This window comes from Populus nigra, chromosome 3 (genome assembly GCF_951802175.1).
Source record: "Populus nigra chromosome 3, ddPopNigr1.1, whole genome shotgun sequence".
Classification (NCBI taxonomy): Eukaryota; Viridiplantae; Streptophyta; class Magnoliopsida; order Malpighiales; family Salicaceae; genus Populus; species Populus nigra.
In genome coordinates, this window is record NC_084854.1 from 13,462,151 (window position 1) to 13,534,239 (window position 72,089).

At 32.7% G+C, this 72,089-nt stretch overlaps 4 protein-coding genes across 5 annotated transcripts in view; 2 read left to right on the forward strand and 2 right to left on the reverse strand.

Moving 5' to 3' along the window:
- Positions 1-3,470, reverse strand: part of LOC133687860 (serine/threonine-protein kinase VPS15) — a 10,698-nt gene extending 7,228 nt beyond the window's left edge. Inside the window, exons 1-8 of one of the 2 annotated variants that reach the window (XM_062107195.1) lie at positions 3,013-3,470; positions 2,821-2,943; positions 2,681-2,726; positions 2,454-2,614; positions 2,161-2,240; positions 1,462-1,567; positions 906-1,082; positions 1-819 (exon numbers count right to left, since the gene is read on the reverse strand). The exon at positions 1-819 is cut by the window's left edge and continues 2,331 nt beyond it. In XM_062107195.1, coding sequence (XP_061963179.1) covers positions 1-819; positions 906-1,082; positions 1,462-1,567; positions 2,161-2,240; positions 2,454-2,614; positions 2,681-2,726; positions 2,821-2,943; positions 3,013-3,285 — 1,785 coding nt within the window. In that variant the 5' untranslated portion in view covers positions 3,286-3,470. Of the gene's footprint in view, positions 820-905; positions 1,083-1,461; positions 1,568-1,797; positions 1,954-2,160; positions 2,241-2,453; positions 2,615-2,680; positions 2,727-2,820; positions 2,944-3,012 lie in introns of those variants that run through there. The other variant, XM_062107196.1, reaches the window with a different exon arrangement.
- A 12,383-nt stretch (positions 3,471-15,853) lies between these two features.
- LOC133688076 (derlin-1) lies at positions 15,854-18,383 on the forward strand. The gene is made up of 7 exons (XM_062107463.1): positions 15,854-16,015; positions 16,130-16,265; positions 16,357-16,430; positions 16,572-16,665; positions 17,085-17,213; positions 17,334-17,494; positions 17,922-18,383. Exons 1-7 carry the CDS (start codon positions 15,999-16,001, stop codon positions 18,058-18,060), a joined length of 750 nt encoding a protein of 249 aa, XP_061963447.1. The 5' UTR covers positions 15,854-15,998; the 3' UTR covers positions 18,061-18,383.
- Positions 18,384-34,155: 15,772 nt separating this feature from the next.
- On the forward strand, positions 34,156-38,418 carry LOC133689570 (acid phosphatase 1). The gene is made up of 3 exons (XM_062109475.1): positions 34,156-34,638; positions 37,644-37,853; positions 38,041-38,418. Exons 1-3 carry the CDS (start codon positions 34,283-34,285, stop codon positions 38,216-38,218), a joined length of 744 nt encoding a protein of 247 aa, XP_061965459.1. The 5' UTR covers positions 34,156-34,282; the 3' UTR covers positions 38,219-38,418.
- Positions 38,419-38,897: 479 nt separating this feature from the next.
- LOC133689569 (leucine-rich repeat extensin-like protein 4) lies at positions 38,898-40,462 on the reverse strand. The gene has a single exon (XM_062109473.1). The coding sequence runs from the start codon at positions 40,230-40,232 to the stop codon at positions 39,003-39,005; it is 1,230 nt and encodes a 409-aa protein (XP_061965457.1). The 5' UTR covers positions 40,233-40,462; the 3' UTR covers positions 38,898-39,002.
- Positions 40,463-72,089: the final 31,627 nt, after the last annotated feature.

Consider the following 72,089-nt stretch of genomic DNA (forward strand, 5'->3'; position numbering starts at 1 on the left):
TGGATCATCAGGAAGCATGGAAAGCATTGGAAGAATATACTCAGGGAAAATCTTTGCATCGCTAGGTGGAAAATCACGAACTAAAGGCAGAATGTCACACAAGGTTTCCAAGGCAGCAGAACGCACTATTGCTGCTGGATCCGAAAGCATTGCAATAACATATGGCAGCACACGCTGTAAGCGATCTTCATCATCAATATATAATGAACAAGACTTCAATAAAAGTATAGCTCCTCTCCTCAAATGTGGCAACTTGACATTACGTATGCAAGAGCATAGCAGAGAGGCAATCAGAACCATACCTTCACATTTCATGTTATCTTCAGGCAACGGTAAAAAAGGCATACCAAAGGTATCTGATTGACTGTCATACTCGGACATCAATGAACTCAAATCATCCATTGTAATTTTTTTCAGAAATGGATGATCATTTCTCCTAAATGCATTTGAGATAGTTTGAAGAAGCTCATCAGGAGATTTGGTGCTGCATTGCTTTAGATCCTGGCAAAATTCAGAACCAGGTGCACTCTCAGGCATCAATTTCGCACTATAATACCCACTGCTTTGTTTTACGTCCCCAAGCAGGCTATTGATATCTCCAAGAAGATTGTACTGTTGAGAAGTTAAACCATTTTCTATTCTCTCTCTGTTTCTCCAATGACTTGTCGAGTCCAAGTTTTGTTTTTCAACCATCTCTTCTGATAGTTTTCCATTCAAACTATTTGCAAACATGTCTCGTCTGGTGCCAGCCACCTCACTTGTCCTGCTTCCCATCATTTGCTTAAGTATCTCATGGAAAACACTCTGGCATATTGCAACCTACAGTACAGATAAAAGAGCCTCAATGTGTAAATATATGAGTTGCAACATGGACAAGTTTTATGTGCTATATCAAAATATCCTACCCTCATGTCAGAATGAAGTGGATTCCAGCAGCAGTAAAAATTATGCAGAAAGGGTGAGAAGTAGCTTGGAAACACAACAGCTGCATAATCTTGTAGGTAGCTTTCAGCAGAAAGACGTGCCTCGGGCTCCAACTGGATCATATGAAGTATCATCTTGCGGATTCCAGAATCTGGGATCTGCACATCCAGAGCATAGATTTATCCACCATAAGAGCGATAGTTAAGGATGATCGAGATTTATCCAAGTTTCACCATAGTGATTTAATAAAGTTCTAAAACTCTACAGGCTTTGGCTTAAGAAAAGCAGAATGAAATGGGAGGTTAAAAATGAAATTTTAAGGATAAGAGAGACAAAGAGTGAAATATCATGGGAAGACTAAGTATTCAAAATAGCGTAAAAAACCCAAATAAAATTGAATGCTTCACAAATGATAAACCCACCTCTCTTATTCTTCTCTTGGTGGGTAAAAACTGATTTAAGCACAAATATATTGATACTACTGTAATGAACTAGACAAAGCGAGGGGGAGATGAAGAGAAACAGAGAGAGAAGGACCTTTTCAAGATATTGGCTAGGATCGTATTGTCCTCTACGATAAGCAAGAAGCTGGGAGAGTTCAAACAGTTGCTGACCCTCAAGAAAAAGTTCCGCAATTACGCACCTAAATAGAAACATGATGAATCAGATAATTGTTGCAACACAAAATAAAACATATAAAACCAGTACTTCAACCACAAAATTTGATCAGTTTTATATTAGATCCATGCAACCCAAAAGTGATACCACAACCAGAAGTCACTTTACTTGATTCTGCATTGTTAAAAATATCAGGTCACAAGAAATTTGACCTGTATACCAATCCCAAAAACAAAACAAAAGAGAAAAAGAAACCTTGTTTCTTTTCTTTTTTTCTCTTATGTCCAGAGGCTGTTGGAGATAGGGCAGTCGCAACCCTCTTCCCCCAACCTCAAAACCTCCCAACATTCTTATGAAGGGAGGATTGCCAGCGACGCAGTTGGTACTGTCAAGAAAAGGAGGGAGGGCGATTTTGCATTTGGATTATGCTAAACAATGAAAAGAAACCGCAGCACAAAATCATGTAGATTACCCTGCATAACTAACAATTTCATTGTGCATTAACTATTACAGAAAATAGTATGCACACGGGTGGGGATATGAAAACGAAGCTTGGCAAGAATTGTGAAGTGAAAGCATCATGGAAGATAGAGATGCTAATATACTTAGCAAGCTCACCCTACAGCAAATATGTCCATGGACGGCAACAGGGGTGCATCTTGAGCAACTTGCACCTCGCCTCCATGCTCATAAAATCTCTGAAATTTGAGGATGAGTAAGTATAACATATTGCATGATAACAGCACTGAACAATAAAGGAAAACTGGAAACAGTTTAGAACCATATGATTCTTGAGTGCCTTCATGATCAATAAACAAGCAGTTAGTATACAGAATAGAGGGGAAAACAAAAGTGAGACCAATGCAGATGGTGAGCATTAGGATCAAAGATCTGTTGGGACAAAACAAAACCTCGGGTGCAAGATAACAGAGTCTTCTTCCTCCCGTGTCAAAGAAGAAAGAGAAATCCGAAGGATCATCATAAGGGATGTAAGTTGGTTTAAATGAGGCGAAGTCAGCAAGATAAAGCCAATTCCAGGAAGTAACCAGCACATTCTCGCATTTGATATCACCTGCCATTGACAAAGAGTATCAGAAGATGCGAACCTTGGTAGAAACTAAAAGCTAACTGCACTCACCATGACAAATGCCCTTGTCATGACACTGTTTCACCGCAAGAAGCAACTGCAATGGAATATGTATAAAAATAAGAGTCCAGAACAGCTGTATTTTAATTAATTATTTTATTGTTAAGAAAGTGAAGGAAAGAAAGGAAGACCTGAAATGCCAACCACTTCTTTTCAACGAGACTGAGGAAAGGACGAGTACTCAATCGATCATGAAGATTATTGAAGAAGTACTGCCTCAAAAGATAGGCTCCCTTATCTGTTTCTTGAAAAAACTGCAACATCAACAACATCAGCATCAAAACCCAAATCATCGTATCGATTTAGTAGTCAAAATTGCAGACCTGGAAGGGCCAGACGTGATGATGGTCAAGAGCACGGAAGGTTTCCTTGATGTTGATGAGACGGCGGTGGTAATCGGTGAGATCAATGTTATCACCACGCTTGAAATAAACCTTGACCAGAACTAATCCCTCATCGTGCTTGCACAGTATAGACTTGAAGAACCTGCCTCGGCCTAGCACCTCCTTCAGTACCAAATTATACGATGACGGCAAGTCGTGCAGGTAGTACTCTGATGCCGATGCCTGCGTCGTCCGCGCGATTTTGTTTCCCATGCTTTCCTTTTTCTTTTTCTTTTTTTTTAAATCTATTCTAATTTAATTTCACCATTAGCTCTTCTTCCGAGATCGTTTTGCTTTTACAATTATCCCGAACCCGAAAGACGAATGGGGGAGAGAGAGAGAGAGAGAGAGAGAGAGAGAGAGAGAGAGAGATGAACTATAAATTAAAGTACTCCCTCTCCTTCGTCCCATAATATTCTCTGATTTAAATAATACACGCAACTCCAACCAAAGCTAAACGATCTGTCGGGGTCTGGGCATTTTTCCTGCTGTCGTTCAGCCAATTATAATTCGGTCCCTGGTTTTTTCTAATGTAATCATTTTGGTTCTGTAGAACTGGCAAATGTAAAAATAGGGTAATGCTCAAGCATCTTCAACTCAAAACTCAATACGACCCGAACTCGGAAAGATTTTGGTTAGGTCACCCCAAATTTATGGGTAGCATATCGGTCAACCATTATATTAAATATGGCTATCCATTGCAAAAAAAACAAGAAGGTCTGGCTATTTGTCTATTAAGTTAAATTAAATCCTCATTCTTTTTATTGTAATATATTTGGCCTTCAATTGTTTGTTGAATTATTATTTTTTCAATTTCATCCCTTCATGATTGATTTTTGTATCAGATTTGGTCCTCATTCTTTTAATTGTAGTGTATTTGGTCTTGAATTATTTATCAAGTTTTTTTTTTAATTTCATCCCTACACTTGGTTTCTATATTAGATTTGGTCATTATATTTTTTAATTGTGATGTATTTGGTCTTGAATCCCTTATTTAATTGATTTGTCTTTGAATTTTATCCATTTGACATTTTATTTTTATATCAAATATGGTCTCCATTATTTTTATTGTTATCTTTAGTTATTCTTATCTTTTTCTAGATTGAATTTTTTTTTCAATTTCATCCCTTATGATTTGGTTTTATTTTATTTTTATGTCAAATTTAGTTCTCTTTCTTTTTAATTCTACATTTTTTAAATTGTTCTTTTTAAATCTCTTCTTTTTTTATTTGTTTTTTCAAGTTCATCCCTAATTATTTGGTTGGTTATGAGTTTTACATTGTTATTTTTTCAGGTTTGACTTTTATATTGTGATCCAGTCTCATGATCCATATTACAAAATTCTAAAGATTGGATCAAGTTGGCTTTAGTTATTTTTCATTTAAAAAAAAATTATCTATCATCATTGAGTTCATTGGAAATTGGTATTCTTTATTTAAAAAGAAATTGGATTCATTTGTTACTTTGATTTTTTTTTATTTTGGCCTTCAATTCAAGATTTTTGTTTGTTCTCTCAATTTTTTTTTATTTTGCAAATAAGGTCCTTATTCTTTTAATTGTTATTTCTTTATCCTTCAGTTTTTTTAAAAAAAAAATTATCATTCAACATTTTAATTATTGAGATTTGGTCTTCTAGGTTTTTTTCATTGTTTATAAGCCCTGCCTAGGAGTCAATCTTGAATAATGAATAGGTCACAGGTTGAGTGGGTTGACTCGAGTTAACCTAACCCAACCAAATCCTTTTGTCTTATAAAAAAAATTCAAAATGATACTATTTTGAAAAGAAAAAAAAAAGGAAAATAATCAACAGGTTTTGACCCTATTTTCCTTGGGCTAACCAAATCATAGGTCAATCGAGGTTTTTTATAGTCTTACACATGATCAATTCTCTCTCAATTTCTTTCGAAACTTGGCCAGATCATGGGTTGAACCATTGTTGTCAAAATCGCGAGTTGACTTGTAAAATCATACGATTTTACGAGTCAAATCACATATAACGTGTAAAATCAAGTTAAAAACTCGAAAATGGTCAAACTTGGTCAAACTCAGTCAAACTCGGTCAACTAGGTAACAACAGACCGAGTTAACGAGTTTGATAAAGAGTGAAAAAAATAAACTGACTCTGTCTCCCCTCCTCAACACACCGTCACTCTCCCATTTCGCCTTTCTCAAATCTCAAGGGTTCTTCAAGCGTGCTCTACTGCTTTCGCAATCTCGCCTCTCCCTCCACAACTCACCTCTACTACTCTACCTCCACAACTCACCGAGTCTTGTCTCTGCATAGGCAAAACTCAAACAACAACTTATTTATGTTCTTTTTTTTTCTTTTCAATGCATTTGTTTATGGAAGTCTAGAAGATAATGGTGAAACCGTGTAAGCATACTATCACTTTGTCCTCATGTATGTTAAGCTTAGCTTTAGCTTGCTAGTTAGAAAGCAAAAACCTTAAAGACAACACTAATCATAGATTGAAACCCCAAATTAGAAGAATATTTCAACTGTTTGTTTAGCTTTTACCAATTTCTTGAATATTCTCATAGCTGGAGGTCGGTCTATATAATTGGTTAAGCTGTCAGAATGTTTGAATTCTTATTGGAGCAAATTGTAGTAGATTATTATTGCTAGGTTAGGTGTCATTACAGTAAAAGCAAAGTTTGGTAATCAAACTTGTGAAATGAGACCAATTTTTCTTATGACAATTTCTTTCGCAAAATCAGTATATAGGCCGATTTGAGGTGAATTTGGATTTTCTTGGTTAGTGTGGTTTGTGGGTTTTGAATTTGGGGGCATTAAATTTAACTAGTCTTGCTCTTTATTCTCATACAAAGTTGTGCTTGCTGTTGCGTTGTGAATCAAACTTCTGTCCATTGCCACCCTTGTTTCATTGAGATCTTAAAACTTCTTTCTGGATGTTTGATGATGTGAATCATTTCTACTTGATCCTTAATGTGCCTATTGGTGTAGGTTGTCGAAGGATACCCAACCTGGGTTATTGAGGGCAAAGAATGGAGCCAAAAAGCTGATAGACTTGGGTTTAGAATTTATTCCCATGGAGCAAATTATCAAGGATGCAGTTAAAAGTTTAAAGAGCAAAGGATTCATTTCTTAAGAAAAAGCTTCAGGGATCCATCTATGGGTAGAACTGATTAGTGTGTTTGTGCAGGATCAATCACAACTTGCATATAAAGGTTACCTGTAATGTTGGCAGGTCTCAGTGTTGCCGTTTTGCTATGTGGACAGTTTGAACAAGTTTATGTATTCGAGGAAAAAAATAAAAACCTTGGTTTTGCTTTGCTTCATATCCTCTTTTCTCTCTGCATTTCAGCGTGTCTTTTGTTATTGATGGTTCAAACTTTTGATGTGATTTTTTTTTCTTTGCAGGTTTTTCTAACTATTTGGTGATTAAACATTATGAATTTTACAACGTTGTTGTGCAAACGTTTAAGTGTGAAGGAACTGGTCACCAATGTCCCTGTCCATGAAAGCCTTACTGGTAATGTCTGTTTCCTTCCAGAACATTGTTTTGTTTGTATTGATTTTCTTTGAATTTGCGTGGGATGGTGTTATGGTGTCTTTATGATTATGAAAGCATTACTGGTAATGTCTATTCCTTTCCAGAACATTGTTTTGTTTGTATCATCTTCTTTGAATTTGGGACAATAGGCTTCTCTTGAAAAAATTCCTTACAATTTTATGATTTCACGATCCGTTTTTACGATCCGAGTTTATTTTGTATTTTCCGTGTCGTGTCAAAAATGTATTTTTGACAACCTTGGGTTGAATTGTTGGGTCAAGCCAAGTTTTAAAATAGTTGTTTTTCTAGATGTAATGCTTCCAGTCTAGTTAGTGTCTTGGGTCATAGGTTTAAAAAGTTTACACGGATTAATATCATTTCCTTTCTGGATTACATCTTTTGAAGTTGTTCATTTTAAAAAATGATCTTTGTTTATCTGGATGGCATAGGTTTCTTTTGAAGTTGCTTTTTTTTTATCCTTTTTTATTTTGTCCTTCAAAATTCATTTTTTTAAAATTAAACTTATTTTTTTATGTTTTGCCTTCTATTTGGTTATCATGTCAGTATGATCATTCTCGCGGGTTTTTGACAACCTCACTTGGTTTTGCTGGTGCTTTATTTTTTAATATTTTTTTAATTTATTTTTTTCATGATTTCATCATTCTACGTTTTGATTCCTGAGGATTGATGATTATTATTATTTTTAGTTCTTTTTCTACGATATCAAGTCATGGGTTTTTTTCCTTAAAATATAATAACAACACTTGAGCAATTTGTTTTGCGTTGAAAAAACAATTGTCCAATCCTTCGTGAAGCATGAGCGATCTATGTAGTTTTTTATGTTCATTTTGCTCAGCATGTTTAGGTGATTTTGTCTAAAAATAAATGGTTTTACTCCAACAAAGAAAAAAAATGGTATTATTACATTATGCCTTGACAATATTATTTCAGATTATATAAAATGAGAAAAGCTATGTGTCAAACTCTCATTTAACTCTTATTACGAGATAATTTTATATATAGGTGACAAAATATAGACAAATGTTTGCTCCGTACAAAAAAAGTTTGTATTTTTAAAAGGTCAGTTTACCCCTTGTTTAGGTGATAATCAAGTTGTTATTTTCTTGAAACCAAGAAGTGATTTAAAAAAAATTAGAAAATAAGTTATTCCATTAAATTTTGACTTTACTTTTAACACATTGCTAATATAATGTTGTGTTAATTATCATAGTTATATAAGATGCTCGTGAATGATACATAAGTGTGCAAATGTTAATTAATAATATTTAAAATTAAAATCGTTCTTTTGCAAAATTGAATTCAATAGGTTTAGGTGAGGTCAAGTGTGTAGTTATTCTAAACCAAATATAATCATGACTCAAAATAAACTCAAACCTAAAATAATTCGAACCCAACACAATTCAACTATATATATATAGGAATGGTACGTGGGTATGTGCATGTAGTGGAAAAAATATGTGGAGGTGAAAAAGGAATGAGTCTTTGTTGGTTACTGATGGTTGCTGGAAACTAGTGTAGTGGGATGATATTTCCTTATTGTTAGTTTCGTATTGTTAGTGCTTTCCTATCTTTAAGCATGTTGTTTACCTTTCCTAGTTTAGTGGGTTATAAAATATAGCCAATAGGTTGTTCTGGATTATGCAGAAAATAATAAATAACATTTTTACTACTTTTGCTTCTTCTTCCCTGATTCTTTTATGGTTGATAGTAAATTACTCATCAATTGGTATCAGAGCCTAGTTACACCATGGACACTAGAGGAAAATCTAACGCTGAGTTCCGCAGCGAGGTCAATGAAGCTTTGGCTAAACACAAATCCAACTTCGATCAGGTGCATGACACTCTACAAACTATACTGACTAAGTTACAAGCCTTGCGCATCCAAGAGTTGAAGAATGAATCCTCCAGAGGTGAACCTGTTTGCTACTGCTGAATCATCAGGTCATAACTCAGGAACCCATCAATCCTCACTTAAACTGAATTTTCCAAAGTTCAGCGGGGAAGATCCAATGAGTTGGATTTACAAATCGGAGCAATACTTTGAATACAACAATGTTTCACCTGTTCAACAAGTGTCGCTTACCTCTTTCCATCTAGAAGGAATAGCCTTACAATGGCATCGATGGATGACTAAATTCCAGGGACCATTAACATGGGAGGAATTAACAAAAGCCATTCTCCTATATTTTAGTCCAACTAATTTTGAAGACCCCCACGAAGCTCTTTCAAGACTTCGACAATCTACCATCATCGCAGCCTATCAAGAAGAATTTGAAAAACTCTCCCATCAAGTCGATGGCCTTCTAGAAACCTTTCTCATAGGTTGTTTGATGTAACCATATTATTCGATAGTTTCACCCACATCTACCTAATGTTTTGTCCATGTTTTATATATAAAATGCCTTGATATTGTTTGTTTTATGTTTTGAAGGCATTTTTGGATGAAAGATGCAAAAAGGAGTAAATTGGAGGTAATTGACATATTTGACGTCCAGTCGATGTTTTGTGCAAAGCGTGAGTTCTAGAGATCGAAATGAAGTGATTCTAGTGGCACTAAAAAGCTAACATCCATACCTTTCTGGAAATGTAATGCAAGAAAAATAAAAGGAGAAAGATCATGGAAATCACATCCTGCAAAGTCAAATCTCGCATTCTGCTAGTGTTGACCTTTGGCCATTCAAAATTTAATATCTGGAGCTATAGAATTCTAATTGATGCAAACTAAATTTGCCTGGATTCTTAATTCAAAGACCTATCCACGCTCCAAATTTCAACCAAAAATGATGTCATATGAGGGAGATATGATTTTCCAAAGATGACAACTGAATTCTGCCAGTAAACAGGTTTCGTGAAGAAACGAGTCCAAATTACATTCCGAAGCATCTAAACCGACATCCAAGTTTTTATATCAGAAATTTAGCTCCTCTAAGTCAGAGTTTGAAGATTTCATACAAGGCTATTTCACCTTTTTAGGAAAAATAGTTATTGAAGTACTTAAATGTAAACTGTCAACTTAAGGAAGGACTATTTTGTAAAATAGAGACTAGGGTTTCTTAGCATATAAAAAGAAAGAGAGAAGGGGCAACAGCTAGCAGAAAAGAGGGAGAGCAGAAGGAGGCAGCAGCCAGCAGAGAATAAACACAAATTCTCTCCTCTACAAACTTAAAAAAATCATGTTCTTTTCATTCTTTAGAAGTAGCTGTTCAATAGTTATGCAAGGCTAAGCTCTTTTCTTGGTTGCAAGGACACAACAAACCTTCAGATTTCAAGAATCGTGAGATTTATTCTTTCTTCTATTTTCAGTTTATATTATGAATGAGTATGATTGTTTTCCTATGCATATTTCCTATGATTGTTGTTGATGATTGCTAAAGCGGACTCTAAGTTATTGTTGTGAACAATCTATTGCTAAGTTTAATATCAAAACCGAAGTTGTGATATATAAACTTGTGAAGCAACTAAGCTTGATAATTTTGGCGGAACTACGTTATTGAACTTAGGGAGAACATTAGAACAAAGTGACATAAGCTGCGGACAACTCGTATGTTAATCTTGATGAAATTATCTAGTTCTTAAAGCTACCATTAAATTGAATCATTAGTGCGAACACTTTGATTGTTTATTAGTTATGATTAGTTATACGGTGGATCCGTTAATTAATCAACGTTAAGAAAAGATAAAATTTCAGAACATAAACTGCAATTTTCATTTCAAGGATCGGTTCTAATTTCCGTTAGTGGATGTGTGCTTGCGACCAAGGTTTGTTTTCTTGATAAGTTTCGATTTTAATTGATTTTGTTTGCTAGTTTAATTGCTGCCATAGTTTAGATAATCACAAACCAAACCCCCCCAATTACATAGCGTACAACATAAAAATCTGACTTGAAACTTCCTCGTGGGATCGACTCCTTGCTTGCTCTATACTATCTTGTGTGTTTTAAGCTAGGGTAATTAATTTGTGCGACCGCGACATCGCAACATTGTTTTATTGCAGGTCCAAGAGATGACATCTACCTAGATGTCAAGATTAAGCATCCAACCACTCTATCTAAAACCATCGGTGTCGCAAGGTTGATTGAAGAGCAAAACCAACTCCAAAAAAAGGTGACACACTCTTACCGGACCCAACCAACTCTAGCCGTAATAAAAAAAAGCGTGAGTACTACTGTATGGGTACTTGGACCTCCACCAAATTTACGACAAAACATGAACCCAACATCAAATGTCAGACGGATTTCCAACCAAGAAGCACGAGAAAAAGGCTTATGTTACTATTGTGATGAGAAGTTCATTCTAGGTCATCGCTGCTAATAAACCCAATTATTCATGATTAGTGATACAAATGATCAAGATTTTGAGGAACAATCTAAGGTACTACAAATGGCAGAGGACCAAAAAGTTATTCCTGAAATTTCCTTCCATGCAATTGCAAGTACAACTCATCCTCAAACCTTTTGGGTGATGGAAAGATTGAGGAGCAAAGAGGTCATGGTATTGATAGCCGGTGGAAGCACACATAACTTGTGCTACCTGGGGTTCCTAATAGAAAATTCCAGGTGACAGTAGTTAACGAGGAGAAAATAGATTGCACAAGGTTGTGCCCATCGCTCACCATTATGATACAAGGACAGATTGTTACAGCAGACTATTTTATTCTTCTAGTAGCAGCGTGTCTAGAGTGTTGAGAGTGCAGTGGCTTGCGACACTAGGTCAGGTGGAGACAGATTATAAAAGACTCACCATGTCTTTCAAAAAAGATGGGAATTTATGCATTTTTTAAGGGTTAAAACAATCAGGACTACAAGTTTTTACAGAGAAGGAGTTTAATACTATGCACGTCTCTAGCCAATTCTTTGTTATAATTCCAGTAGGCTTCATTACCCAACTAAATTCACATCCATCTAAAATAGCCCAACTCTTATCCAACTTCTCTCACGTTTTCAATTCTCCTACATCCTTACCACCTAAACGGTCACATGACCATCAGATTATGTTGCAACCCAACGCCCAACCAATTAGTGTAAGACCTTATAGATATCCATATTATCAAAAGACAGAGATCGAATGAAAGGTGAAAGAGCTATTACATGTCGGGTTTATACGACCTAGCCATAGCCCATTCTCCTCACCGATCTTGTTGCTCAGAAAAGAAAACGGGGATTGGCGTTTCTGCATTGACTATTGGGCTCTGAATGATCTTACCATCAAGGATAAATATCCTATTCCAGTCATCGATGAACTTCTCGACGAATTACATAGAGCAAAATGTTTTTTCAAGCTCAATCTTCGTGCTGGATACCACCAAATCAAAGTACAGGAAGACGACATTCCGAAAATAGCATTTAGGATGCATGAAGGCCACTACGAGTTTGTTGTAATGTTGTTTAGACTTACCAACGCACCTGTAACCTTTCAAGGACTTATGAATGATCTCTTCCGTCCTCATTTATGAAAATTCATTCTTGTCTTCTTTAACGACATCTTGGTGTATTCAAAAATCTTGGGAGGATCATTTGAGCCACCTACACACTATTTTGACAATCTTGTCTACTAACAGTTTATTTGCAAAAGAATCTAAATGCAGGTTTGGGGTTACTTCAATTGATTATTTAGGCCATGTCATATCAGAGCAAGGAGTTTCTGTCGATTCATCCAAAATTGTAGCAGTTCTAGAATGGCCAACTCCAACCACAATTAAAGAAGTCTGAGTATTTTTGGGTTTAGCCGATACTATAGAAAATTTATTCGGAATTTTGGTGCCATTACTGCTTCCCTCAATCTGTTGTTATCAAAAGATGGGTTCAAATGGAACGACATGATAGAAAAGGAGTTCAACGATTTAAAACAAGCATTAACATCCCCTCTTGTTTTGGCTTTACCAGATTTCACACAACCGTTTGTCATTGAGTATGATGCTTGCAGAATTGGAATAAGCGTTGTGCTTTCTCAAAACAATCATCCCATAGCTTTCTTTAGTGAGGCTTTTAAAGGTTCAGCTCTAACTTTCTCAATATATGAAAAGGAGATGTTAGCAATTGTAAAGTCAATTAAAAAATGGAGACCCTATTTGATTGGCAAAACATTCACCGTGCACACTGACTAATAAAGTCTCAAATATTTGTTGGAGCAGCGCATTACTACACCGACTTCGACTCGTTGGCTACCAAAGATTATGAGATATAAATATATTATTAAGTACAAGAAAGTAGTTAGCAACCAGGCGACTGATTCTCTCTCACGGGTAATAGAATTTTAATTTTTGTTAATTTATACTCCACATGTTGATTGGTGGCAGAAGCTTCAAAATGAAGTGGCAAATGATCCATTCTTTATGAACTTGGCTGACATTACATCTCACTGCTGTATTTTTATACCGAGATGGAGTTTGGTTATAAAAGGGTAAGATTTATTTGAGTCTCACTTCCTCTTTGCTTCAGGATATCATTATGTAATGTCATTCTTCTCCTACGGGAGGACATTTTGGATATCATAAGACACTATCCAGAGTCAAACAAAGTTTCTCTTGGCCACAAATATATGAGACTGTCAAAGAATTTTTAAGAAGTTGTGATGTTTGTCAACGGTATAAAATAGATTCCATGGGACCTGTAGGATTACTTCAGCCATTGTCAATTCCTAAAAGGGTATGTTTGACATATCCATGGATTTCATTGAAGGGTTACCACAATCTAGTAGTCATATAGTGGTTATGGTTGTTGTTGATCGTTTGTCTAAATATGTATATTTTATTCCTATGAAACATTCATATATAGCTGCCACGATTGCACAAGCTTTTGTCTCTCACATAGTTCGACAACATAGAATCCTAACTTCCATAGTTAGTGACTGGGACCGAGTATTTATTAGCTTTTTTTGGCGAACCTTGTTTTGGCTTCAAGGGACTAAGTTGTGCATGAGTTCAAGTTACCACCCTCAAACCGACAGACAAACGGAGGTGATTAATCACGTCTTAGAGCAGTACTTGTGATGTTTTGCAGGGGACCAACCACGCAAATGGATTGACTAGATTCCATGGGCAGAATTTAGTTATAACACCTCAGTCCATTTAGCTACCAAAATGACAACTTTTGAAGTAGTGTATGGAGTTCCACCTCTAAATTTATTAATGTACGTTCCAGGAACTTCCAACATACAGGTTATTGATGGATATTTGAGTAATCAAGATGCCATCCTGTGTGAGTTGAGAAAGAATCTCTCATTAGCTCAAGCACGGATGAAATGTCAAGTGGATCAGCGACGCCGTGAGGTCATCTATGAGGTGGGCGACTTTTTATACCTGAAACTACAACCTTACCAACAGACACCGGTGGCATTTCACAGCTTTTTGAAGCTATCACCCTGGTATTTTGGTCTATATCAAATCATAGAAAGAGTTGGACTAATAGCTTATCGATCGGCTTTGCCTTTGAGTTCTTTGATTCACAACGTCTTTCATGTTATCATATTGAGAAAACATGTTAGCCCCATCACCACCATATCTACTCAGCTTCCTTAGTGACTGATGAAGCCATCATTCTTCCTCAACCTGAGACAGTTCTTGATCGTAGAGTCATTCAAAAAGGAAAATATCATCCCAAGGTTGAAGTTCTCATTAAATGGAAGGGCGCCTCAGAAGATGATGCCACTTGGGAAGATGAACGCCACTTAGCTAAGTTCTATCCTGCATTTCCTTGCGAATAAGGAATCTTAGGGGGGAATTGATATGTTTATCAATGTAGATGGGAATGGTACGTGGGTATGTGCATGTAGTGGAACACATACGTGAGGGTGAATGAGGAATGGGTCTTTGTTGGTTACTGATGGTTGCTGGAAACTAGTGTAATGAGATGATATTTACTTATTGTTAGTTTTGTTTGTTAGTGCTTTCCTATCTTTAAGCATGTTATTTACCTTTCCCAGTTTAATAGGCTATAAAATATAGACAATAGGTTGTTCTGGATTATGCAGAAAATAATAAATAACATCCTTCTTATTTTTGCCTCTTCTTTTCTTCTTCCTTGATTGATTCTTTTATGGTTGATAGTAAATTACTCATCAATATATTATTAGAAATATCATTTACATTAATGTCATTGCTTACATATGTTGAACTACAACAACTCTATAAAAAATATTGATGTTTTAATGAGCTTATTAGCTAAGACTTAGGCCAAGTAATTTGAGATTCTTAGTATGAGTTTGAGGGTATTTCTATTTTGGTTAAAAGTTTTATAGATAAAAATGTGGAATATGATGAATAATTGTAACTGATGAAATTATTTGGGTGGTATGTGTCCTTTCATTTTTAGTAGTTAATCATATCAATCTCTTTAAAATTATGAGATATGTCTGCATTTAACATGAGCATTTACCATAAATTAAAGCTCTCTTATATTATTAGACTTATTATTATAAAACATGCTCTAGTTAAGGAGTTATTGATACTTCAAGTGCAAAGTGATGATATAAAACCTTGATAAAAATGTACTTTGAAGTACTAATCAGTATGCTTGAGGCTATCTGGATATTGGTTGTGAGAGCCGAATGTGGTTTGAGTTATTATTGTTGTGTTTACAAGTATTAATATGGGGTAAAATTTTGTACATGTATATAATTAATGAAAAATATAAAGTTGTATTAAATATCACGGGGTGTTACGTAAAAATTTATGTAATAAACCATGAAGGGTTTATATTGAAGGGAGCTAGCAAAACTAAAACAAAATGTTAAATTTTATGATAGATAAAATAATATTAGATAAATCAAAAGCTTTAAAAAGACATAGAAATAAGATAAGGTAAAACATGAAGTTAAAACAATAAACTCTACAAAAGTAAATTGAAATGAAGATGAATTTTATATATATTAAAAAAAACTGGAGAAAACTTCTACTGAAATTGTTGTCACAAAACAGACTAAGGAAATTACAATGAGGAAGGCTAGATTGAAAAGGAAGAGAGAAATGAGAAATAAAAAAAAGAGAAGATGCTGGATTGAAAGTTGTGCTTGTGGGGCCAGAAAACAGAAACTTGTGGTGGCAGATAGTTAGAGAGGAACAAAAAATCCCATAGAATGACTGATTTCAATTTCTTGTTTAATGGGCCATATAATTGGCCCAGCATTGGGTCAGGCCGGGTCTCAAAACGTATTTGGCCCAGCCCAAGTCCTGAACACTTCTCCTGATTGACACAATCCATTCGTTTCGCACGTGGGAGGGACAGCGGAAACAAAACCTAACATTGAAGTCCGAGGAACCTTCTGGGTTGTTTTGTTCTACTTGTTTTATTTTTCTTTCTTGTGTAGAAATCAAAAACACCATCACTTATTTATTTTATATATCTATCGTCTTCTAGACTGAAATTGCATCTGCTAAGTTCTGGACTTCTGCCAATGTCTTCTCCTGCTGAGTTAAGTATCGCTTCCTTTCCCCTTTTGTTTTCAACAATGGAGGAGATGGGGTTTGTCAATCCAGCCTTCTTATCCCTCTTGTTTCTTATTTCTTGATTTTAATTAAATTTCAGGTACTACAAGTCTCTTCCACCTATAAGCAAGGCTTATGGGACCTTGTGCCTGTTTCTCACCACAGCTGTTCAATTTGGACTTCTTTATTTGCCGGATATTGCATTGATGTATAAACCTGTGTTCTCGAGCTTTCAGGTATTAATTTAACCGATTCTGTTTCATGGGTGTCCTTTCTTTTTTTTCTTCCTTCTGTTGAAATGGCTCTAACTCGAACGTTTGTTTGTAGGTATGGAGGCTGATCACAACCTTCTTTTTCCTTGGGAATTTCTCTATCAATTTTGGAATTCGCCTCTTAATGATGTAAGATATAGTTTTCAGACTTGTTGATTTACTTTTTAATTTATTGCTTGTTCTCAAAAGTTTTAATTTCGGTTTGAGAAGCATATGAATACTTTTCTTCCCAGCACTAATGCTTCCCTGTTAACTCTTGCAACTGTACAGAGCAAGATATGGAGTCCAGTTGGAGAAAGGGCCGTTTGAAAGGCGTACAGCGGATTTCTTGTGGATGATGATCTTTGGAGCTCTGTCATTATTGGTGTGTGGTTATCTTCCCTTTTAATTCATTTTCCTTGGATTAGGTCTCTCTGATGGCATGGCCAAGCTCGTCCGAGCTAGAGAACCTTTTAATTCATTTTCCTTGTATTAGGTCTCTGATTTTCCACTTGAAACTCCTAGTCAGATTATTCATGGCATGGCCAAGCTCATCCGAGCTAGAGAAATTTGAAAAGTGACCTTCATCTAGATTTACTATGTACTCCCCTGTTCTTATTTGACTTCCAGTTTCTGTTGCAGGCCCATCTTTGAGAACATGTGAAGCTCATAGTGAGCTATAGCTTCGATGATGATACTTGTTTATATGAATTTGTTCTTGCAAACATCTTCCTGTTGATTGAATGTGTAGAATGCGATCAATCCTTCTGTTAACTTTGGCATGATCTTTCTCTTGGATTCTAGGTACTTTCTGCGATCCCCATTTTTTGGAGCCCTTTCTTGGGGATATCACTTGTGTTCATGCTTCTCTATGTTTGGAGTAGAGAATTTCCAAATGCCCAAATCAACATATATGGGCTTGTAACTCTTAAGGTACGTCAAGTGGTATTCAGTTGCAAATTTTCATGGTGAAATGGTTTCTTGCATCTGCTGTGTGGAGAATTTGTGGTCAAGTTCTTTCATATCTGATGCGAATGTTCATTTTTTCTTCAGGCCTTCTATCTGCCATGGGCGATGCTTGCTTTGGATGTTATTTTCGGTGCACCTCTTATGCCAGATCTCCTGGGAATTATAGCAGGGCATTTATATTACTTCTTGACTGTGTTGCATCCTCTTGCAACTGGAAACATCTTATTAAGAACCCCCAGATGGGTGTATCCTTATGTTGCTTAGTTCCTCGAAGAGAGAAGCTTATTTAGTTGTTTGCATTATTAATCAGCATGTGCTCAATGCGGAACCATCTCTCTTATACATTTCTCTCCCTCTTTACACAAATGTCATAAACTTTCCTAATTCTTTTTACATGTTTTGTTAGGAGATCACTGCAGGCATCCAGTAACACATTGGAATTCTGATTCATTGCGTAGCTTTTTCTTTGCATGGACTTCTAACTTGCTCAGCATTTTGCAATCTTCTCTTGTATCACATTATTGCCTAAGCTGGGACATACATTGTCGACCAACTGTTTAGCTCGATTAATCTGCAATTGATTTTTAACTGAGTTTGCTTTTATGATAGTTTCCTGCCACTGCAATTTTTATGATAGTTTCCTGCCACTGCAATTTCCTGAACTGTTAACAGAAATAAGCTGGTTGCAAGGTGGAGAATAGGAGCCCCAACCCCAATGTACAATAGTGCACAGCCTGACAGAACTACTCAAGCGGCTGACGGCACTACAAGTGCTGCTTTCAGAGGGAGATCTTATCGTCTAAATGATTAGTTGTGGTTCTGTCACCTGTTCCTGGTACATTCCATTTTCCTGTTGTTCAGAAGACACCACTAACAGAGGGAGCGAAATATTAGATGCAAGTCTATCAGGAGTGATTTTGTGAAGGGGTCCTGACGGCTAAACCATTTTGTTCTTGTTTCATCTGCTGCTCAACCATTTTAAGAGCTTATTTGTCGAAGGAGCAGTTAATGTCATTTTCTTCCAGCTTATTTGTCTTTTCATCCATTCTAGATGTAGCTGGATACTCGCATCTTAGAATGACATGCTATGAACTTGTTTCAATTACTCCATTTATTTTGTATTTGTTTTTTAAACCCTTTTGCTCAATTTGAATCGTTTTACAAAAATCATATTTGGTTAAAATTAAATTTTGAATTAGATATGATAATGTTGTTACAAAAGTGGGTAAATGTTGTACTTGAAACAAAAGTTAATTTAGAATTATAACTTGAAATTAAACAGCAAGTTCTCTTGATACAAGATGGGCAAAGTCCCCAAAAACCAAGTAAGAAATATAATTCTGCAACAATATTGAAAAAAATAAAAGTAAAAAATCAAATTACAGTACGTCATGCCTTCTTAATTGAATAAGTTCTATGCTCGGAACTCCGAGAATGTTTGAACGGCTAGCCTAAAAACACATTTGTGGTGGTTAAGGTTAAAAATAGAAATTAAACAAGATAATTATATATAAATGCAAATTACTAGATACATGGTGATTTGTCTCAACATCTCCTTTAATCTAGCATGGGTTTTATTCACTGAAATCAATAGAAAGAAAAATACAAAGTTTTAATTATATTATTGATGAGTAAACATTTTTTTGTTATAGATTTTTATAAATGAAAAAAAAATTTAAAAAACAAAATAGATTTGACAAACATGCCATATCAAAAAACTTGAACTTGGTAATTAGTCAAGCCTAATATAACATGAGCTTGACAAACATGTCAAATTCAAAGGATTTGGACTCGGTAGCTATCCAAACCCAAGGTAACACGGATCTAGCAAGCATGTCAGACGTAAAATATTTGGAATCAACCATTATCAAATTATAAAGTTATATGTTTGATCCTAGACAATCCCCTAAAATAAAAGTATTGAAAGCATGATAAACTGTCATGTCTCTCCATCTAGAATAATAATTCATATTAATGTAATGATTTCTCTATACTCATAAGTGTACACAAGGTCTCTTAAGGGACTTACTATACTTATTATTTCATTAATAATATGTAAGAGATATTTGTCTCTTATTAATGTCGCTGAAAGCAGAGGACTTTCCAGTCCTTTCTTTATCTGAATATGACAAGATTCAAATGATATAAATACCACCTGAACCATCTAGGTAAGGGTTTAGAACTTTTTATCTCTTTAAGATAAACTTATATAGATTTCAGAGCATTAACCAACTTAAAATTCAAGAACAAACATCTCTGGTCCTTGAATTTAAGGCTCTTTTAATTATTTATTGCCTTTTCTCATAAATATACTGACTTTATCATTTGAGGGTCTTTAAGCCCCTTGATTGAGACTGTTTTTATAGGTACCCAAACTCTTACCATAAGTATGGAATTCCTTAGATTAAAGAGAAGAAATCCAAGCACCTGAATATATTGATTAACCATTGTCTCAAACACTAAATAACTTATTATTTACATATCTTGGATTTTGGGACATCATTAGTGGCGCCGTTCGTGGGAAAATTTTTCAAAAGTTATAAACAACTTTATTGTTTTATTTTCCCTCTAATTATCATCATTAATGACAGATAATCAGGACACTTCTAGAATATAACTAGTTATTGATCTTCTTGCCACAACAGATACTTAGCTTCACATAACCAATCTTTCAACAACTTATGGAACAAATATAGCTTTTCACCCAAACAATGTTGGGAAATCAACAAGTGAGAGAAAATATACCTCAACGAATCTTAGCTCCTTCTCAGTAAGTTGTTGTATCTCTCCACTCACCTCTATGGTAACAAGCCCCACCTAATGTTCGTAGACGATTATACTATCTAGAAGAATGAAGATAAAATGATTTAATAGAGGGTCTTTAACCTCAGGGGTCATCAAGCCATTCCAAGGAGCATACACGCTTTTATAATGCTCAGGCATGGAATGGTTTTTCTATGCATCCATCTAGGCAACATAAGAAAAAGGTTATCCATCTATCATATCTTCCTACACTAGAGATTTTAAGTTCACCCAAACTCGATAAACAGAGGAGTGGCAAACAACTAGAAGAAGGATTCATCTATGAGGATATTTATGCTCCTCATCAGATCAAATATTCTCTTCTATCAAGATGTGTGATGAACACTTGCATATCTAGAGATTACATCACCATCAAAATGACCTCAGATAACTATGTGGGCTTATAAATCCCAGGAAACATGTATAAAATATATGTAACAGTCTGAAGCTAATCATTCAGAATAGTCATGTCATGTGCAAGATCCTCTCTACAACCTTTAAAGGTTCAATAAGAACATAGTAGAACAACCTGGAACCAGGATCAATTATCAGTTTTAGTGAATATGCTAAACTGGTGGCATGTTTTAGTACAAGTATTCCATCTAAAAAGAGTTCCATTGAACTGTTTGAAATCACTTAAGTGAAGGATAAATCAATAAGGGCACCTTAAGAGATTCAATGAGAAAATGCTTAAGGTTCAAGACTTAATCAAATCGGTAGCTTCATAAACCCTTATCAGTGGAGTGAGGGAGAAAACCTTGGGGTGAGAGTTATACACCTTACCAAATAGAAGGTTACTAAAAGTGAAGCAAACTATGGAGAGCCACATTCGGGTAGAAAAGGTAAATACGCTGAATCCTTGTCCTTTTTATTTTATTAGGGACAAACAACCATAAGGGTCCCCCAAACAAGGTCACTAGCCCAAGTGGGACTGCTATTATAGAAGAGACAATAATCTCAAGAGAAGTCAGAAGAAACCACTTAGGGAACATTTAAGTTATCTTAAAGCACATGCTTCTCCATTGAACACCTCCCTCACTAAAGCCTTGCAGTCATCCAAGGTAAAAAGTTTGTCTAATATCCTTTACCTATGAAATCTCCTCTCAGTACACATACATCTAAAACGTAATGCTTTTTTCACAAAGACAAATAGACATGACAATAAGGACTGTTATGTCTTGAAGAAGGAAATTGCAAGGCTTATAGCTAAGGGCTACATTTGTTAGTTTCTAAAGAAGGATTTTCTCCTTGATCAGAATATAGAAGAATTTGATTAATCTTCTACATCTTTACCTGAGATCAACGTAATTTTAAGGGGAACCTTTACAAAGGGGTTCTAACAATGGAAAAAGGAAGTATAGGAAACAAGTCCTCACCACTACTAGATTGCTAGTTCAATGGCATGAGCAAATAGTTTTTACTCTTGAAAATGGAGAAGGAGTGACTTTTCTACATGAGGATGCTCTCATCATTTATAGTTATCTCTAATCATAGAGTACATGATGTCAATGTAGTTAACATCCTCTTCGCAAAAGTTATGATCCAAATAGGAATCCCCTCTTTAAAATTGACACTGGTAAAAAAATCCCCTTATTAGGATAGAAGGTTCGGGCATACCGGTGAAAGATGCTTTAGAGTTACCCATTGTAATGTGCACCCCTCTGAAATGTGTTTCACTCCAACAAAGTTTTATAGTGATTGATATGGCATTGGCTTATAATGCCATTCTAGGAAGACCATATCTACATTAAATCAATGTTGTTATATGTACCCGACACTTAACATTGAAGTTCTCAACTCAAAAGGGAATAACCACATTGCAGGGGGATCAGATAACCTCAAGAAAATGTCCCACTATTTTTTTTAAGGGAAAGAAAGTGTTGGTATAAAACCAACAAGGGTCCTTGAAGGAAAGAGTAGAAATCATAACTTAGGCTGCTAAAAAATCAAAGGATGTTTGTTTAGGGGAAGATAAACAAGTTGTTATGAAAGTGGGATCCACCTTAACACTAACACAATAACAATCATTAACGGAGCTCTTACATATTCAAAAGTTGAATTTCACAACAAATGCATTAAAGATGCTAGACATCAGTCCAAAGATAACTTACCTACCAGTTAAGGGTAAACCTAGCTGTACATTCGATCCGTAAAAAAAAGGAATTTTAAGGGAGAAAGACAGAAGGCTATAACTCAAGAAGTGGACAAACTTCAGGTCACTGGTTTCATCATGGAAGTGTTGTACTCGACCTAGTTGGTAAATGTATTTATGGTAAGAAAGAGTAATGGCAAGCAGCGGATGTGTGTAGACTTCATTGATTTGAACACAACCTGCCTAAAAGATAGTTATCCACTCCCAATAATTAACTGTCTAGTAGATGCACAAGAAAAGAAGATATGGTTTACTTAACCAAAGAAATCTTATATGATGTCAAATTGCTCTCTTCTTGTGAAAAATTAGAAATTCCTAAGTTAGAGAATACTGGAAAAAGGGTTTAGCAAAAGTAAAAGAACGGGGGAAAATAAGAATGAAAGACAAATGACACCTCATCTATAACCATAGGATGAGCCAAAATCTTGCAATTTTTATTGCATGTCGTAGAGTGGTCTTCCTAAAATTGTTTTTTGCTTTATTTTCCCTAGAAAATCTTTTTAGATCAACAACGTCTAAACGCTTCTCCCTAAAGAAAGACAAGACATGTACTGACTAATTATCTCTCTAAAAATCTCTTAAGCCTCCAATGTAAGATTACACATTAAATGCTTAAGGGGGGGCAATTGATGAGTCAACATTTTTTGTTATAGATTTTTATAAATGAAAAAAATCTTAAAATACAAAATGAGTTTAGCAAATATGTCAAACCTAAAGAACTTGGTCTCGATAGTTAGCCAAGTCCAAAGTAGTATAGGTCTATCAAGTATGTCAAACCTAAATGACTTAAGCTTGGAAGTCAGCCAAGCCCAAGGTAGCGTGCTTGTTAGACCCAAAGTACTTGGACTTGACTGACTTCCAAGCCTAATGTAATGTAGGTCTGGAAAGCATACCAGACCCAAGGCACTTGGGCTTAGCAGTCAACCAAGCCCAAGGTAACGTGAGTTTGGCAAACATGCTAGACCTAAAGCATTTGGATTCAACTATTACCAAGTTCTAAGACTATATGTTTGATCCTAGGCAATCCCCTAAAATAAAAGTATTAATGGCATGACAAATTATCATGCCTCTCCATCTAGAATAATTATTTATATTGATGTAATGATTTTCCTATACTCATGTGTATACAAGGCCTCTTAAGGGACCTATCATAATTACTATCTCATTAATGATATGTAAGATATATTTGTTTCTCATTAATATCACCGAAAGCGGAGGAATTTCCAGTCCTTCCCTTCTTTGAAAACAACAAAGTTCAAAGGGTATAAATACCCCCTGATCCATTAAGGTAAACGTTTAGAACTTTTTATCTCTTAAGATAAACTCATATAGATTTCAGAGCAATAATCAACTTAAAACTCAATAATAAACATCTTTGTTCCTTGAATTTAAAACTCTTTTAAGTCATTTATTGTTTTCCTCATAAATATACCGACTTTATCATTAGAGAGTCCTTAATTTCTCCTGATTGAGATTGTTTTTGCAAATATTCAAGCTCTTACCATAAGCTTAAAATTCCTAGACTAAAAAGAAGAAATCCAAGTACCTAAATATCTTGATTAGTCTTGGATTTTGAGACATCATCAATTACCATATGTTGTTAGTTGCTAAAGGTGAGCAAAATTAAATATGAGAAAAAAAATCATGAATGCAAGTGAGAGTCTTGTTTGTAAAATATATATACTCACACTACCTACTCTTTGTTGTACAATTTAGTTAAACATACCTGAGTTTAATTCTAAACCTATAACTAAGAAACAAGTTTAGTTTGATTAAGATTTTAATTTTATTGGATGACAACGTGATTGATGTCTTTTTTGTTGAAAAATTGATGTGTATTAATAGAATATGAATTCAAGCAAAACTTTATGTTTTATGAGATTATAACGGTTGGAGCATAAATTTGCCTCTCTAAATTTTATATGTTGAATAATAGCATTAATTTTTATTGCTTTTAAAATTGTTTTCTTTAAAATCCACAATAAACAATAGTGTTGATAGTTGAAATTTAGTAATATAATTAAGTGAGTAATTATTAAATTAATTATTTGATATTATAAAAAATAGAATATAGGGAGAAGTTAGCCATGATTGTACCCCTTAACGGATAGTTTGTCCCCAGGTCACTTCTCATGCTATGTTGTGAATTGAGTAAAAAAAAATTTGAACATAAAAAAAAAAATTCAAATCATGAGGAAATCTATGCTATTATCATTAAACTTGGTCATCGAGTTAAACTTAAAAATTATGTCTTTTGAAACTTATCATCCTAACTAAAATGCATAATAATTGCATAGATGATTGGTTAAATCCTACTCTTATTTTTAATGGATTATGTTCCTATGAAATTTTTTTTAATGTATTCTATATATAAATACAACCTTTATTAAGATTTAAAGCTTTTCATCTATTTTTTTTAGTTAAGAGATCATATGTCAGCTATCCAAGCATTTAACCAAGAAAAATGAGTTAATGACTTGCTTGCTCTTGTATTCTTATTTTTTATGGAATTTCTCCATGTAAAAGGTCTTTTGTGGATTTTATCCAACTATTATGCATTTTGTTAATGTTTCTTTTCTTGTATCTAATTCTGTTAAATAATATGAAAGTTGTAAAATATTTTTTTACATTGACTAATAAGATCATTATTTCAAAAATAAAACTACATTTATAAAAATAAAAACAATAAAAAATAGAAACTTATATATAAAAAAAATGTAAAAACATTGAAATTAAAAGGATATAATGTAATAAAAAAGAAAAAAGAAATACCAAACTAATAAACCCATGTGTATTTATAAAAAGAAATAACTCATATTTGTTTTTATTTTCTAGTAAAACTAAATTATCTCCAAAAACTAAATTAACCATAAAAGACTAAGTTTATCATTAATAATTTTATTGATAATAATTTTTTATTAGATTATATATTTTTATTGTTATTCCAAAGGAAAGAAATCAAAGGAAAATAAAATAAAATAAAAGAGTCCAGGTGTGCGGATCCAAAGGCAACTTGGACAACAATTTATTCAGGTCAACCTACCAAACCCGTGGCCCGAGTCTTAAACTCCACATGTTACTTGTCCCATTAAGTATAGCATGACAATCATAATTTTTCTCACAATACATAAATACAACCCTAAAACCTTTAGGATCACCATTACATTTTTTTAAAGTGATCCTAAATTTAGGATGTTTTTCTTTTATTAGATCTAGAAGGTGGATAATTGTTACCTTTAATATTGCTATTTGTATTGGGTTAGTTCACTATCATGGATCAAACTTGAAAATAGACATGACTGACCCCTTCTTCTTCATTTTTTATTATTTATTTATTTTTTTGGTATCAAAACCAAATTTGAACCTATAAACCTTTTAAATTATAAAATTAAAATCAACAATTAATTAAATTTTTTTTAAAAACAAACACACCCCATTTCTTTTTTTGATCAAATGTAAGTATTGTATAGATTAAAAAGTTGCAAGACAAGCTTGCGAAACAAGCTAGAAACCAACAGTACATATGGACATAGATATCCAGGCAAGGAAAAACAGAATAGCCTGGGGGAACAGCCTCCCACCAAGCACAAGAGAAAAACAGCCTAAACAAACAGACCTTCAGTTATAATCGAAGGAAACAAAAGCAATTACAAGACAATTACAATTACACAAGTTAGCAGCACAGAATAACAGCCAGCCATCAATAGCAAGAGCCCATAAACCGACATGGGGCCCCATCAGCAAAGTGGAGCACGTGAAAATGCATGGGCCATGCATTAGCAGAGTGGCAATTCACAAAAAGGGCTCCTTCAGCAAGAACAAAACAACACCACACATCACCCAGTAAAAATATTCCACATGTCTTGTTAGGGGAGTAGATCCCTGATGTTCAGCGAAAGATGATTAACCATTTTTAATAGAAGAGGAAGTCCTTCCACTGCGACTCAACTGTTTTTGGTTTCGGTTGCGAACCCGACTCTTGACCGACACCTCCACAATAGGAGTAGGCACAGGGTTGTTAGCCATGTTCCCAACATCAGTAGCAATAGCCAAAGGGTTTGGTGGAGAGGGATTGTGTCCTTCACCAGCCCAGGCTGTCAGAACTATTGGTTTAGTAGAAGAAGGAGGAGAATCTCGAGGTTCTTCAGCACATGAGTTTGCCACCAATAGAGGAGTACCAGAGGAGGGTGGTCCTGGGCAAACAGGGGAAGTAGGAGTTACAAGGGAGCTGGCGACAGACCCAAGCTCAGCGACTGCTACTGCCTTCCCCTTATCATGCTTACTAGATTTTCGTTGAGAGACCGTTGTAACCCAGTTATTAGTATCTACAGGATCAACCGAAGACCCAACAACCCCTTGAGTAGCTGGTATGTCCTAGTCTTTAGACCGGTCTTGCAACTGAGGCAGAGGAGGAGGGGACTGTAGAGGAGGACCAGGACCCAATCGACCAAAAACATTCCCTTGAGCTTCTTGAACTGCCGGAGCCAGGGAAGTGGTGACAATAGCAGTAGCTTTGGGGCAGAGAAGGTGAGTATGACCAAGAACATGGCAGAGATGACAATACTTGGGCAGAGTTTCATAAACCACTTGTTGGTGCAGGGCAGGGCCTTCAGGCAGTGTGATCTGAACAGAGTGTTGGAGTTCCTCAGAAAGATCAACTTCCACCAGAACCAGAGCATAAGACATCCGGGAAAGCATTGAGGTAGGGTGGTCACACTGAATAGGCTTTCCAAGGACACTTGCTTTCTTGGATAAACAAATAGGTGACCAGCAGCATAGTGGGAGATTGGGAAATTTTACCCAAACAGGGACCCTTGACATTTGTTCACTGGAAAAATAAAAAAATTACGTCATAGGCCACAGGATGAGAGGCCGACCATAAACAAGGTAAGGTCCGCCACTAAGAATCGCAAGTTTGGCTTCCTCTGTTTTTAATCGATACACCAGCCACCTAGAGTCATGGATAGTAAGGATTGCTTCACATTTCCAAACACTGGAAATGATATTATTTAGGGCTCCATAGCCAGGGCGTTTTCCAGAAACATAGCCCATAACACAATATTTCCAAACATCAAAAGCAAGTTGAATGTCCTCAGAAGAGATGGCATAAGTTTTGGATAAATGATTAAGAGAGAAGTTTTGCAGCCTGGTATAAGAAATAATAGATCTATTGGAGAAAAGGTCACGCCATTTATTACTACCAGGAGCAGAAAGAGGTGTACCTGCGACCTCAGAGGGTGAAGACTCACAATATCCAGGAGGTAGGGAAGAAGGCGTCTTAAGCTTCTCCAGAGGGGGAGAAGGAATCTTCTCAGCAGGAGGTAGAGAAAGAGGGGTGGACTGAGCACCTGCTATGTTGGATGTTGGAGACACACAACAGATAGAAGGGAGGGAAGAAGACATCATAGTCTTCTGCAGAGGGGGGGATATAGACCCCACAGCAGGAGGCAGAGGAGGAGGGGTTGACTGGGCAACAGCCGGGAAAGCAATAGGGGTTGACTGGCCACCAGCAGGAGAAGCCCCAACCACCGGAGGGGTGAAGAATGTAGAGGCCCCAACATAGTCCTCCACAGGGGAATTGAAATCCACCTCTTCGTCTTCCAGATCATCATCGCTATACCAATCTTCCACAAAAATATGGTTGATACTGGGATCACCATGATATGGATGTGCAGGACCATGTGGGGAGGAGAGCTCATGGAGGGCAGGTCGAGAGCAAACAGTGGTAGATGCAACAGGCGGGCGCTGTTTTGAATTTGAATTTGAGGTTACTGTAGCATGAATAGTAGGAGGCAGGGCTGTTAAAGCTAAGACAGCAGAATCATTAAGCTGGAAATTATCCAGCAACTTTTGGTGTTTCAAATGAGATCTATGGGACCCAGCCTTCTTCTTTTTGTTACCCATAGCCAGGAGAAAGCCAGGATTCAATCAAGCAAAAGCATGAAGAGAGTGAACAGTGACAGAAAATGCTTCACACGGAGGAGAGCATCTCTCTCTACTTTCTCACACTAGCGCCAACACTACTAAGAGCTAAACACACCCTATTTCTTATAAGAGAACTGAGGGCCTTTGTAAGAGAACAAAGAGAATAGAGAGGGAGAGAGATGAGAGAAATAAGCCAAGGACTCACGACAACTATTAAGAGAAAGGAGAATAAACATTACAATTAGTAGTTAGTAAGGTAATTAAAAAATTAAAAAATTTCAAAAAAGATTAAGAAAAACCCTAACTACTAATTACAATCCAAATTAGGAGAAATTAAAAGGGAAAATCAAAGATTACATTCATTAGATGCTATGGCTTATCGATGGATTAGGTCTTCGATCACAAGAGAGAATTAGAGAGAGAGGACATGAGAATTAGAGAGAGGACAAGCAGGTGCGACTGCTTTAAAAAAAGAACAAAAAATAAAGGCTTACAATTGATGGATTTAAGGTAATCTTTTAAGTTTTAATAGGGGAGAATAAGAGAGAGATAACATGGGGAGGTGCATTTGTAGTCAAAGGAAAAAGGGAAAAATGTTTTAAGGTTAGGTTAAGTTTCTATTTCTATCCTTTTTTTCTAGTTGGTTCAAACTCGGTTGAACCAGTTTGGTCCGGTTCACACGGTTTTAGCTTTCTAAAACAAAACTTGAGCTGGATCGAGTGACTTCTTTTAGTTTTTAAATCGGTTTCTTCAATTTTTCTCTTAATTTGATGTTTTTAGTTAATTTTTTTGGTGATTTTAATGGTTTTTTTAGTTAATTGATTTTTTTAATATTTATAATAGACGTTTTTCACTCCTCTCTCTCTTTTAGTTTTACTTCTTGTTTTAAATGACAGTAGATATAATTTCTGGCATATCTAGTTCTTATACTCTCTATCCAGAAAACTTTAAAACTGTAAAATCTCATCCCATGTAATTTGGACCTTTTCTTCTTTGTTTCTCATAATGGTAATCGGCTTTCACCATTAAATTTTTGTGCAACTTCTCCTCACATCACCATCAAAGATAAGAGCTCTCTTACAAATGAAATTTCTTGTGTTCACTGGTTTCAAGTTTATTCGTTAACTTGGTTTTCTCTCTCTTTATGTTTTTTTTATAGGGGTGTTTGTTACAGTGAAAGATGTGGGAGGTAAATACAAAGGTAAAAGGAATGCAAAAAAGAAATGGTTTCACTTGGAGTTATGAAGTGGAAAAGAGATCAAGTTAACCATGCTCTAACATCAAGGTATCTAGAGAAGGTATAGAAGATTGTGAATGTGAACTTAAATCTAGGTAGGGGCGGAATGAAGAGAGGGGCAAGTAGGGGCCTGAGCCCCGACAATACATTTTTTTATTTGGTAATTAAATGTAAAGAGCTGTAATATTTTTTAAAGAGGCGGGCCCTTCTTACAGTAAATATATTTGCTATCCTTTACTTAACTCTTGAATTCCTTTGACTTTGCTCTTGATTTTATGGTATCTACGTGGAAAGAAAAAAAAAATATAAAGTCATTAATGTGTTTTGCTACCTTTTCTCTTTAGCCCTAATATAAATGCATACATCGGTGCAGCTAGTCAAAAACAAAAATAAAGATACAAATCACAAGCAGAATTTTCCTGCGGAAAGATTGAGGCAGAGTACCGATTAATTCATCTTTCATTAAACAAAACCAGGTAATTGGGTATCGATAACTCAAATTTAAAATATATTTTTATTTTGTTTTGAGATGTTTATTAAGAATTTGATGAGGTTTTTTTTTAAATATAATTTTACTAATTTTGCTCCTTTTTTTCAGATTTGCTAGTTCTAACAATTATTTTTTTGAATTCTTGTTATAGTGATTTTTTTTCTAATTAATTAGATATATTTTATTGGTTTGTTTTGATTATGCTTGGATTTTTTTATGTTTTATTTTTAGCAGAGCCACTAAAATTATCAATTTGTTCTCATGATATATATTTTGATTTTAGGTTGAACCATGAAAAAAATAAGAAGAATTGATTCTTTTTTTTGAAAAAAAAGGAAAAATTTTGATAGCTCACAACCTAGTGAACCAACTCCAATGTGTAATGTTGAAGTTATGGTTGAGCAGCCTCAATGTGCTTCAGTTTAACCTGAGTTGATTAGTGAGCAGTCTTTTATTAGAATTGACTTTACTCATTTAATTAGAGATCCAAGCAATCGTCCTTAAATTTGGGAATACTCGGTTAATCAACAAGATGAAATTCGAAGGGCATACATTAATTTGGGGCCATATCAACCTTTGATGTCTGAATATTCGCTGACTAGTAAAAAACATCCTTGTCGATTTCAATCGCATTAGTTCAAAAGTTATCAGTGGCTTGAATATTAAGAGAAAATTACTGCATTTTATTTCCCTTGCTATTTATTTCCAAGTAAACCATCTAGAAAGCTAGGATCAGACACATTTACTGTAAAGGATTTAATTATTGAAAGAAAGTTAATGATGAGGAACGATGTGCTTTTTTTGACTCATATGGGAAAAGGTCCAAATTCAGTTCATAGATTTGCTACCAGGTGCTTGGAAAATTTGAAAAACCAGTCATGTCATATTGAGAAGGTAGTTAAGAGGCAAACTACTCAATAAATTCTAAATAATCGATTGCGTATTAAAGCTTCAATAGATATTATTCGTTGGCTCATATTTCAAGCATATGTTTTTAAAGGGCATGATGAACGTCCATAATAAAAAACCAAGGTAATTTCTTGAAATGATGGAACTTTTAGCATCATACAATGAACAAGTAGATGCTCTTGTTTTGGGTAATGCTCTACAAAATGCTAAATACACCTCACATCAAATTCAAAAAGAAATTTTGCATGTCTCTGTTAGAAATATTCAGTCTTTAATTTGTCATGAAATTGGTAATGCAAGATTTTGTTTAATTGTTGATGAAGCTCGAGATGAATCTAGAAGAGAGCAAATGACCCTTGTTATTAGATTTATTGATAGCAATGGATTTATATGAGAACGATTTTTGGATATAGTTTATGTCAAGATACAACTGCTTTAACTCTTAAGGAAAAGATTTTCTTTGTTTTATCTCATCACAATCTTGATGTTCAAAATATTAGGGGCCAAGGGTATAATGATGCTAGTAATATGTGTGGAGATTGGAATGGTTTGCAAGCTTTATTCATTAATGATTGCCTTTATGCATATTATGTACATTGCTTGGCTTATCAATTACAATTGGCTCTTATTGCTGCAGCTATCTGATGTTCACACTTTCTTTCATAATTTGATTTTTATTATTAACATCGTTAGTGCTTCTTGTAAGCGTAATGATGGATTATAGGCTTTTCAAGCAGCTACAATTGAACATTTAGTTGATATTGGTGAGATTGAAATGAGTAAAAGAGTTAATCAAGTATGTGATTTGCAACGACCTGGAGATAACAGATGGAATTCGACTTCAAATTAATTTGCAGTTTGATAAAAATGTATGGGGCAACTTGCTTGGTTCTTGAAAACATTGCTTTAGATGGATCTATTTATTCTTAACGTGGTGATGCGTCTTTTTCATTTAAGTTGCTAATGTCATTTGATACCGCATTCATCTTACATATAATGAAGAATGTAATGGGAATTACTGATGTGCTTTGCCAAGCCCTACAACAAAAATCTCAAGACATTTTAAATGCTATGCATTTGGTGACTATCACAAAGACTTTAATTCAGAAGTTAAGAGATGATGGTTGGGAAATTCTTTTAGAAGAAGTGACATCATTTTGTAAGCATCAAGACATTGAAGTTCCTGATATGGATGCTTGCTTTTCTAGTATGGGACAATCTTGCTGTAAACAAAAATTAGTAATAGTTGAAAATCACTACCAAGTTGATATATTTATAGCTATTATTAATCAACAATTGCAAAAGCTAAATAATAGATTCAATGAGTAGGTGATCGAGCTTCTTAAGTTGAGCACAACTTGAGATCCTAGAAATAGCTATACATTATTCAATGTTGAAGATATATGTTTACTTGTTGACACGCTCTATCTTAAAGATTTTTCTGACCAAGAAAAAAATCATTTGAGACTTCAGTTGCAGCATTATGAGCTTGATGTACCCAATTATCCAAAGTTAAAGAACATGTCATCGATTGCTGATTTATGTCAAGGATTGGTTTAGACAGAAAGATCAACAATTTATCCACTAGTTGATAGGTTGATTCGGTTTATTTTGACTCTTCATGTTTCAACAGCAACTACTAAACGAGCTTTTTCAGTGATGAAGATTGTTAAAACAAGACTTCGCAATCGGATGGAGGATGATTTTCTTGCAAATTATTTGATTGTCTATATAGAAAAAGAAATTGCTGAAAGATTCATAATTGATATGATAATCGATGATTTCTATTCTATGAAAGAGCGACGAGCACAATTAAAAGAAATATGTAAGAATTATTTTTTATTATTTTTTACTTTATTTCAAAGTTTATCAAACATAAATAATGCTTCGCTTTAGCTAATGTTTCTTATATACTTTGTATGTTTATATTTGATAGGTATAAAGACTAACAACATTAAAGTGATGGATACATCATGAAGATAAAATTAACTTCGTTGTTTTGATTCAATTTGGTATTGCTCTAAACCTTATACCTTATACAAATATCATTATATGTTTATAATAAGTTATTTGAATAAAGCTAATTCATGCAGGTTTTTTTTACAACTCATGTACAATAAATTAAAACAAATATTATATCTTCTTATATTATTTTTAGCCATTCCTAACAAATAATCCTAGCTCCGTCCCTGAATCTAAGTACAAATTAACAAAAGAAGTAAAAGTTGTGTGACTTGACGAATGTGAAGATAACCCGGTGGTTTTGATATGGGGTTGACTAGGTCATGGGTTGACCCGTGTTTTTTAATGAATTTTACTGAGTCACTCCTTTTTTTCTTTTTCTTTAACTTGGATTAATCTAACCTCAAGTTAACTTAACTGAATCCCGAATCAACCCCTCCAAATTAATTCAAGTTTATAACTAAGCATATATCATCTTTTCTTTTCTTAGTTAATAAATTTTGTGATTATAAAATATGTATACATAACGTTCATAATTTTTTGTGTTGTCTTAGGCTATGTTTGTTTCTCGGAATTCACTTTTCGGGAAATCACTTTTCAAACTTTCTTGTGTTTGTTTGATATTAGGAAAGTTGGTCAACGAAAAACACTTTTCAGTTAAAGGAAAATTTAGCTTGGTTTCTAGGAAAGTGTTTTCCTGGAAAATTTGGGTGGAAAACACTTTCCGGAAGTTGTGAAAAATTTAGAAATGTTATATTATTTGCTGATTATATCAAATTTGGTCCTCAAACTTTTAATTGCTATGTACATATATATTGTTTTGAATATTTATATTTCAATTTCATCTCTTAAAATTTAATTTTTATATTAACTTTGGCCCTCATTTTTATAATTGTTATTTGCTTTTTTCTTATTATTTTTTTATTGAAATTTTTTATCTATCAAATTTGGTCCTCATTCTTTTGATTGTTATTTATTTTTTTTGAAATAATTTATGAAATGTTAATTATTATTATTTTAATTTTTTTATCTTTTATTTTTTAGATTTGATCTCTATTATTTTGATTATTATTTGTTTTATTTGAGATAAATTTATGAAATTATATTTTTTTTCAATTTCATTCTCATTCAACTTTTTAATTTGTAAGATTTGTTTCTTATTATTTTAATAAATTTGAGAAAAATAAAATATTAATAAGTTATTTTCCAGTTCATTTTTCATAACATAACGAAACACTGAAAAATATTTTTTAACTTATTTTCTATTACACTACCAAATATCAGAAAATAATTTATTTTTCTAAAATTTATCTTTTTAAAATTCAATTTTTTTTTAAAAAATATTTTCTAATAAACAAAACGTGCTTAAAACTTTAAAATTAGTCAGAGATAGTACCCGCAGCATATAGCTCAGCGCGGACCAATAACCAGTCATATCTAGGCAAATTAAACATTAGCATATTTTGTTTTTGGTGTAAATGCCCGAGCAAAACATTATTCACAATTGATAACCAACAAGTTGCTCGATCATATCCAATCTAGTTTTTCCTTGAAGAATGACTAAATCCCAGCCGCTGCTTTCCCTTTTGCTCTTCATCTTCATCTCGGGAACCATTTCCCAATCAATCATTCAACTCTCCAGAGACCACGACGTTTACTGCAACAGCTGGAGGTTCTCTGTGGAAACAAACGACGTTGGGTACTGGGATCATGTGCCTTCCAGATGCGTGTCCTACGTGCAAGACTACATGACAGGGGATGGGTACCGCTCCGACAGTGAGGTTGCTGCCTCCTACGCGCTTGGCTTCGCTAAGACGGTAGAGATTGCGGGCGATGGGAAGGATGCTTGGGTCTTTGATGTCGATGAGACTCTGCTATCCAATCTGCCCTACTATGCTGTACATGGATTCGGGTATGCAATTTGCCATTAAATCTCCTTCTTTTCCTTTTCTTTTTTCTGATGGGGTTCTGGCTTTTTGCTAATCTCGTTGGTCCTAAATAAGTTTAACAGCTAAGGTAAACCCCAATCACTTACATACGGTGTACATTACCCCTATTATTAGTAATAGTAATAGAACATGAAGACAATTCACTGTAAGTATGCTACAAACAAACAAACTATATTTGTTTCTGTGGCTTCCTTAATTCGGTTGTTGGGACATATGGTTAGACCAACAGGGGATTATTTGTAACAGTACAGGAGATGCTGATTTGGCATGTCATCTGATGCTCTTCTAAGTAAGAAAATGGATTAACATTACCAGAAATTCCTGTACCATGTCGATTTAGTTAACTCCCCTGAATGAAAAAGGTAAAATTGACTCTTAATATTATCACAACTGGATCCCGGAGGGTAAGAACCTGAACTCATAAATGAGATAGAAAACAATCCAGGAAAGTTAAATTTAGATCACAGTAAAGAATCCGGCAAAATGATTATCTAAAGTAGGACATCAAAGTTATCGGATGAAAAAAGTCGATTCTCTATGCAAGTTGATCTATGAAGATGCAAAGAAAGCAGAGGGGAACGAGTCCATCAAAGAGAGTGCTATGCAATTATTTTATTTTGATGGTATCCTAGCGGAATCAACTAGAAAACTAAATTCACACCCCGCACAGTAGCTTCTAGGCTTTGTTACAAAGCTTTCTTGACTAAATGCCTTGAAATCTTAACCCTAATGTGAAACAAGGCTTTTGGAATCTTCAGGTAAAATTTTAGTCTGATCTAATGGTCAAATTAAAAATTATGTTTGTTAGCATAAAACTGTACGTTAAAAAAAATAAGTCCAAAACCAACTTAATCCCTAAATTATAAGGATTGTTGCTGCACAATGAATTTTTACGAAATAAGAATTTTAAATATAATTAAATACTTATCTTGTAAGAATTTACAAATCACATTAAAAACAATCATTTTTCAACTTTCCTTGTTTGTTGGCAGATCTCAAGCCTGACTTCAAACACGTGGTTCTCTGTCGTCTAAATGAGTTACTCAGTATACCATATATGTATGGAAAGCTTGAGATATCTTGTTTGCAATCTAACTTAAATCGTAACAAAATTCTACCTATAACTCCAGATATGACCCAAATAGTTTATGAAAGTCTAGTTTAACAAATTTACAACTTTTTAACCCAAACATCCTGAATCAACCCAATCAATTCCTCTTGGATCTTCTTAGTTTTAGACCATGTAATATGTCCAAGTGGTACCTCTAATGCAGTGGCGGAACTAGGGGGAGGCTGGCAGGGGCCCGGGCCCCTGCAAGGAAATTTTTCTCAGCCTCTCTCTTTGTAAAATAATTAAAATTTTACTTTTTTTAAAATATTTCTTTTAATTTGGCCCTCCTTACTTTTTTCTTCTTGTTCCGCCCCTGCTCTAATGGATCCTTTGGTAATACTTGTTGATCCTCTTCAATAACCAAATTGATATGGTGAAGTTACATAAGGTGATTTTAATGCATAAGAAAACTTAAGCATCTATTATTCCATTTCCTTGGACGTTGTTTGCTTGAGAATAATAATATATATATATATATTTTTTATAAATGGAAAATATTAACAGATCAAAATCAACTTATACAGTAGCATGTCTTCCTGTATATGCAGTTTCGTGTTCTTTAAAAGCATCAACAGATGCTACTGAAAACAAGCTAGATTAATCTACAGGCAATTAGAATTACAAATTGTTTTTCATTCAGAATCCTAGTTTTCTGTAATCTATAACAAACAGCCTGGATAATGTTCTTGAGAATAGAGTCTCTTGAAAAATTTGCAGCACTATAACGTATACTTTGTTATTTCTGGCCTTCCAAACAAAGTAAATGTATGAACACCAGGCAATACCAGCATAGCGGGAAATCCCTTTTTCTGCAGAAATTGAATGGCCCGTCATAACTCAGACTTCCATTCTCTCATCTTCCTGCTGATCTTGTAGAGCTACAACTTGCTTCCAAACTCCTTTAGTGACAGCACCAGAGAAGAAGTTGTCATCACGATTTTCTTTTGCACTGTTGCAGAACTCACAGACAGGATTGATTGCTCTGCCTCTTTCAAACTATCTGCTCTTTGTTGAGAGCTTATTCAGAACAGATAGCCAACAGATAAAGCTAAGTCTAGGGATATGTAGAAGTCCCCAATTTAGCTTGCACTAATTTACTTCGATCCCTTTCACCCTCATACTCTTCCATGCACTTTTTTATTGTTTATTGCCCATTTGGACTAGACTTACATGATGAATTGTCCTTTAGTAATGGCAGGGACGAAGAAGGCCACATATAGCAACCTGAATAATTACCATATTATCTGACCCCGCAAAAGGCCATTGCCAATCATCACTAGTAATTACTTCTGAAAGCTTGTCATTTTTGTACTAAGACTAGTGCCATAAGATATGGCAAGCGGCTCATGAGCATGCCACTGATCCCACCACAAGTAGGTGCCACCATTCCCAACAGTGTGTACTATTATTTGATCCTATGCAACTCTTATGAGCTTAATTTTTTTTTAAATTCCAAAAGCAATCATTTGGAATAGGAATATTCCACCTTCACCAACTTCTGATCAAGCTTGAACTTTTTTTTCCTTCAGTCAGTTTTTTTCCTTGATGAAATCCCAGAAAAGCATTATTTTATGCTTGAAGAGTAATATTTTGACGTAGTCGATAAAAAGTTCAGAATAATGGGATTCTATTACCACTAAAGGCATCTTTTTTTTTTGGAGAAGTATACTTTAGACATAGGCTCAATTAACCTTACCAAGATTCTTTCAAACAGAGGGACTAAGTTGAACAGCTTAAACTGGTTCCAGGGACTGCTTGATTTCATATTGTGCTGTAAGCTGTTTTAGTTGCTGTTGTAAATGCATATGTAGATACTGGTTGATCAATGCCGACAAGCTTACAATGTTTTTCTCACAGATCTGAACCCTTTGATGAATTATCTTTTGACGAGTGGGTGGATTTAGCTGAGGCACCTGCTTTACAAGCAAGTCTGAATTTGTACAAGGAGCTAAAGCAACTGGGATTCACTGTATTTATGCTAACCGGGCGAAGTGAACATCAAAGGAATGCCACTGTGAAAAATCTTCGATTGGAAGGATACAGTGACTGGGAAAGGCTGATTTTGAGGTAAGTGATGGAGAGTGACTTGAGGTCATAATTTACTTCATTTATGAATGTTGCAAGTAAATAAAACGAGACAAAAGTAATTTGCCTTCATTTGTAGTCCTGGTGCTGTCCTCATACATCTCATCTTCTTGATGTTACATAGCCATTGAATCATTGGTTAAAGATCAGTCCATGGTTTACAATGCAGGGAGAGCTCAGATCAGGGAAAACCAGCGACATTTTACAAATCCCAGAGGAGATTGGAGTTGGTAAATGAAGGATACAGGATTCATGGGAACTCCGGTGATCAGTGGAGTGACTTGTATGGCTTTGCTGTTTCAGAGAGGTCCTTTAAACTCCCAAATCCACTATATTACATTCCATAACAAAAGATGACCACTGGGCAATTGGGTTATGTGATATGATGACGTTGTATTTCTTAGCTGAATGCTGATATTCTTTCATATCAGAAGAGCCCAGCTGCACTATTCAAACAAGATTGGAATTAAAACACAAAGCAAAATAATGGGATATTATGGAACTGAAAATACCATATGTATGAAACTACTAGCTACATTACGTTCTAGCTCGCATTGCATTGATAATTATAGCTATAAGACTCGTTAAGGTGGCCAGGTTTTGGTTAAGAAAAGCATGTCAGCCTGACAACATTCTTGGTTGTTTTTTTTTTTTTTTTTTTCGGTGAAATACATTCTTGGTTGTTTGTATATGATGGTTATCAAACCTGATTATTACAGAGGTACTCATGCCTTCCAATCCAAGACAAGACACAGACATAGTGCGGTGTGGTAGCTCAGGGATGTAGATTGAGATCTCTCATATTCATTAATGTTTACCAGATCCAAATAATTTAATTTAAATTAAATGATCATAATTTAATATGTGATAAAAATAAAATTTATTTTTTCCACTTAATTCAAATTATTATATTTAAAACTACTAATAGGATTTGCAATTCTATCGATCACGTTCTTTTATGAATGCAAGTTAGCCAAATCCAACAAAAATCTGCGTACGTAATTCATGAAGAAATTAATCGGGGAGTTGTGAATCATGACTGCTAGTATTATTTAATTAATTAATGAGACAGCAGCATTCAGCTAGCAACAGGTCCTGTAGTACAATATTGGTAAGAGACTAGTGGGAGGTTCATGGAGAAGATGGGCTTATATTTGCTTCTAATGTCTGCGGCAATGATCCACAAATAAGAGGTTGAGCGGAAGGGATTCTGAGACAACTCAATCCTCCTCCTGGTATCACACTACACTCTGGTTGAGGCCTCTGCATGTCTCTTCCAGGAATGCAATTCAACGAGAAATCAAAACCTACATTTCTGAAGAACAACTTGGCACAATCTTGGCTAAACCCAGAAAAGAAATTGGAGGCAACTGTCAGATTAACAAGGCTTCTCAGAGAACAAACCAGTTCTGGTACTTGCCCAGATAGCTTGTTGTGTGCCAGATTCAGGACTTCGATCTGATTCAAGCAAGAAATTGTGTCTGGTAAATGACCCATCAGTGAGTTGAAGCTCACATCCAAGACTTGCATCTCTGTGAACAGCCCAACTCCCTGAGGAATGCAGCCTGTCAACTGATTATTGAGAAACAAAATCTCCTTCACTTTGGAGCTCATCAACCCAAAACTAGCTGGAATGTTTCCACTGAGCTTGTTATTTGCCAAGTTTATCACTGAAGCAGGAGAGCTGCCCAGATTTTGAGGAATCTGGCTATCAAATTGGTTATTGTTGAGAAAAATTGCGTCAAGTCTCTTGTTGAAAACATCTTCAGGTATAGGCCCTGAAAAGCTGTTGAATCTGAGGTCTAAATACATGAGATTTGGAATGTATAGAGTGACCGTTGGGAAGGGACCTGAAAAGTGGTTGTTACTCAGGTCCAACTCTTGAAGAGAAATAAGGTCCTTGAAAGTATCAGGTAGTGTGCCAGAAAACCTGTTACTGTTGAGATGAAGGAGAGACAAGTCTGTGAGGGCAGAGATTTCTTTGACAAGAGTGCCCTGGAGATTCGCGTGGTTGAGATCTATGCCTACAACAACTGAACCCGGGTCGTCATCTTGTGGATCTGCACAGAAGACTCCTTTATACGCACAAACATCGGTGCCAACCCAAGTGTCCAAAACCTTCAATGGGTCATCTGTGATGGCTGATTTCCATGATTGAAGAGCAGCGTAAGCGCTGTTCGGGTTTGAAACCGAAGAGCCGGGTGATGGGGTAGGAGAACTTCTGATCCCACCACCGATCCACACACCACCACCTGCATTGCCTATCCCGACACCCACACCGCCACCAATACCAAAAGCGGCTTCCCTTGGGATTATTTGGAGGAAGAGGGAAAAAGCCAGAAGCCAGCTCTTCTCCATCATGATGTTTTATTTGATGGCTTTGCTGGAAAGGTTTGTCTAAATAACCAAGGTCCCAGGCACTTGGGAGTGAGAATGGTGGGGTCTTTCTTTCTTTCTATGCTTGCATTTTATTATCCTCGTGTCTTTTTCTCTGCATATTTTGACTCAGAGAAAGAATTCATGATGGGAGAGCTGTTAGGTGAGTTGAGAATTTAATTACTCACCAGAACCAACAAAAAGTTTTAAAAGTGGTGGCTGATTTTAACGATTGGATTGCTCCGGCTTTCTCCACCGTACAGCAGCTTTCGCATTACATATCAGCGTTCATTTTAATTTTAGAGATGTTCACGATAACCGTGACCAATAGATAGATAATCACTCAATTTTTTTCATTAAAAAAAAATATAATATATTTAATATCATATTATTAGCTAATTTTTTTTAAAAATAAAATAAATAAATTGTCCTCGTGAGAGAACCATTTTCACACTCTCACTTTCTTGTCCCGCTTTCTTTCTCTAAAAAATCATAGTCTCTGTCTTGTATAGTCAAAGATTTATTTAACTCAATTGTCGTCTCGTGTAGAATTAGAATCCCTCTTGTCTAGAACTTGATAGCACTTACAAATGTTTTCTTTAGTCGAGATTTTTAAAAACTGGTTTTAGTATATTTTTTAATAAAAAAAATAGGGTTATTTTGTTATAATATCTTGTATTTTTTCTTGAATAAAAAAAATAAATTATCAATATTGAAAAGTAAATTTCGATGCTAGAAACCTAAATAATCCAATATTGAGTGGTCAATCAATAAAAATCAGACTTCCATACACATTTTAACTATTGCTTAACCTAATTAGATATGTTTAATTGTCTTTTCGAATGTAGTGTTGTAATTGGGTACTTTAATGATTTTTGTTTGAAGATAATTGAATGAATTGATTGGAGCTCTGATTTTTGAAGTGGATGGGATATTTAAGGGATTCTTCGTCTGAAAAATAAAATCTTCAGTTTTTTTTTTGTCAAGATAGTTTATAGAGCATTGAATTTGTTGCTTTGGTAGACTTGTTAGAATTTGTATTTTTTATTTTTCAGTTTGTTTTTGCGTTTCAAAAATATTTTAAAAAAAATTTGATTTTTTTTTGTTTTTTTACTTTAAATTAATATTTTTTTGGTGTTTTTAAATTATTTTGATGCGCTGATGTCAAAAATAATTTTTAAAAAATAAAAAAAATATTATTTTGATATATTTTATTTTAATATATTTTTGAGTGAAAAGCAATCACAATCATACTTTCAAACACATAGCACTTATGAGTAGGAGGTTTGAATTAAAGTTTAATCGAAACTCTGATATTTTAAAAAATTTAAATTTTTAACACTTTAAATTTTAGCAATAACAATTAATATGCAAGACATAAATAAAATTAGATAGAAAAAAAATAAAAATAAAAACACGGGTTTGTGCAATCATCTTCTTCATTCCTTAAACCTCTATTTAAGTATTTACCATCAACTCGGATTTTTTAAAAGAACAAGACTTTATTAATACACTACTCTTTTTATGACATCAAAATTATTTTTTTTTCTCTCACGAGTTTTTAAAGGATTATAGGTTCTTCATTTGGTAGCTACTCACATAAAAAAAAGATGAAATTAAAATATTTTGATTTTTATGTGTTTTTCCATCAAATGACTATCACTAGTTTTAAAAGAAAAGGAGTTATTACAAGAACTTGAGTAAAACATAAATTAACAACTTACAAGTTAACTCTTGAAGGTAAAAAGATTTAAGTACAATTCTTTTAAAAATTACAACTTTACCACTTTAGTTAAAACTTGATAAAAACATGCAAGAGGTTAGATGATAAAGTCTTCTAGCAAAAAATGAATAAAAAGCTTTTTGGCAATAAAAAATGCAAGAGGTTATTCGATAAAAATTCATGTTTTTCATTTAAAAAGTAATTGAGTAATAATATCAAAATATTTAATAAAAGAATTTTTTATAAGATATTTTTCACTATTTATAGGTTTTGACAATAAGAATATTTCTAGATTGTAAAAATTAAAAATTAAAAATAAATTTGAATAAAATTTATTTTTATGATGTCAAATTAAATTTTATAAAGACTTGATTGCACGAAAATATGTTTATATCTTCAAGTAAAGTTTGCATTCAGGGAGTCTATATTATTTCATTTTGATATGAAAAATAAATTCTTACGACATTTAAATCTTTGAAAAACATATTAACTTTACTAATTATTGATATCATCAAAATAATTAATTTATAGGTGCTTAGAGACCTTCGGGTTAACAATCTCTATTTTTTTTAATGATGTAAAACAATTTATGCAATAAAAAGAAAAAAAAACATTTAATATTATACTTCCCCTATCACAAAAAATATGTATCTTAAAAATTAGAAGCCCCCTATCAACGTGCACGTTTAAGATGTACAAAAAGATATAACATGCTACCTTAAAATTTCAATCACATGCTATCAATAAAATCAAAGATTCCATAATTAAATTCATGCATATAATAAACCAACTTCCCAAAATAATATGCATGCATCACAGCAACATTTCTCTCCCCCTTTGGCATACCAAAAAGGGAGGCAAAAGATCCACAATATTACAGAACCGAATAGCAAATTCACAAGTTCATATGGAAATTAATTCAGTCATTAAATAAAAGCACTTAAAATAAATGAAAAAAAAAGGGTAATTCGAAATATTTGTGCCTGCAGATCCCAAACCTGCTCTTGTGTCCCTAGTTAGTTCCAAAAGGGTAAAGATCATCTAGGCATTGGTTGAGATAGATAACCGTGGGTTGTGGGAGAGGTGGAGTATTTTCTTCATAGAGACAAATGTGCTAGACTCATCATCCAACTTAACACAAATTGCGAGGAAGAAAGCTGTTGTTTAGGCACAATGGCGTTTCATCATATGGCCCTCCAAGAGCAATACGTTTTACAGAGAAGAAGATGGCCAGAAAGTGACCATAAATCAAGGCTGCATCTGGTAAGAGTGAACCAGTCAAAATGTTTTTAAGAACAAGGGTTGGAAGATTGGTTTTTCTATGGGTTTTTAGGCTAGCCATAACCCAAATCGTAAGCCCATCAAGTTCATTATTTGGGTTACCATGGGGCACAATGACTATACAGACCACTTTAGAAAGGACTAGGTCTACGTCTGAAATGCTCAAAAGATTTCACAAGCTAAAGCCTATAGCCATGGCCTCATCATTATGACCGAACAAAATCTCATACTGCTCATTAGGAGGAAATGCCATATTGTTATCCCAAAGATCTTTATTACCCATGAATTAATTATTTTAGTGATGACAATAATTAATAAATTTAATATGTATGTCAAATGTTTTAATGTTGAGGAATTTTTTTCACATCAATTTAAAGTAATATGAACTTTTTGGATGTAAATATGATTCGAAAATACCTAGATTTATATTAATATAATCAAATCTTTATAGAGCTTAATTTGATATCACAAAAATAATTTTTATCTAAAATTATTTTTAATTGCTGATATTTACCATTTAAATTATTTTTACTTCCAAAACCTATATATAGTGAAAAATACCTTGTAAGAAATTCTTTTATCAAATTCTTTGGTATTATTACTAAATCATTTTCTTAAATAAAGAGCATGAACTTTTATCACATGTGCTTTTGCACTTTTAATCTCAAAGAATATTCTTATCCATTATTGGCTAAAAGAATTTATCATGGAAGCTGTTGTACTTTTTAACCATTTTTAAATAAAATGGTAAAGTTATAATTTTTAGATGAGTTGCACTTTACTTCTTGTACAAGAGCTAACTTGTCTCAAGTGATTAAATTATTTTATATTCAAGGTTTTGCAAAACTCTTTTTCTTCGAAAATTGGTGATATAGTCATTCTTTATAAGAGGAAGAACACTCCAAAATTTACCTATAACTACAACTATTTCACTTCATATGACAACCACACAAGCTTATAATCTTATAACACTTTATGTTTATAGATTCTTTTATCTAAAAAGCTTTCATTATTTTCATAATATTCTTAAAACTTTAGACTTTTTTTGCATCAAATTACTATTTCACACTCGAGTTAAATTATTTTTTGAAAGACTTGAGGCTAATGTTCTCTTCATTGCAAGGTGTGAATATTCTTGTGAAAGACATACCTATTGTGAAAGTGCAAATGGCATTAGAATCATTTGAGAAAATATTGGTTATGGGTCATTGAAATGTTTCATTTTGACCCTTAAAAAAATATAGCAAGTGAAAGGTTTTTTAATCTTGATCTTATAAAAATTTTAGTGTACCAGTAAGACCTCACCCATCAAAAAGATTGTGAGTTGATAGTGAATACTTGAATAGAGGTTTAAGGAGTGAAGTAAGAAATTGTTCGAACCACTATAAAATTGGTGTGTTTCTCTTACTCTCTATCTCATTTTATTCGTGCGTTGCATAATTATTTGTTGTCAAAATTGAAGTATTAAATTTCTTAAAGTATCAAACTTCCAGTTAAGACCTAATGCACTCATCTTTTAGGTGTTATTTTAGACTTTCACATATCTAGAGTAAGCAAGTTTGGAATACCTTATCATGTGAAATTATGGATCCTAAAAGCCACCCAACTGAATTTTTATCAACCTTCCTTATTTAACCTTCAATTTGTTTACTTTCTTTCTCTAAACCCTTACTTTATCTTTCCTAATCTCTCATTAAACTCACTTTGATGGAGTTTAATCTCAACAAACCAATTTAACCAACTTAAAACTCAACTTTAGGTGCTTTTACAAAGGAAAATGCAAGGAAGGAAGAAGTTCGGAAGCACTTCTTCCATCCATGGCTGACTGTTTTCTTTTATAAGGGAGGGGGTTGCCATTTCCATTTATATATGATTTTTTTCACAAAACATAAACATATATATATATATATATATATATATATTTCATATTTTACCCAGAGGTTTGTATTGCCAGAAGGCCTTTTCTAATTCTAATTGACCTAAAATTATAACCCTAGAAAGAAAAATATGTCAGTAGGTGCCTTATAAAATTTCAGCTCGATCTAATGGTCGGATTAAAAGTTATGTGCGATAGCGTAAAACTGATTAAAATGTGATTTTACATCAAAATTATGAATTTTCTTGTTCAATCCTTGCTTGAATCATATCATTTATTTTAGTAAGTTCTCGAGACCATTTCCTCATTCTAATTTATTTTTTCATTATTTATTTCATTTATGAACTTAATACCATTTCACAGTAATTTTACAGATTTTTAACCAGTGCTTATACATCATCACTCTTTTATTTTCTTTCGTAAAATTATTTCTTATCATTATACCTTATTATCATTGTTGTTACCCATTTTTGACCCAAAAAATCAAGAAAATAAAAAAAATAATTTTTTTTTAAAACTAGAGGATATACATGAAGAAAGCCTAGAAAATTGTCCAAATTGGTGGTGAATATCAAAATGACAAGTGAAAAAGTTAGAGAATCAAAATGTATAAGTTAGTGGACCAAAAAAAAGGACCAAACTGAAAAAAGAGACGTGATTGTAGGGGTTGAAATTGACTCGATCAAGGGCCAAATTGAAAAAAATTGAAAGTTTGATTGTCAATTAAGAGTCCAAGTGCATAAATTGAAGACTAAGTACCAAGATGAAAATGACGCTAAACTTTAAGGATGATGATTAAGTTTGAAATGAGTGAAATTGCATGAAATTAAGAGTTTGAGAGAAAATTTCAAGTGCAATTAAAAGCAATTAGAAGAATAGGAAATAAAATGAAATTTTTTTGATCCCAAATTAAAAACCCTAATTCCTAGGGTTTAACTTAGACGACGTGTTATTTAGCCATTGTTTAGCTTCTTCTTCGACATTTTTTGTTAATCGAGTAGGCACTTTCTGGCGAATGAATGTAGTGTTTTCGACCACCTTTGATCGAGTACTTTAATTTCAAAACCACCATGAAAAAATCGACATAGGTATAAAATTCATAGTTGTAAAATGTACTTGAGAACCTTCTTATTTTGATCTAAGGGTTAAGTTTTGATCAATCTATGTTCGAACCTATAAAAAACCCTAAAGAAACCCCCTTGAAAAATTAGAGTAAAGAGGAAAAAAAGAAGAAAAGGGTGATAAAGAAACTCTAAGTGTGAATATTTAAGAGCCTAGCATAAGGATTTCTTAAGATATGAAAGGGCAACAAGCTTGTGGAAGCAATACTTTACAAGGAAAACAAAGAGGGTAGTAGTTACTCTAAGAGCTTGAAGGTATACTTTCTAACCTAAAAGTGGAGACCATGTGGCATGCTTGAGTGGTTTTTTTTTATTCTCATTTGGTCTATATTTATGTTTACAAGCTTGGGGATTGAATTTAGAATGCTTGGCAAATAGTGTTGTGGTTGCCCCTTTTGTTACTATGATAATTTGATTCTATTTTCTGAAGTTTTTTTTTAATGTTTTAGATGTAATAAAAGTCTTCTATTTAAGGTTTTTTTTTATAAAACAATATTATTTTAGTTTAACTTAAGTAATGCATGTTGAAGCAATGATGTTTATCCTTAATTTGCTAGGTTTGTTCATGAAAAAAATGAGCCTAGAAAAACCAATTTTGAATCCATATTGTATAAACATGTAGGCTGTTTTAAGTTGATAGCTTTTTAATTTGAAACATCTTGTGAAATCTAGATGATTTGATGTTGTTTGTTGGTTCTTCTGATTCAAATATGCTTGATTATGGTAATGTGGTTTGTTGGAACTACGAAAGCATGTTTTAGTGGAAAACAATGCTAGTTCTGGGTTTGACAATGACTAGTTCTATATCTGGGCATTTTCTGGGTTCTAAGGCAGTGTTCTTCATGTTATTGAGAAGAACAATGCCTTAGTCCCATTATTTGGATAAGTTTTGGTCCAATTCTTTGCATAGAATCCTTCAGGCAAATTTATTAGTTAATAATCTAGGATTTATATGCATTAATAACATGTTTTCAGTTAGTTTTAATTCTAGGGTTTTGATTTTGAACCGAAACCCATTTTGACAAAATTGTAATTTTTGAGTGATAATCGAAGTGCATGAATTCTAGATTATTGATCCTTACATGATTTTCAACATGTTTGTGTCCTTGGTTCGTCTTTATCTTGTTTGATTTGAAATCTACGTTGCTGGGTTCATATTGAATGTTCTTCGATGTTCTTCATGTTCTTCTTTTTTCTGGGTTATAATCTGTTTTGATAAAATGTTTTTTGAGTTTTTGTGATTTTTTTAAGTTTGAATTCATTTTGGATTCTGGTTTAGGTTTTGGTTTGTTTTTTGGGTCAAACTAGTGGACTTTGGTTTGGTTTATGGCCGAACCAAAAGTTTCGGGTCAAAATTGAGTCAAAGGTTAAGATCATGTTTGGCTGACAATGTTTTTGCTAAAGGTTTTCTTTGACTTAAAGATGTGTTTGGAAAACACCCCTAAGCCTATTTTAACAATTTTGATTTTAGCGAAAAAAGGGTTTTTGCCAAACATGGCTTTAAAAAAAATGATATCTGTTTGTTTCATTCGATCCAATTCTTATAAAAAAATTACATTTTACTCATAAAAAAAGAGAGAATTTTTTTTAAGCATTGTTTTAGAATTTGTTTTTGCATTTTTTGGAAATTTACAATAAGTTTGTAAAATTTCTTAAAAATTTGGCTAATATTTCAATAACCCTAATTTTTTTCTTTGAAATTTAATGATCAATATTTTGATATAAATGCTAGACATATTAGTAGGTTGGTATTTAAATATCAGGAGTTGACTAAAAAGTTTTCAGATTTTTTTTTTGCATATTCACCAATTTTAATTGGAACTATTTTTCATCATAATATACGAATTGTGAATAACATTTTCGTCTTTTAGGATAGGTGAACCCTGTTAGGGTTCCTAAATGGATTCTTCCTATAAAAATTTATTTAGACATATGAGTCCATAATAAATTTAAAATTCCAGATTTATTCATAAGCGTAAATCTTTGTTTTGAGCCAAAGACGAACCATCAATTATGAATCCATCAACACCTTTAAACCACATCCAGAATACACAATGTAGTTTACTAAGATGCGTTAGGGCTGCTAATACCTTTCCTAGCCATAACAAGTCCTTAACCTTGTAATTTCAAATAAGACCAATTCACCCGGGTCTCTTGGTAACCCTAAACCAAACAACTAGGTGATGACTTCTTAACCCCGACATCTCGCCATGCCACATGCGCACATGAGACAACCATAATTCCTTGGGATTATTTTTCTTATTTTCTCATTCTTTTATCCATCACAACTCGATACTAGTTTTGCTGACAATATGAATTTTAAAATAAAATTCATAATCCGTATTTCCACTTCAACAATACCTTTTATGGAGGTCATCTTCTCCATTACACATCATATTTATTTTTATTTTCATCATTTATTCAATTCTCTTCATCTTGAGGTTCTATTACTCAACAAGATCTTACTACCTTCAGTCTGATGTTTACATCGGGATTTACAAAAAAATCAACAGGCATATATAAAATGAGAAAAAGAGAAAGATAGATATACCAATTTTATATGGTTTGGACAATCTTCTACTCTACTCTTTGAGCTTCAATTCAAGAATTCACTATAAACTAATGAACTTCTTAACGAGTGACACCTTATCAATACACTAATCTTTTTACAAGATCAAAATTAGAAAACCTTTCTCTCATAATATTTTTCAAGGATTTTCTCTCACAAGATCAACATATAAACCTTTTAATCGCCTATAACCAATATTTTCTCAAGTGATTCAAGTGTCATTTACATTTTCACAATAGCTATTCTCTCAAGAGTTTTCACTCCTTACAATGAAGAGAAGATTACAATAAATATGGCTAAATTCTTTATAAATGTAATTTGGCTCAAGAATATAAAATTGTGATTCGATGGAAATAATTTTTAAAGCTTTGAGAAGATTATGAAAATAATAAAAACTTTTTAGATAAGAGAATTTGTAAGCATTAAGAATAAAAGTAGTAGGATTGTAAGAGCTTATTAACATGAAGTGAAAAAAAAATAGTATTTATAGGTTCTTCACTTGGTCATTACACACACAATGAGAGATGAAGTTAAAATATTTTGATCTTTTATGTGTTTTTCCATCTATTAGGAATGACTATCACTATTTTTAAAAGAAAAAGAGTTGTTGCAAGAGCTTGAGTAAAATGTAAGTTAACAACTTAAGACAAGTTAACTATTGAGTGTAAAAATATTCAAATACAATTCTTTTAAAAATTACAAGTTTACGACTTTAGCTAGAATGGATAAAAAATGCAAGAGCTCACATGAAAAAGTCTTTTAGTAAAAAAATAGATAATAAGCTTTTTATTGATCAAAAGTGTAAGAGATCATTTGATAAAGTTCATGCTTTTCATTTAAAAGGAATTGAGTGATAATACCAAAATATTTGATATTTTTTTTCTTATAAGGTATTTTCACTATGTAAATAAAAAATAGATAAAAATAAAAATATTTTTGGATGTTAAAAGTTGAAAATTAAAAATAATTTTGGATACAATTCATTTTTATGATTGCAAATTAAATTATATAAAGACTTGGTTACATAAAAATATGCTTAGGCATCTTTAAGTCATGTTTGCATCCAAGGAGTCCATATTACTTTAATTTGATATGGAAAAGTTTCTATAACATTAAAACCTTTGATAAACATATTAACTTCATTAATGTTTATTATTATTAAAATAATTAATCCATAGAAGCTTAGAGACCTTTGGCCTAATAGTCTAAGCACTGAAGTGTTTTCCCACACGAATCTCTCATTAAATGATAGAGATAAGAAACTTATATATTAGAAAATAAAGATCTACAAAGATAAATCTAGAATGATGTTTGAATTATCTTGATCCACATACATAGAAATGATGGTGAAAAAAATTAACATAGAATAATCCAAGAGATGATATTTATCTATTTCACATAAGATTTATCTCTCTAAAGACATGTGCTCTAAGATATAAAATTGAGAAAGATAGGATGGAAAAAATTTCATTTGCATTAGTTATAGGATCCATCATGCATGTGGTGATACATATAAGACTAGATGTATTTTATGCTTTGAGTATAAGAAGTAGATACTAATCTAATTCAGGTGAGAGTCATTTAAAAATAGTTAAAAACATTCTTAAGTACTTAGAAAGAGCTAAAAATGTCTTTTTGGTCTATGATGGAGATGAACTCATAGTTTATGGTTAATTAAATGCTAGCTTTTAGTAAGATATGAATGATATCAAATCCTAGTTTAGATATATTTTTACTTTGAATGATGATGCTATGAGTTGAAGTAGTTCTAAATAAGAGACCATATGGAAAAAATGATTCTAATTTTTTCCATATATACATCTATACATCTAAGTTGTAAAAGATGTTGTTTTGATCAAGAAGTTTATCACTAAATAAGATATGATTCCTAGCTTTGTTGATCTAGTGGCTTATACTATAATCATAATAGAGTCATTATACTGTTATTCCAAAGGTCATAATGCACCTCTAATTTATTTGTTATGATGATAACGAACATATTATATGCATCATATATGTATATCAAAGTATTATTGTTGTAGGAATTTTTCTAAAACAAAATGAAACTACGGAGTCCTTGGATGCAAACCTGACTTAAAGATTCTCAAGATTATATCTTTATGTAATAAAGTCTTTATAAGATTTAATATTGCATTGAAAAATGAATTTCATTCATAACCTTTTAATTGCTGAATTTTATCAACACAAAATAATTTTATGGCCAAAACCTGTACATAGTGAAAAATACCTTATGAAAAAATTATTTTATCATATACTTTGGTATTTATCACTAAAATACTTTCAAATGAACAACATATATTTGGTCAATTATGTCCTTGTACTTTTTGATCACAATAAAAGTTTTCTATGCATTTTTAGCTAAGTGATAATGTTGTGATTTTAAAAGAAGTATACTAAAAACTCAAAAGCTATTTTACCTAAGATATCCACTAACCTTTTTAGCATGCTTTTGCAATAACTCTTTTTTTTTCCATAAAAATACTTCATGGCGATTTCTCTCTAATAAAAGAGAGCACAAAATATTTTTTCTTTTTGTGTGAGTAATAACCACATTAAGATCTTACTATAAATTCATTCCTTGATTGAAGGTAAAATTTCTCTTGCACTCTTTATTATTTTTACCACTTGATACTTTGAATTTCTCTATTCCAAAAAGCTTTCATTCATCTTTTAATTCCTTAGAAAAGCTTTGAACCTTGAGTGCATCAATTCTAGTTTTCACATCCTTGAGTTATATAACTTTTTTTTTCCTGTAAAGAGTAATATTTCTCTTGTGAGAGACAAATCAAATTGTGAAAGTGTACATGGCACTTGAACCACTTGATTATATCCTTTGGTAGTGAACCAAAGAGAGGTTTACAATCTTGAGTCTTGAAAAATATTATGTGTAGAGTTTTCTAATTTTAAGCCTATAAAAAGATTAGATGATATATTTGATCCTTGACTCGTAAAAGGATGGGTTTAATCTTGAGCTCGGAAAAAAGATTGGGATATGTTGCTCCTTAGCCCATAAAAGGATTAAGCTTAATCTTGACCTAAAAAAAATGTAATCAGATTGGTGTCACCTATGAACAAGACTGTGTGATAATAAATACTTGAATGACGGTTTAGGGAGTGGAGTAGGTAATTTTCCAAACCACTATAAAAATTATTGTGTCCTTCTGTATCCTTATCTCTTTATATTTATGCTAATTGATATTGCTTGGGTGTTTTGACTATCTTGGCTTATTAAGAGATAATTTGTGCATCTTGGTATTAATGGTTGATTTAGGCATTGTTAAAGAAATTAAGATTAATTTAAGCTATCTTGGTTTAATTAGAGATTAATTTTTAAAGCCCTATAAAATTAGATAAAGCCTTAATTCACCCCCTTTTTAGTTTTTTTTTAAGTCTTTCAATTGGTATCAGAGCTTGGACTTCTTGTTTGAGGTTTAATCACCTAGGAGGAAAAGATCTTAGCGTAAGAGGGTCAATGTAACCCCCGTGTTAAATAGAGTAATTCCCAACCAAAAACTAATAAATTAAGAGGGAAAATTTTTATGACTAGGAGTGAAAATCCCTAGTTAATAAACATAAAACCTTAGATAAATTAAAAAAATAAACCTATATGCAAATAATATCAATGATTAGAGATTTGATAGAAATAACATGTAGGGCATTTAATGAGTAGCATTGTCATAAATATAAAGAAAAATATTCCCTCCTTTTTTAAAGTGCAACCAATGATATAAAGAAGAAAAAAAAGCTTGAAATTTCTTCTTCTCCTTCTTCTCCTTCATCTTCTCTCAAAATATATGAGAGAGGTTGGGAGTTTGAAGGATAAAGAGAGAGGGTTTACAAATTGAAAGAGAGAGGAAATTCTTGGGAATTATTACAAAAGGTTCATTAAATTGGGTTAATTATTAGTGGTAAGATGTTACTTTTCAATTAAATTCACTTTTCTTCTTAATTATTGGTGGGGGATTGAAAAAAATCTAAATGTAAAATTCTAGGGTTTATGTGTTTGTGAGTGAAAATGTTAATTAGTGTAATTCCTGGGTTGAAATGACATGAATAAAGATTGAATTAAATAAATTAGGGCCAATTGTGGGGTTTAGACCATGGTGGCCGGTTTTAGCTAAGGAAATATAGGGGAAAATTCTAAAATTTAAGGTATGAGATTGTGATTGTTGGTGTTGTGATAATGGTAGTTTGTTTAGTCTTGATTATGATTCACGTGGAATAAAGTTTTTTGAGATTGGTTTATATTTGTTAAATGTGGAAAGATGAAAGTATGAAAATTGGTAGAATTGTGTAAATTTTTGGTGTTTTAATGATGTTGTTATGCTTAAACTTGATTTGGAGTTTGTAATTTAAATATTTACGTATTTGGGTCTTGGTTGACACGTTTGGTAAAAGTATAGGTATATGAGAGTTTTAGAAAAAAATATATTTTGGACCTAATGCATACCATATATGTGAAATTATATGTTAAATGTGAGTTGGTAATACGAGAATATATGTTAAATGCATGTTAGTAATATGGAAAATGAAAAAAATGAATGTTAAATGCAAAATGGTAATATGAGAATATATGTTAAATGCATGTTAGTAATATGGAAAATGAAAAAAATGTATGTTAAATGCAAAATGGTAGTAAGAAAAATGTAAAATGATATGATAAATGCAAGGTGGTAATATGAGATAATATGAAATTGTATTTGAGATACAAATTGATTGTATGAAAAAGGATGGTAATGTGTTTGAATAATTATGAATAATGAGTTGAAATGATTTGGGCACTAATTTATAGATGTCTTTTTAGAAAAAATAGAAGGGATATTTGAGGTTAGACTAGCAGTTAAAAGAGTACAAACTACAGGAGTGCCAAGTATATGCCTGTCACCCTACTCCTTTATATGAAGTAATGTTCTTGCTAAAGTATCCATATCCTTATGTAATGAGTCATGAAATAAATTATGTTAAAATAAGTTGGTCACACTAGTAGAGACTAATTGTATAAATTAAAGTTGATTGCACTAGGAAGATAAATTGTGTAAATTAAAGTCATTTACACTGATAGGGACTAATTATATAAAATTAAGTCGGCCACACTAATAAGGACTGATTATATGGTAATAAGTTGACCGTATTGGCAGAGACTATGTTAAGGAATTTTGCCAATCGTAGTGATAAAGATTTGGTTGAACAAGAATAATTCAGATGAAATGGAACAACTGGACTTGCATTTGTATCTAAGGTTTAGTAATCTATATAAGTGCAAGGTATATTTACATGCTTATTATTTATTATCTACACTACTATGTATTTTAGGTCTATCTTATTCACCATCACAACATTGATATCTCTCGTAGGACTATATAGCTTTTGTGTTATGTAAAATTTTATAAAAAACTATTTTATGTCATGTAAATGAACTTAATGTATATTTTAAATTTTAAATATTTTGAGGTTCGTAAGAAAGTAAAAGGATTGACTATTCCTTTTGGTTTTCAATATGCATGTGTGTATTGTGTTTAAATTTGTTCTTAATAGGATTGATGAATGGTGAGCTTGAGGTCAATTTTAAATGAGTATTGGTTGCTTGAGTTGAATATTGGTTGGGTTCTTGTTGTGTTTTCAGGTATTAATGTAGGATAAAATTTTAGGTAAGGCTCTATATAGAGGAAACTCTATCAAAATTTTATTAAATTTGATAAATTCATTATTTTTAAACAAAAAATCCCTTGCCTATTCGATATATACGTGTTTGTCTACAACTTGTGTTTTTGTTTATTGATTTGGAGGGGCTATGTATATGGGAGACTCTACCAAAAATAATAATAAGAGTTTTTAGCCTATTTTACATGTATATGACTATTGGGAAATATTAAGTTCCATTAAAGACTTATAAGGTGTTACAGTCAATGTCTAACTAGAACTCCTTTATTTAAAGGTAAAAAGTAAAAACTATGCCTATTGAAAAGTTAGTACGCAAACCTTTCTTGAATATATAGACAAAATTATATGATATTGTTGAGAGTGAATATACTCGACCCACTAAGATGAATTTGAATGGAGAGGTTATTCCAACACCTATAAGTGAATTTAATGATAAACAAAAGAAAAGACATAGTTATAATGCTAAGGCTATGAATGCATTCTTTTGTGATCTTAACCATGTGGGGTTTACTAGGGTTAAAAATTGTAAAATGACCTTTGAGATTTGAAAATTTTTGGAAGTCATCTATGAGATAACAATTCAAGTTAAAGACTCTAGACTGATTAACCTCATTAGAGATTATGAATTGTTCAAAATAGGGTAGCCTCACTAAAGAATATGAATTGTTCAAAATAGTGCCTAATAAAAGCATTTGTGATATGCATACTAGGTTTATCACTTTTGTTAGTGAACTTGTTAGTCTAGGTAAAAAACCATAAATGAGGAAATGGTTTGCAAAATTTTAAGAAATTTACCTAAAGCTTGGGAACCAAAAGTCTTGGCTATTGAGGAGGAACAAAAAATATTAAAACTCCCAACTTTGATGAGTTTATTGGTTTATTCATTTCTTATGAAGGAAGGATCAAGGAACTTGAGGTGAAAATCCATTTGACACACAACATCCCTTTTTATTTGAGAGCCATGAAGTCACCACATGATAACACCTTATAAGCTCTACTATTCTACACAGTCTTCCATCAAGTCTTTGCGTTGTCTGAAAGTAACCGAGTGACATAATCCATTCATAATTCTTCAGGCATTTCTATCTAAATCAATGTTATCTCTACTTTTCTGATCCATCTTCCAGTCACCTTGGCATCTTGTTCTCCTAAAAAGGGTTCACAACCCATTTCTCTCATGTTTTTTTTAGTAATCAGACTAGAGCAACTACATGGTTTATAAATGGTGGAGCTACTGGAGAAGTAGTATTAGACATGCTTGCCCTTACCGCCCTAACAAGCTGCTTTAGAAAAGTTGGATCCATAATAAGTGTAGAGGCTCCCGTAGGTGCCACGAGTGAAGGCACAAATGCCTGCCCTTGATGATCAAATCCCCTTAACTACAACACCCCAACTTATGTAGAAGTAATATAATCTTGGAGTCTAAATGACTCCTCCTACCTTGATTGTAATGATGTTGAGGGCACTTGAGAGGAAGTATTGGCCAAGGGATCCTCTCCCTAACTTTCCTCATAATATATACCTTGAATCCTTCTCTTGTCAGGAGAGGGGTCTATCCTCATACTATGTCTTGTACGAACCATTCTGAAACATTTCAACATACATTAACTTCCATGATAAAACCTGAATTCAAGCTAGAGCTATGATACCAATTATAACAACTCTAATTTTTAGCATGCAAAATCCTATGTCTATCCCACATGTTAATCGAAAAACATGGCAATTTTTTTCTTTTTTCCTTTTCTCATTTAATGTAAGCTACGTAGAGTCTAACCAAATTTTAACTAAAATTTCAACAGAATTTTCTCTATATTAGAACCATCTTAAGTTATCAACACCCTTGTATATACATCCCAAAATAATGCCATATTCATGGTCCAACCATCTTGGACCTTTCTTCAAACTCATTCATAACCACATCATTCATAAACAACAATTTCATAATGCACAAACATAGAATACTTTACGTAAAATTAACTAATATATATATATATATATATATATATATATATATATATATATATATATATATCCATCATCACATATATTTATCTTTGATTTACTAAGATAATTTAATGCATTATATGTCATTAGTTTCATAAACATCTATATTATACTTAGTTATATAATTCAAAAGAAAGTTTTCAACATTTAAATACATAATGAAGTTTGCCTACGAATTATATAGTTAAATCTAATACAAAAAAGAAATAACAATAGAAATCTACTGATCCACTATAGGATTAGAGGTATCTGTCAACGTTTCATAATTTATACAATTTTTCAGAATACATGACAAAGATTTAATAATTAATCTTATACTTTTCTAATTTACCTATAAATTCATTCCTTTAAACATTTTTTCTTCATCTCCATATTCCAATTCATACACACCATTTTAGGTTTATAATTTACCCTTATAACGATTCTAAACCTACTAAAAATCAAACAAGTCATACTTACCGACATCTTTCAAGAAGTAATTCAAGCAACATTATCCCAACACTCTATCTCAGATACCACTAGCCCTATAAAATTCATCTAGTGTAAACATTTAATCTTGGTCATCTAAACATGGATGCCACTAGGCCTGTCACGGTCAGCTACTCTAAACATTTCCAAATGTGGATGCCACTAGCCCCGTTAAGGTCGACTAGTCTAAAAAGTTAATCCTGGTCATCTAAACATAGATGCCACTAACCCCATCAAGGTTGGCTAGTCTAAAAATTTAATCCTGGTCATCCAAACATGGATGCCACTAGCATCGTCAAGATTAACTAGTCTAAACATTTAATCTCATCTCGGTTTTCCAAACATAGATGCCACTAGCCCTATCAAGGTTGGCTAGTCTAAACATTCAATCCCAGTCATCCAAACATAGATGTCACTAGCTATATCAAGGTTGACTAGTCTAAACGTATCATTTCCATATTGGTATTCATGTCACATACATTAACAACAATTACTCTAATAACATAATGATGCAAAATTCTAAAGAAAATTCATATTCACAGTAGAGGTGAAGAACAACAACATAGCACCTAAACTCATGAGGAAGTCTCCTATTGTTAAGTTGAACCCGCTGTCTCTCTTGTACCATTTGGCACACAACATTATGTATCATTCAATCTTTAATTCATCATGAATTTGGCTTTGTACTCAATTATTCCATGCTTTAATATAACATTACCTTAACATAACATTATATCATTTTGAACTAATCATCGACTCTTTCTATGTTTTTTTTCTTTCCATAATGTATTCTGGTTTAATTTCACCCACACTTAAACACCATTTACACATAGTTCATATTTGAAGGTTTCTCTTTCATAACCTTTATCATTGAAGTCTTTCACCCAAAATATTTTCTAGATAATTTTTGGGAATTTGCTACTCTAGCCATTTTTAATTTAATCCTCATAAACAATGGTCATTATTTTAACTATACCTAAAGTTATAGAACTCAAATTTGGATGTGGATTGTGTATATGGAAAAATAACTAATAGAGCTACAACTTCACTGAAGGAATTAAAACCCAGTTCTGCCATTAACACACTCAAAATCATCCATGATCGTAATATGTAAAACTATACAGTATGGTTCTAGTTCGACCTCCCCTTCAGATTTTAACCCCTATCTGGAGTTTTATTACTCCAAATTTCACAAGGCTAGTCCTGTTTGAAAGCTAACATCTATGACTATAACTTTTATAAAGAAACTTATCCTAAATTTTATCATTTTCATGCCCTAATCTCCTCTGAAAATTAGCTGACGAAACTGTTCATTTTTCATTTATTGATTTTACAAACAACTAAGCATTTCTATTTCTTTTCTCATCATTCAAATAAGAATTGCCCTTTAACTACGTTATAATATCACTAATTTCAAGCTTCTAAGAACCAATCAATCCAACTCACATTTTATTTAAAATAGTCAAAACTATTTCAAGGAAAACATATACATTACATCAATTCACATATTTATTACATTTCACAACCATGATCATAGTCATATTCACTTCCAATTTATTTCCTCTTTAGTCGACACTACAACCTCTTTTGTACCATGATTTATTCTTAATTTTTTTTTATCAAAATTTTCCCTCACATGAGAAATCAAGCACTACACAATAATCTTTACCTCTAAATGCAATAACCTTCCTCAACATTACAGTTCACTAACATATGCAAATTTTACTCATTTTATATAACATAACCAAACTCATTCAAAATTCATTTCTCATATAACATTATATATTGATCTCTCACAATTTTCTTATGCAAACATAATTTCACTGTATGCTAACTTGTTCTCTCTTGGCCTACCCTATATGACATTATATACACCATGTTTTTCTTCATTATTTCTTAATGATTTTACATTCATCACAAGCTAACCTAACCCAATTGGTTCAATTCACCATCCATTTGCATTTGCCCCCAAATTTGTATTACAAAACCTAACATAAAATTCATAATTTAAACATCAATTCTTAATCGAATTCATTTAGACTTACATTTATAAGTTTAATGCCCCTAACCTGGTAATGAAATGGTTTTCGGATTGTAACCAGTCAAAGTTTTCCTACACCTTTACCTTTATCCCCTCTTAGGTTGAAATTGTACCATAAAAAGGAATTGATTTTTTTCTTCAATTCTTTTAATTGGATTGATACCCAACCAGTTTTCACGTTAACAAACATAAATCAATCATAAAACCAATAATTCAACTAGTCAAAATCTATAACTTAAGATTCATACCACACTAACATACCCAATATTTCACATATCACAAAATCAATCAAATTGATCATTTGAGATGAGTTTGTTACCTTAGTTAGATGGTAATTCAAGTGTAAAATACAAGAATAACCCAAGCTCCCTTAACCTTTCTTCTTCTCCTTCATATCTCTCCAGAACTCTCACTTTGATCTTTCTAAATTTCTAGTGCGAAAATGTTTTTCTCTCTCAAAATCCTCTTTTTTCAATTGTAATCATCACTTCTCTAACCCCTTTAGGTGGTGGGAAAGAAAAAATAGAAAACACTCTTTCCCTCTCTTGGTTGCACCATTGGGTTTTAATAGGGAATGGTTTAGCTGTTTTAGGAAATGGTCTAGCTGTTTTAGGAAATGGTCTGACTGTTTATTAAATTGGTCTACCATTTCTCAAAAAGAAAAACTAGATCATTTCTGGTTTTGAAAAAAATGCACACATTAGATCATAAACTTTTATTCTTCTTGTTTTTTTTAACTCTTATTTTCAAATTTATTATATTCTTTTTCTTATTTAATTTTATTACACCATAAGTTTTATTATATTATTCTTAATTTATCTCAAGGTTTACAAATTTTTTTTGTTTTTGAAAGAAATCAATATGAAAAAGATTGCTTAATTTCCAAAATTAAAAATGATCATAGTATAGAACATAAAAATCTTGCATTTAAAACTTTTTGTGATGAAAATTGTTTGAAGTATGAATTTTCAAATCCTAGAAATCTACAATAAAACAAAGTTCTTGGAAGGAAAAATCACTCTCTTCAAGCAATACGGAGAATAATGATAATTTGCCTTAATATTTTTAGGTGGAAGCCCTAAACACTTCTTGCCATGTTTCAAATCGAGTAGTTTTTCTTAGACCAATTTTACATAAAACTTTATATGAGCTATGATTTGAGAGAAAACTAAACTTTTTATGTTTTTGAATATTTGAATCAAAATATTTTATTTTAAATACCAAAGATAATTTGGGAAAGTTTGATTCCAAAACCAATGACAACATCTTTCTTGATTACTTTTCTATTAGCAAAGCATATAATATATATAATCATAGAACTCTAGTAGTTGAAGAATTTATGTATGCTGTATTTGATGAGTCTAACCCTTTTAATCCTAAAAAGGAAAAATATTGGTATATATGTTTTTTTGATAGATTAAATCTAAATGAACATCAAGAAGACACCATTGTAAGAAAATGATAATAACCTTAAGTGATGACTCAACAACATATTCAACATGACCAAGGAAAACCTTCACAAAGCCTTCCAAAAGCAATTCAAAATCCAAGAGGGCTTTCACAAGATACAATTATTGGCAACTCGTCAAATAGGGTCAAAACCCAATCCTTTATAATTAATCAAGTTGACAATGTTGCTTTCATCTAAAAAATTGAACTTAAGAATAATGATGAAGCCTTGCGTGATGAGCATTGGATACTCTCGGTGCAAGAAGAGTTTGATCAATTCAAAAGAAATCAAGTATAGGATTTGTCTTTAGGCCTAAAGCTCATTCCATTATTGGACCCAAATGGGTTTTCTACAACAAACTTGATGAATATGGATAAATTATTTGGAACAAAGCTTGCTTGGTTGCTTAAGGCTACAACAAAAAGAAATCATAGACTAAAATGGAATCAATACGTATGTTGCTTGCATTTGTATGTTTTAATAATTGCAAACTCTTTCAAATGGATATTAAAAGTGCATTTTTAAATAGTTATATTTAAGAAATAGTTTATGTTAAACATTAGTGTTTTAATTTGGATTTTGAGAAATTGCAATTTAATCCCTGTCTTTACAATTTCAGTTGATACAACCTTAATTAATCCTAAAACTTCTTGATTTTTGCAATTGTACCTTTAGAAATCTTGATTTTTATCCTTGAACTTGAGTACCTTTACAAATTAGTCCATAGTTTCTAGATTATGCAATTTGGTACCTATTAACTATCAAACTTTTAATTTCTTTCAAATTGACCCTTGATTTCATTAATTTCAGTCCCCAAACTCATGTGCCTTTTGCACTTTTGTTCTTGGTTTTGAAATTCTTTATTTTGACCCTCAATCAACCTTTCATCCATAAATTTCTTTCAATTAAATCCTTGATTGCACCAATTTAACCTTTCAAAGTTTCAACTGTGTCCATAATATTCCAATCTTTACAAATTGATCTGAATTAGGCTTTCAAACTTGATTTTTCTTCAATTAAATCCTTGATTGAATCTTTAAAACCCATTACAAGTTTAATTAAGTCCTTAAACTTAATTAATTCTTCTAATTTTTTCCCAATTGACTTTTAAATTTAAATTTCCTTAAATTAAATCCTTAAATAAGTCAATTAAACCTATTAAAAGTTTTATTAATTTCTTAAACTTAATTAATTCTTTTAATTTTGGTTAAGTTTGGATTTCAACCTTAATATTCTTTTTATTAAGTCTTTTTTCATCATATTTTGTCAAAATATCACAACTTGGCTATTTTTCTGATGGTTTGGTTTGTTGTAACTCAAAAGCTTATCTCTTCATGTCCTAAAAATATTTTGGATTTTGGATTTTTTTCGGATTTTTTAATAAGAAAATGTATTTTTATAAATAATTTTAGGGGATCTAGAATTAGGTTATGATAGTTATCACTCTCTTTACAATATTTACGATATAAAGTCTTTTAAAGGACTTTAAAAAGTAATTTTATAAAGAAAACAAAATAGTGTTGAGTATTTGAGTGTCGAACCTCTATTTTGAATAATATCTTGGATTTTTCATGAATGATTGTGTTTGGGTGTCCTGCTTATGGTCTCTGGTCAAGTGACCTGCATGTGGTTTGTGTTTAGGTAACATGCCTATGGTCTTTGATCGAGTGACCTGCCTGTTGTTTGTGTTCGAGTAACCTATATGTGGTCATGGATTTTCCATGACATGTTTTTGCCTCCCTTCTTCTAAGATGATTCATCTTCTGATTTTCTCAGTCCATGCATTTTTAGTTATCTCAAGATTTTTGATAGTTCACATTTTTTAAACCTTTGTAACTACTTTTAAAGAGAATTCCTTAAAAAAATTCTTGAAAATATCTTTATGAAGTTTATGCATGCATTTTACTTGTTTTTAAATATAGGCCCCCTTTTCTTACCATCTCTCTATCATTTTTTATGGATGAAGTTTGTAATTTCTGAGATGAGTTTTCTTGGTCTTTTGACTCTTCAGGCCACATTGGTGTTAGACATATGGTTAATGTGTTTGATTACCTTTTTATCATATAGTCTAGTCCTTTAGCTAATAAATAAAGCTCTTCTCAGTTAACCATTCTTTGAGAAGTAACAAACTTTTTTAATTATGATATTGTCATCTAGTCAAACGATGCCTCCATCTGTGGTATTCTTACACCATTACCCACTTGTTTTTATTTTGATAGAGTTGTGATGCTCCATTATTCTCATTTCTCTAAAGTAGTTTATCAAATCATCTATTGTCAATGACTGTTGCAAATTTCACCCAGCTAATCAGGTTGTGTGCACCCTTCAGACATTTATCCTGATCCACTAATATGATAACATTTTTCAGGTATCGTAGTCATCCTTCAAAGAGTAAACTGGACTTTTATACATGAAGACGCCTCTCAAGTGTAACGTTACTTTCAACTACTTTTGGAGTTCATCAAGTAGTTTACTATTGTCTTCGAGCAACATTGCCCTTAACTAATATGGGTATTATCCATAACCTTTTATAAGGTCCATAGGATTGTTGGCTGCTTAATTTCTCTAATGACTACTCATAAGAAATGTTGATTTTTGTCAAGAATTTTACAAACTTGGTCAATGACCTTTTTGTTTGAAAATATTTTTCTTGTTTTGGGATGAAATCATAAATTTCAAAGATTATATGCATTCTAGTCTTATTGTTGCAAAGAAATCATAGAGATGTGGTTTTAAAAGTATTTCTTTGATCGTAAACCCAAGACATGTCTTTCAACACAAAGATGTAGCTTTCATATGTTTTTGGTTGACAATTGATAGGGTAAAGTTTGAAAATAAGTGTTAGCCCAAAGTTCGATTATTCATAGCTTGAATAAACATCTTGAAATTTTGAATCTTGTATTTTGAAAGGAGAAATTTATCTGATGTGAGCTTAAAATAATTTTGTTTTGAATTTCTTACAATTTCTAAGGGGTTTAATCTTTAGGAAAAGGATAATTTGGTCTTTTATTCAAGCAAGATTAAAATTGGTGAAGGTACATGATGATGTGATCTTCTATTTTTTGGGTTTTAAAGCAAGAGGCTTGAGTAAAACTCAAGATTTTGTTAAGAAAAAAAAATCATCTCATTCTTAGAACTTATTTTATCAGTATGAATAATAACAAGTAGCTTTGTTCATGATGTCATGATTCTTGTAAGAAAGTTCTTTTGTATTTTGAGAACGCCATTTATCGGTTCAAGTTGTATGCTTACTCGATTAGAAATGATTTTTTGAGGCTATGACTCCTAGCTATGAAAGAAAGGGATTTTTAGGCACAAAAAGTGTTTTAAAAGGATTAGACGATCATTTTCATTGTCTTATAATCTTTATTCATCGTATTTCTTTGATTTTCCCTTTTTGTTTGCTTTGCTAGGGCATTTTTTTTGTCCTTAACTTGGTCATTGTTGTTTTTTATTTGGGTATGCCCTCTAATATTTGGATTTCTCTGGCTCTTTGGCTTTTGACGATCTCTCTTTGGTTTTAATATTTAATTTTTTTCTTACCCCCAAATGCAGGGTGTGATTCTAGTCAAGGTTTTATAAAAGAAAAACTTATTCAAACTTAAATAAGGATAACAAAGGGTATATTTTTAGAAACAAAGGGTATATTTTTAGAACATGAAGGGATAACAAAGACAACCTTTCATGATTTCAAGCGCAAGTGGTTAAAACTGATAAATTTTATCCTCGTCCAATTTAAGAATTTTGATTTCAAACTTTTACATGAGAGTGTGTTTTTGTGAATCAATAACTAGCAAATCAAACTAGATGCGATTATGCATACATCTAAAATATGGTCTAAGAGACATGAGATGTGAGTTTTTTTATTTTTCATGTCTTGATTTAACATTGTTTGGTTACCTCAAAATATGAATTGCTTGAATAATTCATTTTTCACATTACAAAAGGGTGTCTAAATGTTGTTTTAAGAAAACATTGAATTGTTTTTTTTTTAAAAAAAGCAAATTCAATTTTTTCATAAATATTTTGGCAAAATGTTTTTTTTTTACAAAATTGATTTGGTCACAATGCTTTGTATATCCATGGAATCAAATATGGAGGTCATTTCTTTGAAACTAGTCCTCACACAACATCATCATCTAAAAACAAGCACAAGAAGTTTAAAATCACAACAAAGATTGATCATTTCTTTGAAGAATATAGTTCAATCATGAATCAAGCAAGAAAATTCTTATTTTCTATGCTACAATAAGTGGCAATTAATATGTATTATAAATTTGAAAGTTAAGTCTTACAAAAGAGTATTTATACTCTTAGAAATAAACTTCAAAAATAACTTAATGGGCTTACTTGACTCAATTTGAAACTACTACCAAAATAACCCAAAAATTAACTAAATAACATAAAAATAATAAAATAAATATTCTGAAATTTTATCTTACGATGCCATAACTAATAACTAAAAATAATTCAAGAGAAATAATTGTTCACAGAATCATTGCCAAGCAAAAGCCTGATGCCTTGTAAAATAAGAATTAATTTGTGCTTCTTCTTTGATATGGAATCCTTGTAAAATAAGTAAGTCAAAGGCTGCCACATAAGTTCCCAATAGAATAAAGGACTCTTTTTAGTGAATGGAATCCATAACTCTTACGTAAACAATGTTTTTTTTTCCTTTTTGCACTTTGTTGGCAAGTTTTATGCTTAACTTTAAATACATTGTTATCTCACATCTGGATGAACTAGCAGACCTATCATATATCGTTGAAAAGGTACAAACATCTAGTTTCCAAAACAATTGAAATCATATCTAAAATCTGTATGTAGCCTCAAATATGATCCAAAAAGTAGACGAATGTCCAAACTAGAAGATTTGAACCTTTTAAACCCAAGCCTCTTGACTTAGCCCATTGAATTCCTCTTGGATCCACTTTATTTTAGTCCTTAGAATAAACCCAATAGACACTCCTAATGGATACTTTAATGTCATAGCCAAGATCACATCATTATTTCTCTTTTTGGAAAGAAGTCTGCATCTTCTTGTAGTTTCCATTAACGACTATATTAAGATCTCAAAAATCATATTCAAGCATAAGTCTTGAACTATGTTAGTGTGAGCAGTAGATTTTGCTTCAATATAGATTAATCCTTGGTAAGAAGCTCCTTCTCTAAGTGATCAACATACCCCATCATTCAGCTCTTAAGATATTATCGTTCTAATTTTAGAGTCAATCTTGAAATCTTCAACTCTTAATACTAAAAGAGTCATCAACTTCTTTACCTATTGATGGAATTCATCATTAAAGTCAATGTCATGACCATGTTGCTAATGATATTTACAAAACTTATCAAGATCCCCCAATATTTGTGTCTTGGATGACACCTTGAGGTATCCTACTTGCATCAACATTCCATATAAATTCTTTATGGTTGCCCTTGAGACTATTTCATTTTTTTCCTTTTTGTCAATGGAATTGACTTCTCTAATTCCTAAGGCATGATTTGGAAACAGGTTTGAGTTCTCATTTAGAGCTTCCTCGAATGTGATTCATCCTGCCTTGATAAGTTAGAGGAGCTAGTCCTTAAAAGCATGGTGGTTTTTAATTTTATGCCCACTGGTGAAACCATGATACTCACATGTTTGGGCAGACTCATATTGTTTTAGATATGGGGATAAAAATAGTTTTTGGTGAATTGGAATAATCTGTCCAATACCGACCAATATTTTAAATATGTTTTTAAAAGATCAAGGATAGGGTGTTAAGGTTTTCTTTAGCAGTTGTAAGTTTCCATATGGTTTCTTATTAGATTGAATTTGATTAGTCATTTGAGGAAAATGATTGGGATACTGAGGCATAAATGATCTTGATCCATATTTCTCATTTGAAGCTATCTTCTGATTTGTCCACTAATATAGTATCAAACCTCTCTTTTAGATTCCTTATCCTTCTCAATTTCAATCCTTGCTCCACCCTCTCTACCGCTGATATTATCTCTATAAAATAAGCTAATGAATTACCAGTCAAGTAGTCATAATAAGAAGTCTTTAAAGTATTGATAAAGATGGAATTGACCTCATTCTCAAGTAGTAAAGGATAAACTTGTGTTGCCCTTTCACGCAGCCTCATTGCATATTTCTTGACTGATTCATTATTTTTCATCTGTCTTCTTTGAAGATCTAACTTGGTTGAAGCCATATTTAAGTTGAATATTAATTGTTATAGAAATATATTAACTAAATAGTCTCATTTCTTTGTTTTTTTTTTTCAGAGCCATTCCAAACAATATACCAATTGAGAGTTGTTTTGACCAAACTATCATGAATATGTTGGATCAAGAGTTTTTCATTATGGATAACTTCTACCATTATATTGTAATATACTTTGAGGTAAGTCTTCGGGCATTGTGCTCCTGTGTACTTAACAATTTTAGGAGCTTCAAATTTTATGGAAATCTCAACATGAGGCTTACGACATATTTCCTTAGCTAGAAATGGATCATGTGAATCTTTTTTTTTTTTTTTTATGATTGTATGGAATACACCATTTTTCTCATGAAATGATAACTACCCATATTAACTTATTTGATTAATCTTTTTTTGAAGTCGTGACAATCATTAATGGAATGACCTACTATTCCTGTATGGTATTTGCCTTATGCATTTTTGTTATACCATTTGGGAAAGGGTGGTTGGACGAGCTTAAATGGTTGAGGCACTATTTGATTGGAATTTATGAGGCTTTGATAAATATCATTAAGGGGAATTAAGAGGGGATAAAACTAGCATTTTCTTTTGCTTTTTAGATTTTTATGATATCTAGGGTGGAACAAAGACAAATGTGTTTAATGCATCTGGTTTGCAACAATTTGCAGTGAATGAGAGACAAAATAACATGAATCTTTGATGTATTTAGGGTGTTAGAAGTAAGATTTTGCAAATTTTGAGTAATCAAATAATCATTTAAAACTCTCTTCTGATGAGGTCGTGTATAATGACAAGGGGGAATATTTGTTGTAGACTCCTCAGTATTGGCTTCCATGTGTAGGGCCTCTTGCTAGAGTGAATAGTTTGTTATAACAGATCTATTAACTGAGTTATTTCCCTTTTCAAAAAACTATTATGCTTCTGTCTAGGATGAACTTCCTTTTTGTCTTCCATTTACTTATTGGCAAGGGGTGGCGTTAAATGAGTGGCTTATATTTCTCCTGCATATGCATATAGGACATGTCAAACTCTAAAATATTTGCATGTTGATGCTTATGTTGGATATAGATTAACTTATTTGAACTTGATTCTTGACTTCTATTTTCTTGATTTTGGGCAAGATTTCTATAAAAGAGTATTTCTTCAAGTTCTTATCATGATTGAATTCCAAAAACATTAGATAACAAAGAATCTAAGTTGCGGCCCTTTCATTACATATAATAAAAAGAGTTTGTATATTTTTTATAAATCAAACTTAGAAAAGCTAGAAAAACCTATACATTACTACTCATAAAAAACATTGTCTCTATTATCTATATTTCCAATAAAACTGGTTGTTGGATCTAAGTGTTCTCGGTACTTTATAGCATCATTTTCAACTTAGGTAGCCTACTACTACAATCTCTAAGTCTGACATCCACCACGTCCACCAGAAGCACTACTCAGTATTTTAGCCATATCTCTAGCTCTAGTGATCTAAATACTCTAACATTTTATGGGTGGAAAGATAAGATGATTTTCAACAACTTTTATGCGGAACACTTTGCCAAATTCTGATTGCATCAATGTCAATTCATCCAGCCAAAATGCTTGAGTGCTGCTGTCCACCAAGTCCACTAAATCAATAATTAGCCACTACATCAATAATCAATTACCAAATGAATAATTTTGAATTTTAGCCTATAAAAGGAGGCATTTTCCATTCATTTAGGAATCTTGGTTCTTCAGATCAAGATCAAGTTCTTGCTCTCTCTCTTTATATTTTTGTATTGCTTAAGTTTTGCTTTCATTAATATCTTGTTTATGCTTTTCATTTCCTTTACTATACTTAGTTAACTTATATCATGTTTATGTTTTTATATTATTTATTTATGTTTTTCTTCTTCATAATGTATAGTGTTGCGATGTTGCGGTCGCACAAATTAATTACCCTAGCTTCAAACACAACACACAAGATAGTATAGAGCAAGCAAGGGGTCGATCCCACGAGGAAGATTCAAGTCAGATTTTTATGCTAGATGATATGCAATTTGGGGGGGGGGGTTGGACGTTATCTAGGCTAAAGCAAAAGAAAACAGAAAACTATCAAACTAAATTTAATAAAATCAGAAAATTATCAAGAGAACAAACCTTGGTCACAAGCACACATCCACCTACAGAAATCAGAACTGATCATGGAAACGAAATATCAATTTATATTCTGAATATTTATCTCTTCTTAACATTGGTTAGTTAACGGATCCGCCGTATAACTAGCCCTAACCATCAAACAACCACAGTGTCCGCACTAGTAATTTAATTCAATGGCAGCCTTAAGAACTAGATAAGTTGATTAATCAAGAAAACATAACTGTCCGCAGTCTATGTTTGATTTGATTGAATGTTCTCCCTAAGATTAATAATGTAGATCCGCCACAATTATTAAACTCAGTTGCTTCACAAGTTCATATACCACAACTCCGGTTTTGATATCAAACTTAACAATAGATTGTCTACAATAATAACTTAGAGTCCGCTCTAGCAATTAAAATAAACAATCATAGGAAAAATAAGCATAGGAGAACAAACATATTCATCATATAAACTGAAAAGAAAAGGTAAAATAAATCTCACAGTTCTTGAAATCCGAAGGTTTCCGTGTCCTTGCAACCAAGAAAAAGTGTTTAGCCTTGCATGTTTGTTGAACAACTAATCAAAAAGAAGAAAGAATGCATAATTTTGGGTTTCTTAGAGGAAGGGGGCGTTTTTCTCTCCTTGGCTGGCTGCTCCCCTTCTCTTCTCTCATTCTTTTTATATCCTAGGAAACCCTAGGTCTCTATTTTACAAAATAGTCCTCCATTAAGTAGACTGTTTACATTTAAGTACTTCAATAACTATTTTCCTAAAAAGGAGAAATAGCCTTGCATGAAATCTTCAAGCTTTGATTTAGAGGAGCTAAATTGCTGAAATAAAAACTTGGATATCGGTTTAAATGCTTCGGAATGTCATTTGGACTCGTTTCTTCACGAAACCTGTTTGCTAGCAGAATTCAGATGTCATCTTTGAAAAATCATATCTTCCTCATATGACATCGTTTTTGGCTGCAATTTTGAGCGTTTATATAACTTTGAGTCATGAATCCAAAACAATTGAGTTTGTATCAATTGGACTTCTGTAGCTCCAGATATTCAAGTTGGAATGGCCAAAGGTCAACACTGGCAGATTGCGAGATTTGACTTTGAAGGCTGCGATTTCCATGCTCTTCCTTATTTTATTTTCTTGCCTTAGATGTCCAGAAAGGTATGGATGTTACCTTTTTAATTCCACTGGAATCACTTCATTTCAACCTCTAGAGCTCACGCTCTGCACAAAACATCGACTGAAGGTCAAATCTGCCAATTATCTCCAATTTACTCCTTTTTGCATCTTTCATCCAAAAGTGCCTTCAAAACATAAAACAAAGAATATCAAGGCATTTTATATATAAAACATAGGCAAAACACTAGTTAAATGTGGGTGAAACTATTGAATAATATGGTTGCATCAAATACCCCCACACTTACCTCTTGCTCGTCCTCGAGAAAGGATAGGTAAAACCAAATTGAAGTTAAATTAAATGAAATCACTATGACTAATCTTCTAATCTCCCATCAATATCCAAGAATATATGCATTATAAACAAGAACACAATTAAGAAGGATAAAGAGTATAAATTTTCATGAATTTATTTACATGCAAACTTCAAAACTTAATTAATCGTCGGGATTTAAATGAAATCTATGCCATGCCAAAGTGATAGGTCCTCTCATTGATATACACTCCAACACTCACGTGTTTAGGGCTTATGTGTTTAAATCTCTCAAATTCAATCAATGAATATGTTCTACTATAAGCTTGCTCTTCAATCTCATCTCCATTAATAACATATTACAAACAATGCATGAATCAAAAGGTCTTATTTTCTGGTTGTAATGGGGTTAAGGTAAAGGTGAGGTAAAAGAGAGTAAAAGAAAAAGGTTCAAACCAAAGAAAGTAGAGCATTCTGAAAAATGATATTTCAAACAAGATATTCCATCGAAGCACATAAATTTTCCATCTTTAATCACCAATGCTTAACTTCTTTTGATTTCAAGCTTTTTCAATATAAAATCTTAAGAACATAAAGGAACACTTTTTTCTTTTTCTTTTTCTTTTTTCTGTTTTTTTTTTGTTTTTTTTTTACCTTTGGCAACTTTGCCCATCTTTTCATCAAACATCACTTCTTCTTTCTTTTCACATAATTTCCAACCATAATTCCATGAAATATCACTAGTATATACTCTACTAATCCTTGGCCAAGGGAAAAGGAGAACATATATAAAGTTAAGGCTTATACATGGATAAAGCAAAGAAAAGATAAACAAGCTCAAAAGGGGTTTACTAAGGATAATATGCTTTAAGTTGGCTTTTTGGCTCAAATGGTTAAAATTCCTAATGCCTTTATCATCTTCATGTATGTATGTAATATGAATGTAATCTCAACAAGATATGAAACAAGTTCTAAAGATACATATCATTGAAAGAAGGCACAATCAAAGAATATAATGTTGAAGGCTCAAAACCTTGCATTGGTATAACACTATAAAGTCAACATGGCATATTCTCAAAGTCAATCCCTAAACCAATTAAACCTTAAAACTTGCATGCACACTCCTTCATTCGATTTATATCTTCATCTATCTCAACTAATTCTCATACATAATACTCATATTCTCAAAAACCAATGGGAGTTCAAAAGATCAAACATAATTTTTTTTAAAAAAAAAAATAACAAAGAAAATCAAAATTAGAAAACCAACATTCTCCCAATACCCCCACACTTAAAACATAACATTGTCCTCAATGTTAAAATAAAAGAAAAGGAATATTGGAGAATGACAAAAATAAAGTAAAATGCGAAAAATAAAAGACAAGGGAAAAATAAAGCAAATCTGTTTTTTTTTTTTGTGCTGGGTTGCCTCCCAGTAAGCGCTTTTGTTTTATGTCATTGGCTTGACATGTTGCATGCTTATTCTTCATAGATTGGTTCAGCTAACTCCGCAGAAGCGGTGAGTCCTGTCGTCCAACCTTCATAGAAAGGTTTCAAGCGATGCCCATTGACCTTGAGTACTTTGTTGGTTTCTAAACTTGTAATTTCAACTGCACCATAAGAAAAAACATTAGAAACAACAAATGGTCCAATCCAACGAGAGCGTAACTTTCCAAGAAAAAGTTTCAAACGCGAATGATAAAGAAGGACTTTGTCTCCAACATTAAACTCTTTTCTTGTAATCATTCGGTCATGGAGACTCTTAGTCTTTTCTTTATAAATCCTTGCATTCTCGTAAGCATCATTTCGAATCTCTTCCAACTCTTGCAATTGCAACTTTCTTGCAATCCCAGCAGCATCATAATCCATGTTACA

What these genes read in the sequence shown, in the direction of transcription:
- LOC133688076 (XM_062107463.1), top strand. An exon ending in GGAATTCGCCTCTTAATGAT is followed by an intron (nt 16,431 to 16,571) that starts GTAAGATATAGT and finishes GCAACTGTACAG; the next exon opens with AGCAAGATATGGAGTCCAGT. An exon ending in TTAAGAACCCCCAGATGGGT is followed by an intron (nt 17,495 to 17,921) that starts GTATCCTTATGT and finishes AACTGTTAACAG; the next exon opens with AAATAAGCTGGTTGCAAGGT.
- LOC133689570 (XM_062109475.1), top strand. Translation starts at nt 34,283, where the DNA reads ATGACTAAATCCCAGCCGCTGCTTTCCCTTTTGCTCTTCATCTTCATC. An exon ending in TATGCTGTACATGGATTCGG is followed by an intron (nt 34,639 to 37,643) that starts GTATGCAATTTG and finishes TTTTTCTCACAG; the next exon opens with ATCTGAACCCTTTGATGAAT. An exon ending in TGGGAAAGGCTGATTTTGAG is followed by an intron (nt 37,854 to 38,040) that starts GTAAGTGATGGA and finishes TTTACAATGCAG; the next exon opens with GGAGAGCTCAGATCAGGGAA.
- LOC133689569 (XM_062109473.1), bottom strand. Translation starts at nt 40,232, where the DNA reads ATGATGGAGAAGAGCTGGCTTCTGGCTTTTTCCCTCTTCCTCCAAATA.